The following is a 72,089-nucleotide window of genomic DNA, read 5'->3' on the forward strand; positions in this document are numbered from 1 at the left end:
CCCAGACATTCAGAGGCCCCAGAGTACGAGGAGCCAAGGAGGACCACCACAGGGGCAACCATGCCACCCTCCTGGGAAGAGCTGAGGAAAGCCCCAAACGAGAGGTCACCCAGCAGCCACGGAGCAGAGGCCAGAGGGGGTTGCAGTGACGTGCCCTCGGGCTCTGCCGGCCTGAGGCCTGAGGGCACCCCACCCCCCAGAAGGGGCCCGGTCGGGCCACAGGTGCCAGGCCCTGCTAATCGGCCACCAGGAGTGAGCTGGTGAGCGCCCAGCCCCAGACACCAAGAACCACCAACATACCAACGTCTGAGGGCATCAGCCACCGGCAGGGAGTGTGGTGAGGGGAGATAGGCCTCCATACCTCGGAGAGCCTGAAATGTTCCCAGAGAACTATTAGGTTTAAACCACGAATAATTCTTAACTCTAGGATTCATACTTCTCCAAATGTCTGTAAAATTATTATCACTAGCAAAGTTCTCAATAATATTATTTTGGTTGCCTCCTTCCTAAGCGAGGAGGCCATCTGTCCATCCATTCATCTGCTGTCATGTTCCAACCTCCCCCTATGTAATCTATGGGGTACATAACTTTAAACTCTAAAATAACATTTGTTAAATTTTCCAATAAACTTTTATTTTGAAGCTCATTATTATGTCTATAAAGATTTGTGACAATTAGAAATATACCTTCACTCTTCAAAACTACAGTTTACCAATGGGCCCCTCTGTCAGCTTTGTAAGTTATAATCTCCCCTGGGAATTTATTAAAACAAATCACCACACCTCCAGATCTGTTAGAACCATGGCTGAATCTGGTCTCCCCACTGATTAGCCCAAAAGGTCAGCATCCACCGTGTGAGTTTCTTGTAGAAACAGACAGTGACATTTTTTCCCCTTGCAAAATAAAAAAAAAGTGCCTTTCTCTTAACAATTTCCTTCAAACCCCAAACGTTTAATGAACCAAATTAAATTTTTGAGTGAACCATAACAAGTAAGAGAGCATACTATAAGAATAAATAAATAAATAATAATAAAAAGTATGAGTTTAAATCATAACACTTGTCACCCACTCAATGAGTAATAACCTGTAACTTTCAGTAGAGCTCTGTTGCCCCATTAATAATATTACACTGTATATAGTCTTACATGAAGTCTTTCATTCCATCCTTCGTCTATCCATGAGGACCCCGGAAAAAGGCCCGTTTTCCAGCCCATCTTGCTTGTTCAATTTGGGGCCACAGCCGCCTCCTCTTCTCACTGCTCCCGTGGCAGTACCTCAGCGAAGTGGAAACCGCCGTCCTTACAGACCGCCAAACCTTTGCTTTGACGCTCTTCCTTTACGTCTCAGAGCAAGCAATGATGACATTTCTGACCTTGTTCTCAATCTTCTTCTCAACTCTATGCACCATATCTACAGATTCCTCAACCTTTGATATCATATCAGGTGCGATCTTGCCAAGGATTCCAATAACCAATAATAATAATAATAATAATAATAATAATGTGACATCTTCATCTTTTAACTTTCTTTTTTGCAGGCTTCTTTTAGGTGTAGGAACCAAGTCGTTGCCATGTTCCCTTTTGCTCACCACTGCTACGTCCATTGCTGCGTAGTCATGTTCCATTCCCTGTTTGCCATCTTTCTTTTCACCACATGGCGATGTTGGTTTCTTGTTTTTTGAGGTCGACTTTGAGTTTAGCAGGTTTAACTATACTTGGGGCATTCTTTTCACTATTCTCGAGTGGAAACAATTAAGAACACAATCTAAATTCTGGGATAAATTTATCAAGCTCCTAATTCGTGCGACTGCTCAACTTGCCATCGTGCACCACCCCCAAAAGTCTCAATAAATGCACACGTTTTGGTGGGTATAGCGGCTTCCACGAGTGTGATGCTTATTTTGAGCAACAAAAGATAATAAAATATAATTTTATTTCTATATTTCAAGATCACAATAATCTTCCAATTTAGAACTACAAGTTAAAGAAAAAAAAAAACTAACACAAATAAAAATAAACTTCAGTTAAATACTTATAATTTTTCCCAAGCCACGCGGAGCTGTTATGAATTGTGTGTTAAAATTGAAATGGTTAAGATCCTTAAGAACAAACATTCCTTTTGATATGTTAATCTCAATGTGATGATTGATAAAATGGGTGGAAGAGAATTTTAAGTTGTGACTTTGATTGCAGTTCATTACCTGTTAAAAATCAGTGTACATGGATGACTGAAGATCCAGAGGGATTTGGGCTGTAGCTGATTTTATGGATGAGAAAGGGGTCTTATTAAAACAGACGTTCTGTGAGATGCACTGCTAAGAGTTATAAAACACTAACAAAAGCCATCCCAGTCCCTTTGAGATCAATGATTAAATTTCTCCTAGATTGGGACAGCTCTGCATAGCTGGAGACCTTGACTTGTGACAGCAGGTTTACAAACAAAGCGATCAGAAATATTTTGATAAACGAAATCTGTCCCAACCCAGTTAAAAGAAATTATACTCTAAAAGAATTTGAGGCCATTGAGGTTAAGATTTAGCCAACTAATGAATTCCTAAGACTTGTTTTTTCTTTCATTCTTTTGTTATTCCTCTTGCTTTTTTAAATCTCTCTTTTTCTGTTGTTGTAATGCTCAGCCGTATACATTTATATGCATGGATAACTAATATGGTCTCATATTTTTATATTATTGTTGACAAATAAAGTTAATTTAAAAAGAAAAAATGTGCTAACAAGGAGGAGGCAGAGTTTATGACCTATACTGCAGCCAGACACCAGGGGGCGTCAGAGACGTTTTGGCTTCATTTTTGGGGAGCTGTCAGGTCGTCCATGTTTTCTGCAGTCGTTGGTTGTAACAGGACGTGATACTATACTGCAGAGAGAGCCAACACCAAGTGAGAGCACCCAAGAGCACCTGGCTGCAGCCACCCAAAGGAGGAACTGATGCAAATATCCACAAAGTATATACAAACTCACCATCTTTGTTTGTTTATTCATTCAGTACATATTTGATATCCAGTAATTAAGTTGTAGGCAAAGACATTTTCATAATTATTTGATGCAAACAACTACAGCAGTTTCCTGATGAAAATTATTATAAAGGGTTCATTTCTATATGAAAATTGTCTCTAGATGACACCATGGAAAATAATGTATCTATGTTCACAGTATGTTGTTATTTATTGGATCGTCGTCAACCACATCTAGTGGTTGGCAGAATTAGATCTCAGATCTTATCGTCCTACTGATATAAATATAATGCTATAGAAAGAAAAAAAAACCCCTCCTCAACAGAGTAAAACCTGCTATTTCCTGTCAGGCTGCTGATCATTAGCTTGTTTGCTTTTAATAAAACATATTTACAGCCTCGTATTTAAAAAAACGTTGTGTTTACTTAAGCCATTTTTAATGATCATAATAACTGCAAAAAAAGTGGATTTGTTTCCCCTGTAACTCACTCATCTAAACTACACTGACACTTACATTTAGGGGCGTGCCAAATGACAGGCAGATGCTGACATGTTGTGACCACTGAGTCATTTTTCTCAGTTGTCTGGATTTCTAAACCATGTTTATGATTTTGTTACTTTTTGACATTAACCTGTCCAGTTAGATTTGATATGTCAGTCCATGGGTAGTTTGGCCAAGAGTATCATGACATACGCTTTTCAAAACATTTAAAGGAACACTTTCAAAACATCTCAACGGTATCAACTCTTATATTCTTCGGGAACTCCCTGCATACTCTCGCACGATGAGGGGCCTTGTTCACTGGGAGGAATCCAGGACCTACTGCATCTGTGTAGGATCTGCCAGGGTCCATGGATTTCAGCCCGATACCTAATGACAGTCAGGGTGTTGCTGCCTACCCTGTGGAGTGCTGTGCATTCCTCTATGGATATGCCTCCCCAAACCATCATTGACCCACCACCAAACCAATCATACTGAATGTTCTCCATAGCTTCTCCAACCCTTTCATGTCTGTTGTATCTGCTCAGGGTAAACCTGCTTTCATCCATGAAAAGGACAGGGAGCCAGTTGGTGAACCCATCAATTCTGGTATCAACCCCAGGTCTACCATTAGTGACACAGACACTAGCTAAGTGAAAACTAGTAAAAAACTGTCAGAAAAAGATTAAGAAGTGAAAAGTGTCAGTGGCCCCCACCTGCAAAATCATTCCAGTTTTGGAAGTTGTCTAATTGATGCCACTGTAGTGCACCTGCTGTTAATTTTATTATCACTAAAGCAGCTGGAACTGATTAACAATCACTTCTGCTACTTAACTGAACAGATCAATATCCCTAAACTGACCCGATGCTAGCTATGATTAAAGTTTTCCTTTAATTTTTGAGTAGTGAAGACTGCATATACTATGTACTATATATAATATATCATGATGAAATACATCTTGATTTACTGTAGGGATGTCAGAATTTATTAATGTCACCCTTGGCTAACTAAAAGCACAGATGAGGAAGGTTAGGTGGAACCTCACATGCCTGTTTTGTTGAGCTTGAATAAATACTATCAAATACTAGCGTCACGATCACTGGCAGAAACCACACCCACTCTCTCTTTTTTGCCCCCACAACATTAATGTGTTCCAACTTACAACTTAAATCCTAAGAGTGATCAGTGGACTGAGTAGTCTGGCCTTCCATTTCATCTGCCAAAGCTCTTCTATAAACTCTTGTCACACTCTGTTTAAATCCCTCATTCATTTTTAGACCCATGCAAAAATACAACAGTGGGTTCATACAGCTGTTAAAGTAGGCAACACCCTTTGCTACAGGGTACCAGATTTTCACCACTGCTTTTTCATTGTCCACCATCTTCACCAGTAAGAGGCAGTGGTATGGCGCCCAGCACAGGAAAAAGGCAATGACCAAACATGCTATGATACGCAAGGGGCGGGACTTCCCTGACAGGCGGGTGCGTCGGATGCCTACTCCAGCCAGGATGTAACAGACGAGAATCACTATGAAGGGTAATATGAAGCCGCACAGGAAGTGGATGGAGTAGAGAGCTACTTTGGTGCTATTGTACCCCTCTGGATTCTCTATTGGGTCCACAGAACACCAACTCAAGTTTTTTTTGTCCATGTACATTTGACAATTAATGACATAGGGAATGCTGAAAAGAATCGCCACGATCCAGACGCAGACTGCCACCACCCTCGCTGCCCACATGGTGCGTCGCCGCTTTGTGAAGACGGGCTGCCAGATGCAGAGCACTCGATCCAGACTGATCACAGCCAGCAGGAAGACAGAGCAGAACTTGTTGGTGTATTTGAAGAAGCCATAGAACTTGCAGACGAAGAGGCCAAAAGGCCAGTGGTCAAAGAAGAGCATCTGAGCGAGGGAGAAAACCCATGTGCAGCAGAAGATCAGGTCTGCTATCGCCAGGTTCACCAGCCACACGTTGGTGACTGTCAGCTAAGCAGGACAAAAATAAAACAAGATGGATAAAAAAGAGGAAGAAAGTGAAAGACATTAATTAGGTGGTAAATTTCATTGTAAGCAAACCTGTTATATTGTCAAATATATACAAAATACGAATTGTGATTGAGCGTTATTGAAATGCTACTCTAAAGAGAAAATTAAGTTCAGTTATGGCCGTTGAATAAAAAAAATAAAAAAATAATAAGGATTTGAAGGTCTTTAAAGTCCTATAATGACTTCCAGGTGACGATACAGAGAACAGATGATGAATGTGATGGGTAATCTTGCTGCAGGCCCTGCTGTTAAGTAATCCAATGATTTCTTTTTTTTTTTTTTGCAGCTTTTTTGTTTTTCTCTTTGAAGGCTGTTTTGTCTGCTGTTGTATAGTTTCCATATCAAGATCTTATCCAGTATAATCGAATGTTTGCTACTGAGGAGTGCTTAAAAGTCTTAGTTTTGGAAAAGGGCAGACTTTTCTTAGTGATCTGAGAAAGTAAAGTCTCAGTTGAATCTTTTTTTACTAGTGCCACTCAGTTAACAGTCTATTTAAGATCATCACTGACACATTTCGGAACCTAAAGCTATAAACTCCCATCACTTCCTCTCCTGCTACTTTTAGTGTCTGGGGCTTCCTCTGATGATGTCTGAAATCTATGATAAGCTTTTTGTCTTCTTGATATTTAGTGTTAGATGAAGTCAGTTGTGCACTTTATCCCTATAGGCAGTCTTGTTATCTGCTGATTTAACTATACTTGTGAGGTAATCAGAAGTACATGAATAAGTCTGGAGGTAGTATAATATTGTATATTTAACACAGACTTTAAGCAATCATGGCCATTCAATTGGCTGATAACATTCTATCAGTTTCCATTCATCAATCTTGTAACTAATTAATTTACTTTCCCAAAGCTATTATCAAATCTATCTATACCATCCAAGAAGTCTGTCAAGAGTTGGATTTCCTTGTCTGCTGAAAAGTTTAGAATTTTTTTATTTTATTTTAAGCTCAGTGACATTTGATAAACATTCAAGCCTTACAAGTTATGTACCCATTGATTTTAGATTTTTTAACCGATTGTGGCTTTCCTGGGTAGATGTTGTGAAAGTATATTTCCTGTTCAAAGAAGCTGCCTTTTAGGGTGTTATAAAATATTGTACAGAAACATTTCAAACTCAGAAGGTATTTGAAACTGATTATGCAATATATCTACCTTAAGTTTGAATCCAGCCACCCAGATCACCACAGAGTTCCCCGTGATGCCGAGTACAACGGTCAGTGTGTACAGGATGCTGCTGAATTTTTTCATCATGGCATCAATATCCACCACAGTTGCCTGGGCCTCCTCAGAAGGCTTGAGTCCCAGGGTGAGCAGAGAGGCATTGGGAAACATTTTTTGTCTGGGAAAGAGAGAACAGAAGAATTTTACGCTATCATGTAACTCCTAACCTAACAGACGGTGATTAAGAAAATGTAAGATTATATCACATGTTGCTCTACGTTATCATACTCCCTAACACTATTTTAAAATGAAATTGTCTAAAACCTAAAAGAAGGGGAAAACTGCAGGTAAACAAAGCAGAAGATTCTTTTTACAGAGATCATTTTAGGGAATCCCAAATACAATTTGTGCAATCAGAAGTTGTTATGAATTTATGTTGTTAAAGTCAGAATAGGATTTTTGCCTCACATCAGCTGCCTTCATGTTGTGCATTTGGGTCCTCCTCACAAAGTTCAGCATAAAACATGGATAAGTGTGAAATGTTTCTTCTTCACCCATTTTTTGTTCAGTCAGTGTGTTTATGCACCACTTTGCATTTAATTATTTATTATTTTTCATCTCTGTCTCTCTCATAGTGTTTTTTTTGTCCTACAATCCTTCCCTCAATCCCAGTTTGTCAGAACTGACTCCCGTCCATGAGCTTGGTGGTGCTGAGGTTTCTCCCTGTTAAAAGGGAGTTTTTTTCTTTCCATTTTTTTTTCTCTGTATTATTGTAGGTTCATCACCTTACATATTAGGTCCCTTGTTGACAGTTGTTGTCATTTGGCAGTAATCAACTTAGGACTTAGCAGCTCACTGTGCACCTGGATATTGGACTTCCCGAGCAACAGACCCAGAACGTCAGGATGGGAGAGCACACTTCTTCCACCTTCTTTCTGAACATCCCACAGGGGTGTGTCCTCAGCCCTTTTTCATGCTCACTTTTCACCCATGACTGTTGTGTAATCCGCACTAGTAACACTATTATAATGTTTGCTGACAACACCACCATCATAGGGCTGATCGACAACATGAATGATTCAGCCTACAGAGAGGAGATTCAGCATCTGAAGCAATGGTGTGAAGACAACAACCTGCAACTGAACACAGCCAAGACCAAGGAGATGGTAAATGACATCAGGAGAACAAAGCAATGGGAGCACTCCACTCTCTACATCGATGGAGAGGAAGTAGAAAGCGTAGAAAGCTTTAGTTCCTTGGCCTTCACATCTCGACCAGCCTTACCTGGTCCACAAACATTTCTCACAAGGTAGGAAAAGCACAATAAAGGATGTACTCCCTCAGGAAGCTGCATCAAGCCCAATTACCCCAGAAACTGCTAATTAACTTCTACGGCTCCATCACTGAGAGCCTTCTAGCCTACTGGTGCAATTGGCATTTCACCAACACCCCTCAGAGACATCTTTACTGGCAGACTTCAGCAGGAAGCCAGTATTATCATCAAAGACCCCTCAATTAGCTTTTTTACAACTATTTTTTCAAGAATTCTTTTAGATAAAAGGAAGGTTGGAGATTGGTTTATAAAGACAGATGGGCCAACTAATGGCTTTTTACATATCGGTTTAATTACTGATACATTGAATGCCTTTGGTGCATAGCTCATTAATAGAGATAGATTTCTCATATCTATGATCAAAACATTAATGGTAGGACTTTCTTGAACAGTCTTTTAGAAATGGGGTCTTATAGACACATTGATGGCTTGGAGGAAATAAATATTGAACTTAACTAAACTCTGATTTTTCAGAGTGAGCATGTAAATAGTATTGAAAATAGCTGTACAAAATGATATGTCTGTGAGATGGTTAAACTATATATAATTTTTTCTCCAGTGAGTGTTTTGTGATGGGAATCATGAAGTTATTAATAGTTACAGTTGAGCTCTGATGGCTCAGCAGAGCTTTGACTCTGTGTCAGCCTGGCTAGAGTGTTGAAAAGAAACCTAAGGTTGTTCTTATTTCCTTTAATTGATGATGAGTAATACAGTATATCCTGTTAGAGAGGGCTTTTTAAATAGTCTTTTTCCAGGTTAAATTACATTCTTCTAAATTAGTGACACATCATTTCCTTTCCAGCTTATCTGTTTATCTGAGACTGTCCTTTTTTAGAGGAGACACACTATCCAGGATAGTGATGACACGAGTCAACATTATTAATAAGATAATAGACCTTTGTGGGTAAGCTTAGGTACCTGTGCTATATTATAGGGGAATATGTCATTGAAGAGTTTTTATTTTATTGTTAAATGTTCAGTTTCTATGCCATACATTAGAACAAGATCCCAAGTGTGATTATAGGGGTGCGGACTTATTTATATTTACATATTTATTTTCTTGTCTGGAAATGTCAAACAAATCATATAAATATGCACTTATATGCTAATAACCCATTGCATTTGCTCATTATCAATGTGGGTGTAAGTTCTTTCAAAGAAGGCTCGCTGAAATTCTCCCTTCTTTCCTTCTAGCACAGAAAGCTACAACTAAGAAATCCCTTCTAATAATCTTTTAGATACTGACCTCTCTCTGCACCAGTGCAGTGTGGATTCAAATGACTACGCTGCTAAGCATTAGTAGTGTGCGGACTGATAGTAAAATATCGACTTCTCCAATGCCAGATGTTTTATGAATCAATTCACATTTCAAATATATCTATATTTTAGTAATTTGGGTCCAAAAAGGTTGATTCTGTTCATCTGGACGCAGAGTTTTCAGTGGGAGAAACGTTTCGTCACTCATCGAAGTGACTTCTTCAGTCTCAGATGACTGCAGGTTTCCTCAACCTTATAAACAGTACATTTGCACAATAATTGAAACCAGCCCACTATATGAACAATGGGCTGTGAGATCAGTTCCTTGATCATTAATCCTTGGGGTGGACCAATTTTTGGCAGAGCGTGTTTTGGGGTTTAAAAGCCACACAGACACAGTTTTAGGAAAAAATTGGTCCACCCCACAAATCGGGTCCCCCGACACAAACAGAATCATATAGTGTACGCTGTTAAGTGCCCGGAGGATGGCCATGGTTTATATATCGACAAAACCAAACAACCTGTGGCAAAGCGTATGGCACAACACAGAAGAGCTAATTCATCAGGCCAGGACTCCGCAGTCTACTTACACCTACTACACCTTGTTATGTTATAGTTTTAACAAGCGCACGAGAATTCGAGCAAACAGTTTTTACTTAGTCATTAGATGGTATTGTGTGCAAAATTTTGAGGTGCATTTTTTTTTAATTCAATCTATTTTGGAATAAGGCTGAAAAATGACAAAATGTGGAACAAATGAAGTGCCATCAATACTTACCGGATGCATGGTACTAGTCTACATTTCTACAGAGTAATCAAATTGCTGCTATGCAGATGATATTCATTATACATGTCTAACACTTGAAAAGTGATAATAATGTCAAGCCGTTGACCAGAAATGTTATAGCTCTGATCCTAATCCATTTGTTCCTGTTGATGTAGAAATCAATTCAGGATTATTTTTCAAACACTTACTTACATAAAAATGTAATTAACCATTCATGGCGAGGTATTGAGATTAGTTTTTTGGTTTTATTACTATTATTAATTTTAAGATGTACACACCTTGTCTCAATATGAAAATGATAACATTCTTCGTGTTACTCCCCATATAATATAACATATAACATGATATGATTTTAAGCACCACACACACATACTTGGAAGTGATTTCGAGATAAAAAAAAAGCTCTGGCTGTGATATTTTAAAGGAGTAAATAATTGTTTAACGATTTTTTTGCTAATTATGAAAAAAGAGTCTATAATGAAAATTAAAAGATCATTACTTCATGATCACATCAAAATGAACTGTGGTGGTAGAAACCTTCACAAAGCTAAAGAAGTTAGAAGTTAGTTAGTGTTCAGGGCGGTGTTATGTCATAAATTGAAAACTGAAGTCTTACCAGTAGAAAGAAATACAGTAGCACTTCAAAAGAAAAGATCCCCAATGACTGAGAAAAAAGGTTTTTTCTGCTGTTGAGAGACGTAAGGCTACTGGAGTCAAATTGCAAATAAACGTGGGAGTGCAGGGACAGTACAGTTTCTTTAGCCACACACAGTAAAAAGAAGAAAACCCCACCACCTTGTGGTTGCATGTCCAACCACTCAAAATAAAGTTTACATCTATGTCCATACAGACATCACTAATATAGATTTAAATATTTACTTTGAAGGAAAAAGGCCCCAAAAAAGTCTTCCTCTCCGAAGCTATTAATACAGTTTCTTCCTCCATCTCCATCACCGTGTGACTCATGGATGCATGTTTGTCAGAGATATCTGAGGAAATGGCAAACAACATTAAATTTGTAACCTCCATCCCATGGTGAGCATGTATGAAATGTCCCGAGTGCCAAAATGAGTTAATTAAATAATTAATTAAATGTGTCGTTAATTAAATAAAATTGTAATTAATTAATAATCAAATATATCTATCATTATTTAAATGTCAATTCATTTCATTTAAAACATTTTAGAAGTTATTTCTATTTCCAGTTTTAATTAGTTGACACATTTAACTAATTACTTAATTAAATCTGTGTTTTGTTTTTATTTTAAAATTTACTGCTACTGTCACAAACACACACTCACACACACAGGCATACAAACTACCATTTAGGGTTTTTTTTAGTAGTCAGTGTGTCTGATGATTTTTGGACTAGATATGACAGATCAAAGCTCAAGTATGTTTGGTAAGTATAGATATGGTAGTGATGGCCTTGAAGCTTTCCATCCAACTGGTTAAAAACAGGTTCATTTCCAAAAGCTTCATGTGTACACAGACCCCCCCTGCTGGTCAAAATCTTTCAACTACTTCTTACAGCTTCTTGGTTTTCTTACAACAGTGTCATCATGGGAATAATCATGATGATGTTTGTGTTTGTGGGAGTATTGCAATTTCAATTTCCTGTGTATGACTAGTCTTTGACAACAAAGCTGGTGTTGACTTTGACCAAAACTACAGTAACATGTTTCATTATTTACAGGAATATTACGTATAATAGCTCAAAGTGTTGCCACACAGGAGGAAATGCTTCTCCTTTCAGCAGGCTCCATGAAAACAACCTCCTCATGTCACTGGGAAAACTCCAACATGAACACTAACATGCAGTTTTGGGGGGTAATCCATGGTGCTTATGAATATTCGTGAATCACATCAACACTCAAACCACATTCTGAAACAGCGAGGCTTCACACATCACGACCGATGTCACTCATCCTTAAAGAACCTAGCTATGATATGTACTTGATAAAGGATTTCCTGGATTAAATCCTGGCACAGTGCATCACATCACTAGTGAATAGTCTTTTTCCTTAGAATTTACTATTGTTCTTTTTGCAACAATTTTAGAATGTTCTCATGTCTGATTTGAAAGTTTGCATTTACATTGGCTGTTCTTGTTTGTCCTCCTTCACCCCGTGCAAAGTATAAATGGTTCATTTTCCTTCTACCAACTTTTTCCTTGTTACTGGCTATTTTATAAAAATCAATCAATCAATCAATCATTCAAAGACAATACCAAAGTGCTGTACATAGTACTTTCGAAAATACTTCGTCTTGTCTCCTGAAATGTTGAGTCCTGATCTTCAGTGTTCCAAGAATCGGCCTGTCTGTGTAACGTTTTACACATTTGAATACTACTTATGTACTCTTTAAAATAAATAGATAAATAAATAGACCAATCAGGTTTAACATTATGTATGATACTGCATGATGCTGTGTTGGTGCCAGTTCTGATGTTCATTCCCATTGTTGGTGCTTTCAGTTGCATGGGTCACCATGGGCATCTTGACAGGTCTGTGGCTATGCACTGCCCCATTCACAACAAACTGCGGAGTCTTTGCTCCCCATGTACATGACCCTTGGCCACCCATGACCCTATCATCACTGTCCCTTCTGTTTCTTCCACGTTTGATAGATACTGAACATTGCAGACCAGAACATCCCACAAGAGCTGTGCTTTTGAAGATGTTCTGACCTCGTTGTCTGTCCATCACATTTTGGCCCTTGTTATACACGGGTGCCATGATGAAGAGATAATCATGGTGTGGTGATATTAACCAGAGCCTGCTATGTGCTGTGGCCTGAAGACAGAGCTGTCTTTCTGATGTTCGGTGGGTCCAGCCTTACAGAGTGTCCAGGAGGATAATTGCCAAAACAGATCTCAATGGAAGTTATCTGCTTACTATAAGGGGTAGATAATGTGTGTCACTGCTCGGCCTGGCGTCAGACTGTGTGTTCTGTCTGCTTTGAAAGACTGTGAAGGTTTAAAAAATAATAATATTCAAATAGATGGAGCACCAGAAAAACAAAAGTAATGGAAATTAATTTAAAATCATTTATTTAAAAATACATTTGTATTATAGTTGTAATACAAATAATCTAGTTTAAATTGAATTGATTGCACTGCTATAAGCTGCATTTCATTATGTACAGAACAGTAATCCAGCGGCCCCAAACTCCCGGGCCACGGACGGGTATCGGTCCATGAGTCGTTTGGTACCAGGCCGTGAGAGTTGAGGCTCGGCTGTGAAATTTATGGTTTTCAGAGTTTTTATTGGTTTTTGACATTATTTTTTCTTTTAAACGGTTTTAGCGTTAACTCTGTGTCCCTGGGTCTTATCCCATGTGTTATAAATAAATCTACTTTTTTTGGTACTGGTTTTATTTTGTTGTATTTATCTGCGACACCTCAAATGCCGGTCCGTAAAAATATTGTTGGACATAATGACAGACATGTCTGTGGTGCAAAAAAGGGTTGGGGACCGCTGATATAATCTATATTTAATGTACCCAAATGAAATATCACCCATTAAAAGTCCAAAATGTTTGTAAGTAGTTAATAAGTTTACACATTCAGTTCTAATGTGATGTGTATCTTTGCAAAAAAACAACAAAAAACTTGTATATTTAAGAGACATTCACCATTAAAATGATATTTCCACATATAAAATAACTAGATTTAGCTTTTCTCTTTTTTTCAAATCATTGAGAAAATCATTATTTCAGTTACAGTACATTATAGTGTATATAAAATCAAGTACAAACTGGTGATTTAATCTATTTCACATAAAATAATTGTATTTAATAGGTATAAGTGTTAAATGTTGTTATTTACTAAACCATTAACATTACTTTAAAAACAATATCACTCCTTTAATGCAGTACTACTGTATTACATTTGAATTAAAAATATTTGCCTTTAAAAACACTTTGAATTTTAAAATTTTACTAAATACACACACACACACACACACACACACACACACACACACACACACACACACACACACACACACACACACACACACACACACACACACAGACAGACAGACAGACAGACAGACAGACAGACAGACAGACAGACAGATAGAAATAAGTTATAGAATGATGAGATTTAGCTTGGCACTGTTCAGTGAAAGTGCTCTGATGCTAAATGGCTTTTAAAGAGTCACAGAAACAAAATAAAATGACAATTAAAAGCCTCTAGCTTTTAAAACAAGAGAAACCTGGAGCAATCCCCCTGGAGCTGCAGACACTCTAGAAGAAGGGTCACAAAACAGTGTTTCACTCCAGTGTGCCAAATATATATTTTCTTCACTGAGCACAGAATGAAAGAAAACACCTTTTCACAGTCATACCTACTAATTCTTGCTTCACATAAACTGCAATGAAAAGCTACAGATTACAAGTTACATTAAAATAACGACTTTGCTATTGCCATTTCACTGCTATACTAATGGTTTATATAAAGATATGCATTTTTCTTAGCTTTAGGATCATTGGGGGAAAACTTAAACTTTAGCTACACCCACTTATTCCTGCCACTAAAACAGTGTCGTGTTTCAAACCAGAGCTTTAATCCAAAGAGCGATCAGTGGACTGAGTCATCTGACCATCCATTTCATCTGTCAGAGCTCTTTTATAAACTCTCATTACACTCTGCCTGAAACCCTCTCTCGCTTTTAGACCCAAGCAGAAGTACAATAGCGGGTTCACACAGCTGTTAAAGTAAGCAACACCTTTTGCTACAGGGTACCAGATTTTCACTACTGCATTTTCATTGTCCACCATCTTCACCAGTAAGAGGCAGTGGTAAGGTGCCCAGCACAGGAAAAAGGCAATCACCAAACAGGCTAGTATACGCAGAGGGCGGGACTTTCCTGAGAGGCGGGTGCGTCGGATTCCCACCCCAGCCAAGGTGTAGCAGATCAGAATGATTGTGAAGGGAAACATGAAGCCACACAGGAAGCGGATGGAGTAGAGAGCTACTTTGGTGCTGTTGTAGCCCTCTGCCTTCTCTTTCGGGTCCACAGAACATTTAGTCAGGTTGTTGTTGTCCATGTACATTTGGCGATGAATGAAGTAGGGAATGCTGAAGAGGATCGCTGGGATCCAGATGCAGACTGCCACCACCCTCGCTGCCCACAGGGTGCGACGACGCTTTGTGAGGACGGGCTGCCAGATGCAGAGCACTCGATCCAGACTAATCACAGCCAGCAGGAAGACAGAGCAGAACATGTTGGTGTATTTGAAGAAGCCGTTGAACTTGCAGAGAAAGAGGCCAAAAGGCCAGTGGTCGAAGAAGAGCATCTGAATGAGGGAGGAGACTCGTGTGAAGCAGAAGATCAGGTCTGCTATCGCCAGATTCACCAGCCACACGTTGGTGACACTCAGCTTTAAGGAGGAGAAAATAAAACGAGATGGAAAAGAGAAGAATGGAAGAAAAAAATGTATTTATATGAAGCAAGTCACCAGATTGTGATATTATCAGCGATATTAGCAATTTTAAAATATTGGCCTTCATCTTAATCTTGTATCAAACTCAGTAGGTTGTTATTATCAGTAGCATCAATAAACATCTAGTGTTTATGTGAAAAAATACATTAGAAGAAATTGTATCACAAGGCAATTGCTAAGTGAATTAGCAATTCACTTAGCAATTCAGCTAAGTGAAATAAACCTCTGCCCAGCCTCCAAGTGGGGATTTGTGTTCCTATTTTAACTTGCAAACACACCATCCATTACTACCTCTGAGAGGGTGACCAGCTCTCAGTAGGAGGAAGAGGTGAGACAGATATTGACTGATAATGATCACTCATTGGGCTGATAAGGCCAAAGGCTGATGGGGATGTACTTATTAAATTTAGCCACACTGTGCACATTGAGACCCAACACATTGTGTTTCAACTTGTACAGTCATAATCAGTGCTTTAACTTATTAAGTCTTGGTCAAAAATAAGTTTAATCACACCAAATCAATGGATATAAGAAGTTTATTAACAGCTGGATTTCCTTATATGCTGATATGACTAGAAACGATGACAGAAGGGGTTCATTAACAAAAGAGAAGAAAAAAGAGGGTTATTTGGAGTTATTTAAGCCAAGGGTTAGTGGGTTTATTTATCAAGAAATCACTCAAGGACATTCACAGAGTGGTATCGAAGCCACTCCTTAGTTATCTTGGCTGTATGCTTAGGGTCTTGTTCTCTTGGAAGATGACCTTTCACTTGTGTCTGAGGTCCAGTCGCTGTTGAGCAGGTTATTAGCAAGGATGTCTCTGTACATCATGATGAGCAGTGCCCGGTTTATTACAGACATGAGGCTTGGCATTCAGCCCAGTGAGTTCAATCTTTCTTTTCAGAGAACCTGATCATTTTGTGTTTCATGGTCTGAGACTCCTTCAGATACTTTGGGGGAAACTTCAGGTCGGGTATAATTCCCTGGACTTCCTGTCTTGGTTTGCGCTCTGACATGCACTGTCAGTCTGGGGCTTAAATCTGACAGCTGATCAGTGGAAACAGGATGCACCTGACCTCAAAGGCTGTAAATATTTATGCACATGTTATATTTTTGCTTCTTATCTTTAATAAAGTATTAAGATTTTCAGACAAACTCAAATATCTGTACTTCTACTTAAGTGATGAATGTATGTTCTTTTGCCACCTCTGCATTTTGGCACGCAAAAGGAAATATTTCACTAAGAGGTGAATGATAAATCTACCATTGAGTATTTTGTAATCAGTATACTGGTTGCATTCATGCACTGATATGTAACATTAAAAAACCCCCAAAAAACACATTTACTGAAGCTGTCTCAAAAACTCTTGCCTATAAAATATTGTACAAACTAAATATGAGAATTTCACAGAGATACTTAAAACCTCAGAAGGTATTTGAAATACATGTTTCACTTTATATCTACCTTAAGTTTGAATCCAGCCACCCAGATCACTATAGAGTTCCCTGTGATGCCGAGCACAACGGTCAGTGCATATAAGATAATGGTGACATAGTCCGTTATGGCATTGATGCCCATCATAGTTGTCTGGTTCTCCTTTGAAAACTTGAGCATCTGATTGGGCAGAGAGACATTGGAAAACATTGTGTGGCTGTAAAAGAGAGAACAGAAAAAGAACAAAATATTACTCATCATGTAACTCCTGATCTTCCAGACAGTGAATAGGAAGTCATAAGATTACCTCACACGCTGCTGTATATTATCATACTCACTGACTCCCTAGATGATTTTTCTTTGGCCAGCTAAGGCATTTGCTTTGATTCACATTGGCTGCTATCTTCATCTATTTAGGTCTTTGTCACGCTGCTCACAATGAGATATATATTACTTTTACAGCCATTGTAAAGAAAATTATGTTGCTTTATATATCAAGTTACAATAGAAATAACCAGTGGGTCTTCAAATGGGTGAACAGCTCAAATGAACAAAAAAAATGACATCATTATTTATCTAACAAAAACCAAGATGCAGAAGCAGTGAGTCAGAGACTTAGTGTTAGTCTTACTGCTTCCATAGGAGGACATACACAGCAGTGATCTCAGAGAAGCAATTGTTTCTGCCGATTAGTTTGTGAAATGGTTACAAGGCAATTTTAAAACAACTTGACTTGTTTTGGCTGTGTATGGTTCTTCCACATGCTACTAAGGCTGCTGTTTCTTAAATGAATAAGCTGTTACATTTCCACTATGTTTTATTTCATTAGACTTCAATAATCCAATCCAATAAACACGACTCAATGACAGAATAAGCTGTTTGGCAAAAAAGATTTGACAAGTTTTTTATGGTCGCAGCCGACACACTCAGCTCTACTGCTCAACCCATAAATGCATTATCCTTACAAATGTGCAAATGTGGCACCACTTATGGGGGTAATAAACAGGTTTTGCAGTGGTAAGAAATATTCATCCAAACATACAAAATATAGTATATATAAGTGTGTATAAATTATATATGCATATATGTATGCATAGGGGTGTAATTCTTGACCAACTGTTGGCTGAAGGTTTTGTTGTATTTTAAAGTGTGTGTGAAATGGTTAAACTTATCGAAACAGGAAGTATGTTATGAAAATGGATCAGGTCTGAAAAAAGATTATGACATTAAGCAAATTTCATCATCTGATAAAGCTCATGTTACAGAGTCAAAAGCTTAAAAACAAGTAACAAGTGGTATTTGTGATGAGATCATTTCCTTAGACCTTAATCTTTGAATACATGTGACTCTGGCAACAATTCACTAAGGTCTAACAGCTTAAATATACTAGTTTATATAACTTAACAATAATCTAATTTCTGCTATGCAGAAGATATTAGATTAAAAGCTGCTAATAACATATTAAACTGTCACCCTGATCTGTAAAGAGGCCTGATCTTGTTCTTGTTCATTAATCAGTGCAGATACATAATAGAATCCTGTCATGATCCTGGGTCGTTTGACCTAATGTTTTGGAGTTTTGGTTTATTCTGATGTTTATGGTATGTTTAACTTATTTAGGTTATCTAAGTTCATTTGCTTATTAGTTTCCCTTTGTGTTTTCAACCCCTGTTAAGTCTCCCTTGCCCTTCATGTGTTTCATGTCTGTGTGTCTTATGTTGTCAAGTTCATGTTCTCATGTCTGCGTCTCATTATTTTTCCTGTTTTATTTTGAAAGGGGTCCTGTGTTCCTATGTTCAGTGTTTTTAGTTTTACTCTCCCCTTGTGACATCGTTATGTTCATGTGTGTCAGCTGTTTTCCCCATGTGTTCCCACTTCCCTCATTAGCCTTCTGTGTGTATTTAGTCCGTGTGTTTTCAGTCATTCCTTCTCAGGTCTGCCTCAGCCAGACTGTGACAAATCTAGCCTGTACTCACACTTGTAACACAAGCTATCCCCTGCTTTTAGGAAAAAAATTGATTTTTCAATTCCTCCACAGGTTAGTGGCAACTACTTTCACTCTGTTGAGGCGTCAGGACATATGGTGACATATGGTTTTCTTTATCACTATATTTTTGCCTGTTGCCAAAAAATGTATCAGGCTATAACTTAATGTGCTGTTTTGGGTATTTTGACCCTGAAGTTTTAACCCATAATGTAGTTGAACATGAAAGATTTGAGCGAGATGAACAAATTTTGAACACTAACTACAAAGAAATTCATTATATATGGAAAACTGTCTGGGTTTTAGTATTTGTTAGTTTGGTAAAAAGTTGTTATTACAGTTGGCCCCATCATGCTTTGATGCACATGTTTATTTACACTTTAGATGCCTACAAGACCACAGGTCAGCTGCTTTAGAAGAAATTCTAGTTTCATTTCTTTATCCATGTTAAGGTTCCTAAAACTTTCCTTTGGAAAGGCAAATTAAATTCTCACAAAGACATCCTGTTTGTTTAGGTTAATAACTTTCATTTCCATCAAATAATGTAGCATTCATTTGAATGAATGTGTTCATTCCTAACACATTACCTAGTCGATATCAGTATAGATATTGAGTTGGATTTTCTCCCATTGTGGGAGATCTGATGTGGTTTCTAAATATTTCTTGATTTCGTTTTTTTAAAAAACTGCATGTAAACAATTTAATTCATCATAAGCTCTTTTCCAATCAACTATACATAACCAAAGCTCTCTATTAAGCAGAAAAACCTAATATTACATTTAAACAGGCAGGAAAAACAAAAATGCAAAAACACGAATTAAAAAAATAAGAATTTAAGTATCATCTGAGAGATCTAACCAAGAAAGAAAAAATGAATTTCTTACCTAAAATATTGAGCTAAAGTGAGCAGCTTCACTCTTAGTAGTCAGAGGCAGAAGTGAGGATGTATTTGTTTGTCTGTCCTGTAGTTACTTCAAGTTTGGCTGTTACATAGTTTGTGTCATGGCTCTCACACATGTGAATACACACTCCCAGACACAGTAACACACCCTCCATTTCCTCTTTTTTCACGTCATGTGTCTGGCTTTATCTTCCATTCTGAATATAGTTGTTTTTTTTTCCCTCACACAACCATACCCACATTTCCCTCCCATTTTTTCTCAGACATAGATTCACACACCAATTGAGCATAAGTCCAGAAGTGTGAATAAGTTATTTAAATCCAATTGCAGAATTGTTTTCTGTTATAAACTGTTCACAGCTGTTTCCAAGAAACAAGGCCTTAATTGGCATCCAGCAATGGAAAGTTGATTCATCCATCCATCCATCCGCCCATTTTCATCCGCTCTGTTGAAGAGTGAGATTTTTGTAGGTAAAATCTCAGGACTGAGTGGCCTACTTACGGATGGAAGGGGTTCTGTTTAGGCAGAAGGCTCAATAGGGAATGTCATCAGTATGTGCATAGAAAATAATCATATTTTAAGCAGAAACTAAAGTCCTGGGAGGTGACTGACTCCAGCAGTGCCTTCAGCAACTAGACTATGCTGAAGGCACTAGAAACTTCTGCAAACATCTGCCTTCTTTCTGTTAGCTAAATAAAACTCTAAAACCATTTTTGCATATAGTCTTTCTTATAGTCTTGCTTAATATATCAAAACAAGGAAAACCAAAATGAGAGTAGAAAAATGTTCTTACCCATTTAAACCCATGCCTTAATAGTTGTTAATAACCTCTGGCTCTCTTCCACAGCATGTCTTTTGTCCCATTTTCCACACCTTATCTCTAACTGGTCGTGGCAGATGGCCGCCTCTCCCTGAGTCTGGTTCTGCCAGAAGTTTCTTCCTGTTAAAAGAGAGTTTTATTCCTGCCCACTGTCACAAAATGCTTGCTCATAGTGGGGTTTATCTGATTATTGGGACTTTCTCTGTATCAGTGTAGGGTAACTGCCTAATAATATAAAGCACCTTAAGGCAGCTGGAGTTGGCACTATACTCACCATACACACACAGCAGAACATCCAGTTAAATTGGGGTGAAATGAGTCCAATGTTTTGTTGTTGTTGTTTCTTTCTGTCTGATTGCCATGGTGAATTGTGTGTGTGTGTGTGTGTGTGTGAGCTTCACTGATGATGCCATTTTTTCTCTACTCATGCATGTGCTTCACCCAGGGTGAACAGGACGGAACAAACTCTGATCAGTTCTGGAGCTGATAATTTGGAGTTACTTATTTTGGAGTTGAAGTACGTTGATTATGCTTCCTGGAACAGACTCCTGTCCCAGGTGTGCATGCAGAGGATAATAATGGGGAATCCTACAAAAAGGAAGTATAGTTTCCCTATTGTTAATGCCTCAAGCACCAAAATGCATACAATATATCCAGTCTAACCCTGACTTTCACTGTCAGGTAAAGCTGTTAAAATGTATTTTCAGGCACTCAAGGGAGAGTTAAGCATTGATCCAGGAGAGTTGTATCCGTTAACAGTCTAAATATATTTTATTTTATTCTTTACTCTATTTAATTTGTAAAATATGTGTACACACACACACACACACACACACACACACACACACACACACACACACACACACACACACACACACGTAGAAAAACATTTAGTATATACATCCAGAAATGCATATACTATTATATATTGTACATATATTTATTAGTTTCAGATGTAGCCATTCTTTTATTTTGCTTGTTTACATTATTGTATTTTGCACAACTCTGTTGCTTGTGAAGCTCGCACACAAGAATTTCACTCACATGTACTGTACCAATGTACCTGCACATGTGATGTGACAATAAAAGTGATTTGATTTGATTTAATGGTGTAGACTGTTATTAATTTGTGTTATTAATATTTAGACAAAGAATTTGTATGCACTCATTGCATTTATAAATTGTAGTCCCTACTTCATACACAGGCAGTATGTGCATTCGACAAAAAACAAAGTAACGTCACTCACACACACACACACACACACACACACACACACACACACACACACACACACACACACACACACATATAAAAATCTGTTTTTTGTTACAGTAACTATATATAAGATCAAGTATATTAATCTTAGTGTAAAGCATTTTCATTTTAATTGCATTACAATGGTTTGCGTTGAGAAATCACAACAGATTGATCAAAACATGGAAATTTATTCTTCTGAGCTTTAGGATAAATCAGAGAAACACAAAGATTAGCTACACCCACTGCTGTCAGACTCTTTTTTTGGCACAGCAACAGTGCTGTGTTTCAACCCAGAGCTTCAGTCCAAAGAATGTTCAGTGCACTGAGTAATTTGGACATCCATATCATCTGACAGAGCCCTTCTATAAATTTTCATTAGACCTTGTCTAAATCCCTCACTCATTTTTAGACCCATGCAAAAGTACAGCAGCGGGTTTACACAGCTGTTAAAGTAGGCAATGCCCATTGCTACAGGGTACAAGATTTTCAACAGTGCAATATTATTGTCCACCATCTTCACCATTAAGAGGCAGTGATAAGGTGCCCAGCACAGGAAGAAGGCAATGACCAAACATGCTATTACACGCAGAGGGCGGGACTTCCCTGACAGACGGGTGCGTCGGATTCCCACCCCAGCCAAGGTATAACAGATTAGAATGACCATAAAAGGAAATATGAAGCCACACAGGAAGCGGATGGAGTAGAGAGCAACTTTGGTGCTGTTGTACCCCTCTGCCTTCTCAATCGAGTCCACAGAACATTTAGTCAGGTTGTTGTTGTCTATGTAAGTTTGTCGATGGATGAAGTAGGGAATGCTGAAAAGGATGGCTGCAATCCAGACGCAGACTGCCACCACCCTCGCTGCCGACAGGGTGCGTCGGCACCTTGTGAAGACTGGCCACCAGATGCAGACCATTCGATCCAGACTGATCACAGCCAGCAGGAACACAGAGCAGAACATGTTGGTGTATTTGAAGAAGCCGGTGAACTTACAGAGGAAGAGGCCAAAAGGCCAGTGGTCTGACAAGAACAGCCGAGTGAGAGAGAAGATTCGTGTGAAGCAGAAGATCAGGTCTGCTATCGCCAGATTCACCAACCACACATTGGTGACCGTCAGCTGTTGAGGAAGAAGAAAAAAAATACTATGGAAAAGAGACAAGAGGAAGACAAACAGAAGCTCACATTTGCTAGATGCAAGTAACCAGACTGGGATGTTATCTGTGGAGATTTCTTTATGTTAAAAGCCATTGAAAACATTAAAAACACATAAACACACAATCTTTAAGTTCTCCAGAGGCCTGGTAATGAACTAATCATTTGATTCAGGTGTTTTGAAACAGGGTGACATCTAAAAGCTGCAGGACAGTGGCCCTCGAGGCCTGGAGTTTCTCACTGCTTTAAACTCTGGCTCTCTCTCATGCTATCCTATCTCCTTCCTCCCTTCACTTCTCTTTCCCCTCATCCCCAATTATAGTCTTTGTGTCCAGACGTCTGATTGTCAGGGTTTTCTCTCTATTATTGTACGGTCTTTACCGTACAATTTATCAGGGGTCGGCAACCTTTCTGATGATGAGTGCCAACTAAAATTTCCTCAGAAGTTAATGTGCCATATGATTGCATTAGCAATAAATGTAATAATGGTCTATATTAACAGTTAAACACTATATAGAACAACTTTAAATAATATTTGTTCGCAGATGTTGGCAGCTATAAGCAAATAGTTATCAGCTATTTGGAAACAAAAAACAAAACTTTTTATCCATAACAAGAACTGTACAACAGAACATGCAAATGCAAATTTAAGGTCTCCTCATACCAATGAAAAATACAGTCAATAAGGCATCCGCAATGTTCTGAAGACAGTTAAACTTGTCAGGTAGTGATGTCCAGCAGGTGAAAATGCAGCTCCATGAACACGCACAGCTATGGATTCCAGCTGCGTTCATAGTTCTGCAAACTTTGACCCTCACAGAGTCAAGCTTTTCAGTTCAATCAGCTGCATTTTGATATCCTCTGTGTGCAGCCAGTTAATGCCAGACAAATCCAGCTGCTCATTAAACCTTTCTGGTTTGATCAGAAAAGAAAACATTGGTCCATAGACCTGAAAGTCCTGAAAGTGCTGTCACGGCTGCCGAGGCGAGCCGTGTGGATATAGAAGGAGGACCCAAGATGCAGGCAGTGGATGAGATACCGGTGGTTTTATTTTACAGAGGTGTAGTGGCAAACAAACAGTGGGGTATAACAAGCAACTAAAGACACCTAAACTGGGAGAACTAAAATAACAGACCTGGGAGCATATGACAACGGACAATGAATAGCAGAGAGACGCAGACGAGGAACAGGACACCGTGGAACACAGGGTAACAGACTGACACAGAGTTACACAGACTGACACGGAGGAACACAGACGAACCGGCAACAGGCAGGAGAACACACAGGGCTTAAATACACACACCAGTAATCAGGGGATGCGAGACAGGAGGGCAACACAGCTGGGAGAAATCTGGGCTGACGGGACAGGGGAAACGTAAACTGATCACACTCACATATGACACGGACCTTCACAATAAAACAGGAAACTCAGATACATGGAACCAGACAAGACATTGAACTAAACAGACAGATTCACAAACAGATGGGGAGACACCATAGACAGACAGATACAGACGCAGACTCAGAGGCAGATCGAAAATAACACAGAACTTAAACAATCATCATCTAGAAAATGATAACAAACTAAAAGCGCTGGGTCACCGACCCAGGACCATGACAAGTGCATTGTGAATTCTGTCTCGAGTCTATGGATGTAGGCATGTACTTCCGCGGTGCTGAGCGCACAGTTCCTGAATATATTTTTTATTGCACCCTCTCAGATTAATTCACTGCATGCCGTGCCAAGGGTTGGACTGGGACAGAAAATCGGCCCAGGCATTTTGACTAGAGACCAGCCCACCAGGTATTATAGGAAAAACCAGAAAGCCTTTGAATGAAAATGAACGCTGTTGTGACAGTCACGTACACTGTCTTGTTGGTATATGTATGATTTCTATACATTTTACATCAGATAAAAACGTTGGTCGTAAGATTCAGATAATTATCTATTAAAAACTAGACATTTTAAATGAGAATAAGAAAGAAAAGTATTTCTTTGTGCCCCCCTCTCCCAGTTAATGCCCAACCTGGCCCCCTGGCAAAACTTTGCTAGACCCACCCCTGCACAGTTACCAGCTGTCAGCTACTTAGAAAAGGGTCCTGGGGTTATTTGTCTCTCAGAAACAGTTCATAACTTCCCTTCAACTCATTCATGTGACCTAAAAGGTAAACCTGTTTCTCCATCACCTGTTCAGCTCTGATGGTTCAGTAAGGACATCTCCTGGTTTCATCTTCATGTTTCCCTCTCACCACATATCCAAACCGACATCATGACCAGCAGCTTTACAGCTGTGGCTCCAGCAAACATCAGCTGATACTAGAAATTAATATTAAATAAATTCTAACAACAGTTGATCAAGCTTAAACGTGCTGCTGTTGTTTGGCGCGACATCCGCTGGTTTCCTGTTTCTGACGCAAAGTGGGCGATAAACAAACAAGAGAGAAAAGCCGATCAGCTGATCATTGATCAGTTTCATGATTGAAGTAGAAACAGGAGAGAGAGGGGGAGAGAATGAGAGAAGAAGAGGCAGCTGTGCACCGTAAAGACAGGATGACTCCAGCTTTGTGTCTTTTTTTCCATTGTAGCTTAAGTACAAACTGTGTTTCTTTTCTGCTCAATACAAAACGTTTAATATTTTCTCTGAATACGGGACGATTCTGTTTTTTACATGACGGTTGGCAACTCTACTAATGAACCTTATGAATAAAATAAAGTTCACTATCAGTAACATCATAGCACCCACCCAGCTGTATAGAAACTCCGTCATGCTAGCTTCACAGTACGAGTTATTGTAACTGACTGTAAAAAGTCAGCACAACAAAAATAAACTCCACCTAAACTTGGTTTATATCTGACCCAGATAGACTGCAGGTCATAACTTCTTACCTGAAGTTCAGTTCACCTGACACTAGGACCGGCGGCCGCCTCGGGTCTCTCCTCCTCCTGCCTCCCCTTTCCCTCATCCACCTGCTGGCCTCTGTGGAAGCTCCGCCGTAGCCACCACCAAACAACTGAGTTATTTTAATACAGTTACAGCCCCCCCCCCCCTAAACAAAAAAAAACCAAAAACATACAAAACAAAAACCATAGGCCCGTAAAAATTAAAAATCACCATTGGCCCATGCCCGATGGCACTACCAGTCCAGCTATGGCCGTGCCATCGGTTAACCCTTTGTGTGCCAGCTGTGGCACACGTGCCCTGGGTTGCCAACCCCAGCCCTATCCGGTTGTTCAGTGATGACGCGACGAATCCTACTTCCGGGTCTAAAGTAGTCTGCGTTTAATATGGCTTTTGTGTTGTTAACATGTTTAATGTTACGTATTTTCTTCTATTTGATCTCAAAAAGCTCCTAAAACAGTCAGTGATCACTGTTGACCTCCCTCGGCTTTTATTACCGCTAATCATTTATTTAAGCTCAGTTTTTAAAACCTTAGGATGTAACTACAGCCCATCCCATGCAGCAGTATATGAATGACTAACCTCGTATTGTGGATGGATTATCTCAGTTGTTCTCCTGGCTGAAGTTTGGTCCTTTTACAGCATCCTGCCATGCGATTACATTTGTTCCTGACCACCGACAACACTCACGTTAACTTTTATCGAGTGGAAAATAAGTTAGCTTGTTTATATTATGCTAACATAGCTGTGTTGCTAGCTGTCACGTAGCACATCATTATATACCAGCTAGCCCAACTTCAGTAACCCTACAAACGTCACTGCTGTTTAGTTTTCTGTCTTCATTTATGCTGGAAGTGATAGCAGAGCTGTACGTTTTAATTTGTTTCCAAAACCCCGCAGTCAGGACATGCTATATTGTATTTAGATAGAAGCTAGCGAGCTAACTCCCTGCTAACTTCTAACTCCGTTAAATGTCATAAATTCCGTTTTCATGGATGCCTGGATGTTAAACTCAATTGTTACACCTGGTAGAGCAGAACGCCGATCATTTTATTAAAGATGAAAGACTTTAGACAGTTTTTCAACTCTCAGTAATGCCATAGTGATCGTTTGATATATGGACCTGCAGCGGAGTTTAGACCCAGACACGGCTAGTGACGTCAGACTGAACAACCGGATATTACAAAGCAGTGTTCCCCAACCACTGTGATGTGACACATAGGTGTGCCCTAAGAAATGATCAGGTGTGCCATGGAAGATTATCTGGTTCCACCTGATTAGTACTCTAAGCATTTGGTGTGAGTAATGGGCAGAACAATTACATTCTTTTCCACTAGAGGGCAGTAAAAGTATATACTCTAATTAAACGGGTTGCCAACTGCCAGTAAAACAGAAGATGACAAAGAAGGAATTACATTCACATGCTGTGAAACGACCAGCGCATAGTAGCAATAGATAAATATTTGAAAAGAAAAGCAGTCAATCTATCCTGGCTCCTGGAGAAAATTCCAATCCAGATGAAGGCCCTAGCATGAGTAGTGAAGAAGAAAGCAAAAAAGGTATATTGGGGACAAACTGAGCCAATTCTGCTATTCATGGTACACAGGGAAATATTATCAATATGCTTTTCGTGACGTTTTTGTTTAATGGTGTGCGGTGTGATGTTTCCAATGTGAAATATGTGCGTGGCTCAAAAAGGTTGGGAAATATTGATATAAAGTATCCTGGTTACAGTTTTTCTGCACATGTTTTGCACATGTAACAAAAATCGTGGCTGTCACCTTTACTTGACTGAAGGTCACAGTTTGCTACTGCAGAGTATATTTACTGTCTTTGCTGAAGCTGCTTTGTGGGGAGTTGTAAAATGGGGTGCAGAATAAATCAGATTTTTTTCCAGTGAGCATTTGTTAAACAGATTACTGACGATCTCAGAAGGTATTTCAAACATATTCTACACTTTATATCTACCTTAAGCTTGAATCCAGCAACCCAGATCACTATGGAGTTTCCTGTGATGCCAAGCACAACAGTGAGCGTGTACAGGATGATGCTGACATTGACCAAGCCAGCACTCACCACCTTAGTTTCCTGGTCATCCTTAGAAAAGGTGAGTATGTGCGTGGGAAGAGAGGCATTGGGAAACATTGTGTGGCTGAAAACGACAGAACAGAAGAAAAACCAGTTACTCAGCATGTCTCTCATGACTTAACAGGAAGCACCCAGCAGTTTTTGTGACTTTTTGCATTTTAAAGATGGGTTAAGTTCCAATTTTACAGTCAGAAACATAGAACCAACTTAACTGGAGGCAAAGTTTTCTTGTATGCCTAGTTTATGTTTTATTGTGTTAATTTCCCCTTCTTTCTCTATCATCCCTGTGAGAGTCTGTCTTGTCCTTTGTTTATGTGTCCTCAGTCATGTTTGTGCCTTACTTCACATCTCTTGCCCCCTCCCTCTGTATCTCGTCTTCCTTTTCTGTTCCCATCCTTGTGTTTCACACCATGGTAAATTGACTGATTCTCATATAGCACTTTTCTACTCTCCCGGAGTACTCAAAGCGCTGTATACAACATGCCTCATTCACACCCACTCATACGAGCACTTCTAAACTCAAGTGCAAACTAATCTACATTCACACACATTCACACTCTGATGAATGCATCAGAGAGCAACTTGGGGTTAGTATCTTGCCCAAGGATATTTGGCATGCAGACTGGGGAAGCCAAGGATCAAACCACCAACCTTCCAATCAGTAGCTGATCTGCTCTACCACCTGAGCCACAGCCACCCACTACCATGTCTCTCCTGTCTGTCATGTGCATCCATGTGTTTTCTCCCCAGCCCATCTTGTTCTCTCACCCTCTCCATCTTCTCAGTCTGTTTGTCCTCATGTTTGTTCTTCCCTCGTGCGAGTTTCCCTGTGTTTGTCCGGCACAGTTTTCTATGTGTCTCCATGCCTCCAAGTATTTCAGATTCCATGCATTTAGTTCTTCCCAGTTTAAGTTTTTATGTTAGTTCTCATCTAGCTGGTTTACTCATTTCATTTATGTTTCTCATCAGCCACAATAAAGGCTCACTTTTTGCTAAGTTCAGTCCCACCTTCGTTGTCTGCATTCGTCCACACCTCACACCAGCCAGCTGTCTGTGACCGGCTTCTACTTTGCTTCATATGAGGGGACTTCTTGCCCTACATATGGGTGCTCCTTACACTGCTCACAATTGCACATCGATTACTTGTAAGCATTGTAAAAAAAAAAAAAGTACAGCCTCTTTCAAGGTTCAACCCTGACTGATGGATTATTTGTAGTTGAAAACATTCTTCTCCAGTCTTCATAGGAGTTGGAAATTAAATATCAGTCCTTTCAGCTATTAAGTTTCCAAAGATTTAGGAATTCTTTTTTCATGACACTTCCTACATGTTTGGAGGTTAATGCAAGATTTTTTTTTTTTAAAAAACTCTTGCTGTGAGAGCTTAAAGGAGTAAATAATGTTCTACAGTAGTCCTAAATGACATAAAATTCCCCCAAAGAGCCAAAAAGATAACATAAAGATGTTAACAACACTGATGTTGGTAAAAACAAGATTTGTTCAGAAAGTTAATATGTTATAAACAAAAACAGTAGCAGCTCAAAGGAAAAGAGCTGTTAAGTTAAAATGTGGTTTCTGCAATCAAAGAGGGAATCCTTTGTAAGTTCTGTGAAAATATTTTGTTATTCGCATTCCGGTGTAGTGGACAAAACCATGAATGGCACAAAAATCAAATCCCATCACCTGACCACAGTCCAAATATCAAACAACAATCTGATAAGAGAAATCTAACACAGAATTATTTTCTTACCTGAAATATTAAACTGCTCTCACAGAGCTGTGGTGAGCTGCTTCAGTCTTAGTGATAAGAGGAAGAAGTGAAAATGCAATCTAACGATGTCTGTCATGGGAACTATAGCTTTATTACCGTTAGTTTCTGTTATGTCACTCACACGCACACAGCTTCCTTTTTTCACTGTCTCTGACTTTGTCCTGGTTTTTGCATAGCGTTATGTCACTTTAGTTTACACAGAAACACACTTATATCACTTGCCCGTTTGTCACTCACACACATAGATGGCTGTTAGATCCTGCAGGATTAGCTCAAGTCACAAGAATAATATAAAGATGAAAATGTTGAACACAGACAATGGGGACGTGGCACATTTGAACATAAATCTCTTTACCAGAGATTTTACGAGTGGAGGCAAAAACAGTAGCATTTCAAAAGAAAAGAGCTGTTGAGTAAAAGTGTGGTTTCTGCAATCAAACAGGAAATGATGTCCTCAGTCACATAAATCCGTCATTTCTGAGAAAATATATTGGGCATTGGGTACATCATTCACCATCTTACAATGCTGTGATTGTAGCGATTCCCCAACTCTGTGTGAATGGTGCTCATGGCCATTGATCAGTGATGACTATCCAGCACATCCACACTTGTAGCTGCAACAGGTTGCTACCCCATAGCTGTTGGATTCAACAGAGTTCTGATGGTATCTGCTGAGGCTTAGGCCTTAGCACTTATCTGCATTTTGAAATATGCTAGTTTGTCTTTGGTCACTGTCCTGTTCACCTGAAACGCCTTGGTTTTCAGTAGTGTGTGTGGAAACGTTTCAGTAGTAACGGCCCCAAATAACATAAAAACTGTATGTCAGGCGTCAGATGGTTATGAGACGAACTTTGAAACCACACACACAGAGACACGAATATATACATATACATAATTTATTTGATTTTTAGATATTGTTTGAGTAAATTGTTCCAACAGTCATAGAGATTACAAGTTGCATTGATGGACAATAGATATCAAAGAATAATACTCTTTCATAAATTTGAAGGCATTTAAAAAATGGTCTACTATGTTAAAGAAAAAAATCAAGATCTATAACATATTATAGATCTTGATTTAAAATGTACATATTACATATGTACATTTTTTGAGCAACATTTACGATCTTGGTGCCTTCTTCACAATACAATGAAAGTAATAAAAATAATAATAATTTGATTTCCTGTGTAGTAACAGACAGATCAAAGTGTCTGCACTCCAGTTTACATTTGTTAAAAACTAAAAAATGGACACGTAATCTTCCGAGCATCACAATTACTCAAAAAAAACTTTGCACCCACTGCTGTCAAACTCCTTTCTGCTTTTACAAGATTGTTGTAAACACAGAGCTTCAATCCAAAGACTGATCAGTGCACGGAGTAATTTGGCCACCTGTATAATCTGTCAGAGCCCTCGTATAAACTCCCATCAGACCGTTTTTAAACCGATCCCTCAATTTTAGCCCCATGCAAAAGTACAGCAGTGGGTTCACACAGCTGTTAAAGTAGGCAATGCTCTGTGCTACAGTAAACCAGATTTTCATCACATCATTATCACCATTGATCATTCTCACAAGTTGGAGGCAGTGATAAGGTGCCCAGCACAGGAAGAAGGCAATGACCAAACATGCTATTACACGAAGAGGGCGGGACTTCCCTGACAGACGGGTGCGTCGGATTCCCACCCCAGCCAAGGTATAACAGATTAGAATGACCATAAAAGGAAATATGAAGCCACACAGGAAGCGGATGGAGTAGAGAGCAACTTTGGTGCTGTTGTGAGCCTCTTCCATCTTTTTTGGGTTCATAGAACATTTAGTCAGGTTGTTGTTGTCTATGTAAGTTTGTCGATGGATGAAGTAGGGAATGCTGAAGAGGATCGCTGCAATCCAGACACAGACTGCCACCACCCTCGCTGCCGACAGGGTGCGTCGGCGCTTTGTGAAGACTGGCCACCAGATGCAGACCATTCGATCCAGACTGATCACAGCCAGCAGGAAGACAGAGCAGAACATATTGGCATATTTGAAGAAGCCATTGAACTTACAGAGGAAGAGGCCAAAAGGCCAGTGGTCTGACAAGAACAGCCGAGTGAGAGAGAAGATTCGTGTGAAGCAGAAGATCAGGTCTGCTATCGCCAAATTCACCAGCCACACATTGGTGACCGTCAGCTGTTGAGGCAGAAGAAAATAAAAGATGGAAAAGAGATAAGAGGAAGAAAAAATAGAAAAAATGGAAGAACCAAGTAACCAGACTGGGATGTTATCTATGCCAATTTATTTATGTCAAAAGCAGTGTGTTAAAAAAGATATAACCACAAGCAGATAAGATAATTTTACAGGTTTAGGTATTATTACCACATATGAAGTTACATTTGGTGTGTGTCAGTTCAAATATCTGCGCGTTTAGAACTCAACCACAAAGAAGCCATTGCACACCAGAGCGTCACTTTGCGAAGGCTACAGCAGATTCATGCTCTGCGAACACGATTCCACTCAGAGGGATGAGAGGGGTTTTCATCCACCCCACACATGCTTCCATGTAGTTCTCCAAAATCCTGACTACATGTCACTGAAAGTGGATGACGTAAGCAAGCACATGAGGACAGTGGGATGGAAAAACTCCCGTTTAACAGGAAGAAATCTCTGACAGAAGTAAGCTAAGGGAGGTGCGGCCATTTGCCAAGACCAGTTGCAGGTGATGTGAGGAAGATAGGACAGCCAGACTAAGCGTGGAGGCTTCCTGTGAAGCAAAGGAGGATCCAGAGTAACCTGATCAAGTTCTGATATAAGCCAATCTCGAAAATAGAGATTATACAAGATTTGATGATTATTCAAGATCTTGTATTCAAGAAGAAGGATTTTATACCAGGTTCTTGATTTAACAGGGAGCCAATGAAGTGAAGTCTGTATGGGACAAATGTGCTCTCTCTTTCTAGTCCCTGTCGGTACTTGTTGCAGCACCTCTAAAAGCTGTTTCTTTTATAAGCTTCTCGGATGAGACAGGAAACATCTTCAACTTAGTTAATGAAGATCATCCTAAGTTAGTCAACTTGTTAATTTGTACTGCAAAAGGATGTATTTTGGTCCATTCTTAGCCCTAAACAAGTACTTTTGATACATAAACCTGAAAGATAAGGGCAGGCTTGGATCAAAAAGTAGGAGGTTTGATCCCTGGCTGCTCCAGTCTGCATGCCAAATCTCTTTAGCCAAGATATTAACCTCAAGTTGTTGTTGTTGTTGTTTTCACAGAGCTTTTGTTAAAAAGATAAATGGCAAGCTCAGAAGGTATTTGAAACATATTATATACTTTATATCCACCTTAAGTTTGAAGCCAGCCACCCAGATCACCATGGAGTTCCCTGTGATTCCGAGCACAACGGTGAGCATTAAGAGGACGATGGTGATATTGTGCACTATGGAATTGATGCCCACCGTAGTTGCCTGGTCATCCTCAGGTTTGAGAGTGTCGGTGAGCAGCGAGGCATTGGGACACATTGTGTGCCTGAGAAGGAAAAAAACAGAAACAGAACAGAAAAAATTAAAAATGGCACCTTTAAGACAGACACAAAAAAAACTATGCACAAAAGAAACATGCAACTTTGCTGCGTTGCTTGAGTGCCTCTCTCTGCATTGATCATATCTTTAAACCACAGTGAAGAAAACCTCTAACAGCCTTTCCTGTGCCTAACAGGAAGACAGATGTGTGCAGCTCTTTTAGGTTAGCCAATAGGCTGGATCCTATGGGCTAAGAGAGATAGAGAAACATCCTCAAACCCCCATCCCAGGGCTTGAGCCTGGGGTGGGACAGGGTTAACTGCCCAGAACCAGTTAACCCAAGTGACCAGTTAAGCAGAGTAAACTGTTGCAGTGATGTCTCTGATGTCATAGGGTTTGTGTTTTTTAAGTTGTTTTTTTTTCAGTGACTCTTTGTCTGACCCCTCATCCATGACTAATTTGCCTTGGGAGACCCTATAGCAGGGGTTTCCAAACTACGGCCCATATTTAATAGGCCCACAAGAAATTTTATAAAATAGAATATGGCCCCCACTTCAGCTTTTGCTTGAGTGTATTGCATTTCCTAGTTTTAACACCAGGGGGAGCTACTGTTGATCAAGGCAGTTGCTCCATCAAAAAGGACAATCACAGAAGAAATTTACCTCAAGTTACTAAAAATGGCAGAACCAAAGAAGCGAAAGGTAGAAAGTGAGTGCAGAAAATTTCAGACATGGTAGGAGAGTGAATATTTCTTCAAAGAATTCAAGGGGAAGTGTGTCTGTTTGATCTGCACTGAAACTGTGGCGGTTATGAAAAGTGTATAATGTACGACATCATTATGAAATCAAACATCAGGCCTATGCATCCTACACTGGTGCTGAGCGAGAGCAGAAAGTAAAGCAAATGGTAGCTATCCTGCAGGGTCAGCAACAGTTTTTTTTTCGTGCTCAAAGGTCCAGGAAAAGGCTACAATAGCCAGCATTGAAGTCGCCCAACTCATCGCAAGACATGGCAAGCCTTTTTGAGATGGAGACCTCATAAAATACTGCCACATTAAAGTTGCCTAAATAATGTGTCCGGAAAAAGTGCAGGATTTTTACTCCATTGCATGTGATGAGAGCACTGATGCCACAGACATCGGACAGCTGCTAATTTTTTTGTGGGGAGTGGATGAGAACTTTGGAGTTTCAGAGGAGCTGCTCGATCTTAAGAGTCTAAAAGGCACAACAACGGGTATGGATATTTTTGAAGCTGTCAGACTCAATTCACAAAGTGGGACTTAAATGATGCCACTCAAAAAAAAAAATATCAGTCTATTTGGCTCAACATACATATGTGAGCAAAGAACCAAAATGAGCGATCTCCAAGAGGTCCTTCGCATCTCAACCACTAAGTTTACTCCAGACCAACCAGCCATCCTTCGGTCCACAGCGCAGCATCAGTGCTCCAACTGAGTGCAATGCCGTTCCCACTTTAGGTGAGTAAAAAATATATTCCACAGTACCTGTGGGTTAATAAGCATGCATGTGCAGGTACACATGCTTTAAATATCAATCACGCGCATCAATTCTGTCACTACCCTGCTTTTTGTGCACCACTTTCTTATATGCGTTTTTTTGTTAACACACAGACTACACACCGCTGTGCACAGCACACACACAAAGTCAGTTGATGTCATCTGATGCAGATTTGCTCTTTGATCAAGTGACATTCTTCCTATTTGTGGCACAAGTGGCATCGGATCAGCACCGCAGCTGGATGCCCCGATTTACATACCCAGTGCAGATGACACTCACCAGAATAATTTACTAAAATTATATGCACTCCTGTTATTAAGTCCAGTTCAGTCTGTTAATGTTGATAACTGTTTCAAATGAACGTTAATAGGTGTGTTGCTAAGCCTAATAACTTAAATATTGTTGAATATATTTAAAGTTTTGTCTTTAATTATATTCAACAATATAACATATTTGACCACTTTTAATTGATTTTTCTAACTTTAATACACTAAAGTTTAGACTATATACCTAATTTCTAGTAAGTGGCCCAGCCCCTCCTATATTTTTATGTATGTGGCCCTCGGTGAAAAAAGTTTGGACACCCCTGCCCTAAAGGGACCCAACTGGGCCTGAGAACATAGCTCCTGGATCCTTATGATACACAAACCCCTCTACCACACTTTGCCAAAAATATTAGTTCAATCTTATAAAGTCCAGTAACGCGCTTCTCGTGTTCTTTGGCAAACTGATGACATTTTCTCAGTTGTCATTTTCCATGGATTTTGTTACAGTTTTGAGGAAGGAAAGATGTAGTGTCCACAAATATTTTTCAGTGAATAAATTATTTTTGGACATCTATCCTCAATGTAACAATATATTAGTGACTGAGCGAATGTACCGACAAAGTGTTTTTTTTTCTTCCCTCAAAATCTTCTAGCAGAGACTTGTGGTCTCCGTTAAACTACAGTGAAAATTTTCATATCTTTCTATTTTTTCTTTTTAACTTACTGTCAATTAAATGTGTACCGGACTTCAATCAAAGAAACAAAACACAATGCCTTCTTTGGTTAGTTTAGGCTCACGGTGAGCATCATTGTTCTGATATACCATAGAGAGGAAGATTATTTTGAACAGGTGAACAAGGCAGGAAAACTCACTGTTTATAAACCCTACAGTAACGGTAGCAAGTATTTGTCTTAATGGAGGAATAAAAATTGAGAAATCTGACCAAGACAAAGTTTCGTACCTGAAATGTTGAACTGATGTTAGAGCTGAGGCGTTGGTTAAGTCTTAGTGAACAGAGGCAGAAGTGGAGATGCACACTCATGTTAATCTGTGCTGTGGTTACATCAAGTTTGGCTGTTATCTACTTTCTGTCAAATTTGTGTACTATACACACGAACACCACTTCCTCTTTTTCTTCTCATCATGTGTTTTTCTTTATCGTCCTTTAAAGACATGAACACATAAAAGACCTTTCTTTCTGCATGCATAGCATTTTTGTTTTATTTTATTGTTTCCTGTTTACAACCACATGCATGCCACCTCCCTGATTGTCAGACACACAGCTGCCCAAGCATAGATAATGTCAGAGGTTGCAGAATTAAGACCCAAATGCAGAAAAATAATAATTGAGGGGTATTGAGTAATTGAGGGGTCATTTCCGCGATGCACGTATCGAGGCTTGCTTCATTTATGGGAGGAGCTGAAAATGACGTCCGAAGCCTCGTTGCCCGGCTGTACCACGTGACTGGTTCAGGAAGTGGTTCGAACTTTGCCGAACCTTTGACAGCAATATAAACCCCTCAGACTTCATTCAAAATGTGGGTGTTTGATGGAGAGTTGCAGTTAGTGAGTTTGGAGACAGTTTGGAGGTTTATGAGAGTGAGGAGAGAAAGTCAGGAGAGAATGGGGCCAGCTAAGAGGAGGAGGATGTCCTCCCCTGTGTGGGAACATTTTGATCTTATATCTCCCAACAAGGTATGTAAATTTCTACAGAAGATGTATTTTCATAATACTGATGGTGCAATACAATTTATGTTAAGCGCCTTTACTTTTGTACAAGGTGAAGTGTTTGCTATGTGCCAGGGAGCTGGGATATAACAACAACACCTCATCCATGCTTAGGCACTACAGAGCTTTGCATGAGAATAAGGGGAACACCGATTGTGGAGCAAGACCAGGTGAGCCATCAAATGATAATATAGCATGCAGTAATGTAACTAAATGATATAACAATATTATACAACTGTAATAAGTTACGTGTGTGATATTTATATTAGCGCTTTGTTTTTGTTGTCTTTCCTCAGGAGAACAATCTCAAATAGATCAAAACCTGGTTGGCAAGGTGATCGAGGACTCCCAGCCATTTAGCATTGTGGAGGACAAAGGATTTAAAAGATTTGATAAATCATTAAATCCTAGCTATGTTCTCCCCACTAAAAAGGTCATAAAAGCAGTGAAAATTTAGTTTTTACAGAATAAAATGTGAACAGGCAGGACTGAGGCTCAAAGCCTCAGTGTGTAGCTGTACATACCTCAACGTTACAAAAGCACAACCACTGTCCACACCCCAACCACACCTCACAGTAAATGATCATTTCCATTTTAAGCATTTCCAAATGATAATTTTCCATACTGCCAGTATAAATATACACAGTATACTGCCATCACTACGATATACATGTTTTACACACTCCTTTTGTTGTTGACATTTACAGGCTGTGTGCGAAAGGCCACACTCTTCAAATTCATGCCAACTAATATTTTTATGTCCTGTAGATGTCCTACTAGAGCAAATGAAGCTTCAAGACGCTTTGCGCTGGGGTGAACCAATTGGATGAAAAGCTTCAGTGCTTCAGGAAGCTTCATCTGCCCATCACTAGTTGCCGGAGCAAGCCGTGTGGATTTAACAAAGGACCCAAGATGCAGATATGCAGTGAAGTGAGAGGGCTTTATTGACACAGAACCCGAGTGATAACAAACAAAAGGCGAAAAACCAAAGTTAAAAATACACTACACTGGGAAAACTAAAACCTAAACAACAAACCTGAACACGAGAGAAAGCAACTTGCAGGGAGAATTCACAGGATGCCAGCGGGAGATTCACAGACAAGAAAACACCAAATAACACAGACGAACCAGCAACTAACAGAGGCAGACACGAGGTTTAAATACACAGAAGGATAACGACGGAATGAGACACAAAAGGAGGGCACAGCTGGGAGTAATCAGACCTGACGAACCAGGGGAAAGTAAACTGAACACACTGAGATCAGACACGGACCTTCAATGTAAAACAGGAAACACACACACACACACGGACACAGACTCAGAGACGCAGACTAACACAGAGACCTTACAACACAAAAGGGGATACACAGGCAAGGATGACACCAAACAGGGAACACAACTAAACCCAGGGAAACCAAAACACCCCATATGGAAAAGATATATATAAATCTTATAAAGTTTGTATCTGTCTTGTGTGAAACTTGTATGAAAAGCATACAAGAGTGAAAACATATATAAGATCCCTTGAAAAATTATATAATGAAACTTGTATGTTTTGGATACTTACTAAAACAATATATGAAAGTAATAAGAAAGTGGCCACTTTCATGAGTAATCACATATAAGTTTTTACTATTTCTTTTCCATATGGGACCACAGTCACAATACATAAAACTATCAAAAGTAAAAGTACCAGGACCATGACAAAAACAAAATGAAACTAATAAAAGTATCAAGAAACAAAAACTATGGCTCATGTTGAAATCTATAAACCAAGATCTCTAAATATTAAAACTCAGGTTATAGTCTAAGGATGGTCTTACATCCCACCCCAAGTGAACGCAGGTACCACCTCTGAAAACTGAGGAAGTTCAGGGTCTCTCCAGGGATGCTCAGGACTTTCTATACAGGTGCTGTGGAAAGCATCTTCACGCAGAACATCATGTCCTGGTATGGAAACAGCTGTTTCCCAGATCACTTGTAAGGCATTTTAAAAAAGTACAGCCTCTTTCAAGGTTCAACCCTGATTCATGGATTATTTGTAGCTGAAAACATTCTTCTCCAGTCTTCATAGGGGTTGGAAATTAAATATCAGTCCTTTCAGCTACTACAGTTTCCAAAGATTTAGGAATTCTTTTTTCTTTTTTTAATGCAAGATTTAAAAAAAAGAAAAACTCTTGCTGTGAGAGCTTAATGGAGTAAATAATGTTCTACAGTAGTCCTAAATTACATAACTTTCCCCAAAAGAGCCACAAAGATAAGATAAAGATGTTAACAATGCTGTTGTTGGTAAAACAAGATATGTTCAGAAAGTTAACATGTTATAAAGTAAAAGAGATTTTACCAGGGAAGCAAAAACAGTAGCACTTTAAAGGAAAAGAGCTGTTAAGTAAAAATCTGGTTTCTGCAATCATAGAGAAAAACCTTCATAAGTCCTTTGCCTAACTAGAGGGAACATGACCAAACAGAAAAAGAGGAAACATTTTACTGTGCAAATGAAGGATTAGGATTTCGTGCATGGTTAAACAAAAACTTTTTATAACGTACAGAACTGATAAGATCAGGTGCTGCGCAGTGGAGGGTAAACACTGTAATCTGTATGAGGAAATAAGTGAGTACGCTGTTAGAGTGATTTCATGAAATGTTGTTATTGTTGTGCTTTAGGTTGTAAGCCTTGTCTTAAAGAGTATGTTCAGATATTCTTTTGTTCTCCTCCCCAGCCTTTAAATTGTGGGGAGGCCGTAATGTTTAACTACAGGCACATTACATGCGAGATCCTGGTTTCCTTATCTTCCGAGGAATGGTCACTCCCAGCCACTTAGTGGCTCGCCTATGCTTGTATATGGTGAACCGTTAAAGTTGAGCCATATACTGGAGGAGCATAGATGACCCTTTTGTAATCAGCAGGAAGTCACACAGAAATACACACACACACACACACACACACAGACTGATGTTGTTTAGATATGCCTGCTTAGGCATGTCACATGTATTTGTAAAATGCATATTCATGAGGCTAACCAATGAAAGCAGCTTGCAGAGGGAAGGTAGTTGAAGTAGTTCGGAGGCAGCTACTTCCTTTTCAGCAAATGCAATAAAGAGTGCTGTGCTATCTCGTTCTTGAGTGAGTGTCTGCTTATCCAGCAGTTTCAGGTATATATCCCTGATAGGGATGGGTGCCATGATGGCACCGGTTCGGACATAAACGGCAGTAACCAGACCGAAAAGCAGCGCACATTTCGGTGCTTTTTTTTCCTGAGATGTCATACACTTTGAATTATCACCAATCATTTTACGTTTACGAGGATAGTGGGCGGGTCCAGGTACGTACATTCTTTTAGAGCAGAGCTACAGATTAAAAATGCCCAAGGTGAAGCAGTCAAAGTCTGGCTGTACTTCACAGCAAAAGATGCAAACTCAGCAGCCTGCAACAAGTGCTTTAAGCTGATACTGTGATACTATGCAAAGGAGGTCACACCTCAAATCCAATGAAACACCTGGCAACGCATAGTGGTTTTTTTAAAAGCCGAAAAATGCGTCGTATTTGATAGCTTGCTGCGAGACCTCACACCGAGCGCATCTACTGCGGGTGTGGTGCCTGTTATCGGACCCGGAGTTAGCAACATCCCCCAGAAACCCGAAGAGGAGAGTCCTGGCCCCTAGCCCTGCCGGTGTAGCAGAAATGATGAGGATGATGATGCAGCAGCAGCCGTTCTTCTCTGCGTAGCTTAATGTTGTTCGTGTGTAATTTACGTTGAGTAGGCTAACCACGTTATTACATTAATGCATGTAAGGTGAACTAGCAAACATCATCATAGCTACATGCGGCTGCCTTATTGTTTGATGGCAGATACTCCCTTCACCCTGGCCAAAAAGGCTAAAATGACCAAAGACAAAGTGGAAAACAGCTAAACATGAGAGGTTTTTGGACAAAGTTTGTGTTTTTTCCATTGTTTAAGCACTGCTTCCAGCCAAGAGTGATACCATATATGCCCTATAGCTGCAGAAAAGGCTAACATTGTTATCTTTTTACAAAAAAAAAACAGCTGAACATGAGAAGTTTTTGGACCAATTTTGGGTTCTCCATTCTTTAAGCAGCGGTTCAAGCACCGTTTAAGCACCGGCACCGTTTCAAAAGTACCGGTTTGGCACCGGTATCGGATAAAACCTAAACGATACCCATCCCTAATCCCTGATATTTAATTGGTCCTTCGAGGCGGATGTGGGATCTTAGTTCGCCGAGGAGGGGAACGACGGGCCGAAGCCTGACATCAGCCAGGACCTTAGGTGGCCTGTAGAGAAGTTCCAGGACGTAAGGTTTGTTGCTGGGCCAGTTGTATAGTGTCTGTCTCCCCCTCGACGGGCACGGATCCACACTTCCAAAGCAGATCTCATCTGGGAACAACTTTGTATGACTATACTTTCAGTTTCGTATATACGGAGTGTAGTTGGGAACTACTTAAGTCTCTCGGGGAGAGCCATGATCGGGGATCGTGAGGCCCAGTGTCGGGCACACATAGAGAAGGGGCCCATCACCGAGGGTGACATAAAAGCCTTTACCAACGTGCAGGGTAAAGCTACATTCAAGGACTGTGTGGAGCCTCGTGTCAGGACACGCGAAGGGAGGCTCGTTATTGACGTCAGAATGGGCCTGTGTGTGTGCACGGGTGTGAGTGAGTCTGATTGTTGTTTTGCATGCAGTCACTTCTAAGCTGATGAGCAAGCTACACATTTTCAGAGCAGGAGCTGCTTGAGAACGCATCAGAGGGAGGGAAACAGAGCTATGATTACTCGAGCATGCAGCTATCTGTGAGTTCAATTTCTTCCTCACACGTTCGATATAAAAAAATTAATCGTTTCATTTTACGCTATCGTTTGTTTAGTGGTGTCACAAAATAAACGTTTGCAGAAATACTTTTTCACTGTTTTGATGGTCACTGTAGTGGCTATATTAATTTCTTACAGTTCTCTCTTTCTCTTATATTTAATATAACCACACTTTTTATTTTTGTTACTTTCACAGTGCACTGAAATTTTAGTTTGATAATCTCGCCATCATTTAAGCAGATCTGAACAATTTGGACTGAAAGAGTCCCTGAAAGTAGGGCTGTTCGATATAAGGATATATATCGGATGACGATATAAAAACGTCTATCGTTTCATTTTACGCTATCGTTTGTTTCATGGTGTCGCAAAATAAACTTTTTACAGCAATATTTTTTCATCGTTTTGATGGTCACTGTAGTGGCTATATTAATTTCTTGAAGTTCTCTCTTTCTCTTATATTTAATATAACCACACTACGGACGTTGTCGTTAGCAACAACGACGGTAACACCATCGCGTGTCCGCTTGTTTATGTTCCACATAAACCTTTCACAATAAAGCTCAAGATCCTGTTGAGACTTTTCAAAATAAACTGAATCACGTGAAAGAGCAGATTATTTACGGATGAGAAGTAAAAAAGAGCCGACAGGTGATAAAAAATAAACCTTAGACTGAAACGTTAGAACAGGCTTTTCCCCGCAGCACGCCGTGTAATAAATACTCACAAAGAAAACGGTGGCCCTTCCAACTTATGTCTAAAAATGTATAGTTTCATGTATCGGTTGCATTTGTTTACCTTTTAGCTAAACCACTTGTTCAGCTAACTGTTCAGTCAGGGGTCTCTGCACCTTCTGACCCTGCATCTGTTCCTACTGGAGCCTCAGGAGAGGCCATCCAGTACGCTCCCACGCCGCCATCTGTCTCCGTTGGCAGTTCAGGAGAACTGTTCCAGCTATCTGTCTCATCTTCGCCAGAGGTCCCTACACATGCTGGTCCTTTGTCTGTTCCCGCTGGGGGTTCTGGAGAACTGCGCCAGCTGTCTGTTTCCCCTGGGGGTTCGAGGGGCCCGTCCAGCCGCATGTCTCCGTTGGAGCGTCTGAGGAGCCGCTCCAGCCATCTTCCGTCTCCGTTAGAGGCTCCGGGGAGTCCATGCAGCCAGCCCTGGGTCAGCTTCCTGAACTGCCTGTGTGGATTCGGTTTTGGTTCTGCTCCAAAAAACATTTGGCAGAGGTGGAGAAAGCTCTTGGTGTTACTCATCTGTGAAGCATTTTACCATCCAGCATTGCAGGGCATTGTAAAAAATGCTAATCGAACTTTCAAGAGTAAAATAGCCAAAACAATATTTGTATATAAGAAAAGACATGGCCGATTTGTCACATCCAAAATGGATTTATGTAATAGCAAGAACTCGTCCACGGGACTGTTTTTTTTTTTTTCCTTGAAGGTAGTCAATCAGTAAAAAGTAGAATACAACTAGTAAGGGCATATGTTATTGATGTCGCAAAAAAGAAAGACAAAATTTAACTCATTGAGTTTAACCCTGATAGATCCAATTATAATGTACCATTATACCCAGAAGATCGAGAGGAATTTAAATGTATACTAGCTTTGCATAGTCAACACATGACTGATAACTGTTCTGTCCTGAGCTTTTGTTTCCTATAGCACCCGACTTGACCACACCATCAGTTTTCATACCAAACGAGGGTAATTATACATGTCTGACACGGAGGAATCTTACCAAAGTGTGAGAGATAAGCCCTGACTGGGGTAACAACACAATGAATGTGACTTTATGGTCAAATTCCTCAAGATTTTGATATCATGGGTAGATTTGTTTTGATATTGTGGAGGGAAAAGGCTGTTAAATTTCCTCCCTAGTATCTGGTTAGGTACCAGTTGGGACTGCCAGTAACAGTTATAGGACATAGGCAAAAGGTACAGCAGTCCAGAAATCTAAGTAGACAGTCTATATTAGACAATTTTGATCTTACACAAAATTCTCCAACATGTATGGATGCAATGGGAATACCGAGAGGAGTTCCAGATGAATATAAACTGGCAAACCCAATAGTTAACAAGTTTGAATCCACAGTACTTTGGTTAACACCCAATAAGATTTCTTGATGCATGCGCAATCATCCAGCTAAGTAGATTCCAAAAGGTTGATCCTGTACATCTGTTTTCAGTGGGAGAAACGTTTCAGCACTTATCCAAGTGATTTCTTCAGTCTCAGCTGACTGCAGGTTTCCCCAACCTCATAAACAGTACATTTGCACAATAACTGAAACAAGCCCACTGAAAGAACAATGGACTGTGAGGTCAATTCCTTGATCAAGGAAATTTTGCTTCTGGTGTCCAGGTGCCGAGGCATTGCTGAGCTTGATAAAACAGTGCACATTTCCTCTTCAGTGACTGATGCTACTGATATGGGCAAGCTGCTATGCGGATGTGAGGAAAAGATAGATTCTAAGTGACTATCTGTCACGGACCCGGTGCCGGGGACTCGGGGTTCGTGAACAGTGTGGACCTTTATTGTTATTAGTGTATTGGATGTATGTTTGCTGCACTGTGCTCTTGTGTTCCATGCTGGTGTGTGTGTGTGTGTGTGAGGCTGGAGGATGAAGGACAGCCACCTGCAGGCCTGATGGGTGTGGCCCTGCCAGCTGCTGGTCACGCCTAGCTTACCACACACCTGCTTCTGATCAGGATCGTCGGGGGAGCTACTTAACAGAGCGATGGAGCTTCCTCCGGCGCAGGATCGTTGAGTTAGACTCCATGTCAGTGTTTCTAGTGTTGTTAAAGTGTATGCCTGCCGGAGTTGGTGCCATAACGGCTGTGTCTGTGTTTTTCCCAGTCAAAGAGGAGGTACTGGTCCGTATGTGTGGGCTTACGGTAAACTTCAATGGTGAAGCTTCCATTGTCTTCAATGCGCACGCCGCAATCCAGGAAAAGCAAACAGTTATCCTTTGTGTCTTCTCTGGTGAACTTGATGGTTTTTATCCACAGCGTTGATGTGAGCAGTGAAGGATTCCACGTCTTGTCTTTTGATTTTGACCCAAGTGTCGTCTACATATCTGTACCAGTGGCTGGGTACTCTCCCTTTAAGGAGCCAAGAGCTTTTCTTTCCACTTCCTCCATGTAAAGGTTGGCTACAATAGGTGACACCAAGTGAAGAGAGAGACTACATCAAAGGTTTCATCTGAATCCAGGGTAAGTTTCTGGACCTTGTCGGTGAAGTCGGTGGAGTTCTTGATGTGATGTGGGGTGTTCCTCACAAGAGGTGCAAGGATGGTAGCAAGGTGTTTCGAAATGTTGTAAGTGGCTGAGTTTATGCTGCTAACAATGGGTATGACTGTCCTCAGGTTTGTGTTCTTCTCTCTACAACACCAACTGTCTGCCATCTATAATCCAGTTTTGAGATCCCTTCCCAGACGCCGTAACGCCCACTCACATCCTGGGCCATCTGACCTCAGGAAATCACATATGGGGTGGGGGCTAGGTTTCACAATGAGCTCACCCAAAACCTTGGCTGATTGTGACCTACACCCATTTTCACACCTTGACTCATGTGATATAGGTAGAGCATCATTAGGGGTCCTTTGTCCCTCTCGGTGGGTTACTCCCACAGAGCTTAAATCTGAGACTCTCCACATTTGACCCTTAGAACTGAAGAAGCTTCTCGGATGACAGGTGAAACATGTTCAAGCAACTTAAAGAAGTCCAGATGCTTTTCTTTTCCAAGCTCCTTACACAATATAAGGTTTTATGTATCAAGATTTCATCAGAATAATCCAGCCATCAGTGGGTCCTAAAAGTAGCTCAATACAACCGGAGATGAACTACAAAACATATTGCATGTATGATGCAGCTGAATGAGTGTGTGGAGGGGGGAAAAATAGAAAGAGGGTAAGTAGCACTTCATAGGAAAAGAGCTGTTAAGTGTGTTTTCTATCGGGAAACAAAGCTGCTGCAGTTAAAGGCAAAACAAACAACGAACGATTTGACCATACAGTTTACAAGATGAGAAAACATGTGGTTTTCTGTCCCTACCAACCACTCAAATTAAAGTTTACATCCATATCTGATCAGGTGTCACTATTATAGATTAAACTGAAGACTCTAAAGAAATGGGACAAAAATTTGTTTCACCATATCAGTGTCTGTGAATGTATTATATGTTTTTTAATAAACCTGTTATGTTCAGTAACTTTAGCAAGCAGAATTATGGTTTTAATGCAAATTAGCAAAAAAGATGTGATAATAAAGAAAGAAGAGAAAAGATTTTGGCTGGAATAACACATTCCAAAAAATCTTTTGGCAACTTAAAGACAGAAAAAAAACCCCCACAAAAGAAACACACAACTTTGAGAGTGCCTCTCTGTTCACATAGAAGTCTGACTGCTGACTAAACTAGAGTGCATCAAACCTCTAACGGCCTCTCCTGTGGCTTATATTAGTGACTGAGCTAATGTTTCTTCCCAGAAAATCTTCTGAGTCCTAATGCATGATCAGACATATGTTATTTTTCCAGTTTTTTTTAAAAGTGTGTTCTGTTAACCTATAGTTTAAATTTTCACATCTTTTTCTTTTTTAATTGTAAAATTCTCTTCTGTTGTGTGTACGCTGTCTAGACTCCATTGAAGACATTTCTGAATACATTTCTCTAGAAACAAGCTCTAAATTATTTTTTTCCGTTGTTTTATATTATTTTATTGATATTTCTGATTTTATTGTGAAGCACTTTGTGATTTTTATATATAAAAAAGTGATATATAAATAAATTGTACTTACTTATGTGTTGTTAATAAAATGTGTGCCAGACTTCAGTCAAAGAGTAAAAACACAATGTCTCCCCTGGTCAGGTTAGGCTCCTGGTTGAGCACCATTTGATGACATAACATAGAGTGAAAAAATATTTTAAGCAGGAGAAATAGGCAGAAAAAAACATACTGTTAATAAACACTACAGTAACTGTAACAAATGTTTGTCTTAATGGAGGAATATAAATTGAGAAATTTGACCAAGATAAAGTTTTTTTTACCTGAAATGCTGAACTGATGTTAGAGCCGAGGGGAGTTGCTTCAGTCTCAGTGGTCAAAGGCAGAATTGAAGATGCATCCGCTCATGTTCATCTGTGCCGTGGTTACGTCAAGTTCGGCTATTATCTACTGTCTGTCACATTCGAGTACTCTATACACATGCACATCACTTCCTCTATTTCTTCCAATCATGTGTTTGGCTTTATCTTCCTTTTAAGAAATGAGCTAAGAAACCTTCCTTTCTGCATGCATACTGGTTTTGTTTTCTTTTATTTTTTCCTGAACACAACTACATTCACATAACCTCCTTGGTTATCAAACACACAGCTGTTCAAGCATAGATACTGCCAGAGGTTGCAGAATTAAGATCCAAATGCATAAATAAATTATTAAAACATAAGCCCCTTTTTCACAGCTGGCACAGAAGCCACAGAATACAAATGCACACAAACAAAAGAAAACAGAATCCAGAACATAGAAAAGCACACTAGAAGGGGAAAACAGGATGCAGGACAACAGCAAAAACAGGGCGTAAATCCTCACACTGATGCGAAGTGGTGACGAGTGTGTCTCATCACCCTCTGATGAGACACATTACCTTATTATTACTGTATTTATTTATTTTTCTTCCAGTGATGTGTTTGCAACATTATTGAGTTTTGATTTTCCTTTTAACCTCATGATTTTCCAAGAACTGAATTTCACATTTCTCTGTTTCAGTTCCTATCTATTTATTTGTATGGTGTATTTGTATGGTGACTTTCAGTTTTTTTGGCTTAGCTGCCTCGGTTGTACTACTGTTGGGGTGGTTATAGCTCTGGAGTAAATAGGTCATCGACCAATCAAGTGCTAGTAAGCCTAGTTAGTATTCTTATTTGTTTTGCTGTTGTCCTTCCATGTTGCCCTCTCAATTGTTGTTTTCTTTTTCTTTTTACTTTTTTTTTTTAAAGATGTAATAACTGACACCATTTGTGGTTTTAGAATTTGGGAAATGATTTTTGGTATCAAAAACTGCTGCGCACATCTGATCAGTTGTTTGTCATTTACATGTCTTTATCATTGCTGTTTCAGAGAAATGGCTCTTTTTTTTTTTATCAAGGAACCATCTTTTCAATGCTCTGCAGTTAAGGGGGAAAACAGAAAGTAGGCTGCTCATCTCAAAAACCGTCTGCAGAAATTCTTCAGAAAAGCAAACAGCTTTTAATGCAACACCACCAGTTAAAACATTTTTCAGATTGTATTTTTAAGTGTGTGGAACTGGAGCCAGATTCTTATTTTGTTAACTAGTAAATATGTGCCAAAGCATTTCATCCATTTTGAGAAAAAAGTAAATTAACCGTACAGAATCCAAAATTTAATTTCCTCACATATAAAGTTTTACATAACCAGGCCCCATCTTATCTTATAGATCTCAAAGCATCATAGTATCTAACATTTCATTTCTTTCGGACAGCAGGCTTACTAGTGTTTGTTCGAGATAAGTGATCCATTAAATATGCTGCAACAAGCATTGGCTTCTGGGGGACATCCCATGACGCAGTGAGTATTTCTTCAGTAATAATTCATTATTAAGTGTGCCTCCTCTTGTCTGTCCTTTGTCCTATATCCTTCTGCTTGCTATTTCCTTATTCCTAACGGTTGATGGCAGACTGCCCATCCATGACCCTGCTTCTGCAGGAGGTTTATCCCTGTTAAAAACAAGTTTTTATTTTTTGCCTTCCCTCCATCACCAAGGGCTTGTTGAAAGGAGGTAGTGTAAGGTAAAGTCAAGTGCTTTGATGCAGCTGGTGTTGTGAATTGCCACTGTGTAATTAAATTGAAATAAATCGATTTAAACAAGTGGGACACATCTGGGTGTTTTAGCAGCAAGTGTAATAATATGCCACAGGATGTGTTAGCACACCACCGCGGCTCTTTGAATGGTAGTTCACCACAAACGGTTTCAGATCTGTCCTGCTCAGAAAGCCACAAATTGCTGTCAGAGCTACATTATTCCGACCCCTCATGTGTCACAGCATTGTTTTGAAATTTGCAAAACCTAAAAAAGTTGTTTGAATGCCAGTCAAGTTTCCAGTATAGTTTCCAGCCACCTCCCTACGTAAACCCTGCAACCTTGTGTCACCACTGGCACCAGTCTGAGATATTCAGATCAATGTTTGTTTGCTGTTTCCTGATCTAAGGTTTTGAAAATAAAATGGTTAAACGTTTTATTACTATTATTTTTTAACAGAAGTTGTAGGATATGCCTGTTGATTCTCAGAGATGAAAATTACATAATTATTTTTATAATAATTAACTGTTTCCAGGAGTAACATGAAAGCCTTGGTTGAAGACATGTTAATGGAGGAGTTATGTCATAAATTAGAAAGTGATCTTACCACTGGAAGCAAATACTGGAAAAGGTCCCAGCGATTGAGCACAAAGACTGTCTCACTGCTGTTTAGAGAAGCAAAGCTTTTGCGGTCAAGAAATGAACATGGCTCTGTAATGAATGCACAGCCCACGTCAGCCTGAGCCGAAACCACATTATTGTGGCTCCAACCAAATGACCTGCAGCTTTCACTCATGTAGTCATGTATCATAGGTGCTGAACACTTTGAAGGAAGTGAGTAGAGCGCCATAGATTAGTGCCACCAATTCAGTATGCAAGTGTGAAATAAGATCAAAAGGCTATTTTGCTAAAATCTAGAGTTAAATTGATGCCCAGAAAGTGTTCTTCCAGAATGATTTTAGTTTTCAAGTTTAGTTTGACCTTTTGTTTACAAGATGCCATCAGTCTAACATTTTATTCTTTTTCTTTCTTTTAGTCTTTTTTTGTTTTGTTTTCTTTTTTTTCTATACTTAACATATATTAACATAATTTTTGGAGCATGCCAGTCAAGTTCACAACATAAACCAGATATAATTACATGTAAATACAGTTTGGTCCATAAATATCTGGACAGAGACTTTTTAATAATTTTGGTTCTGTACGTTACTACAATGAATTGTAAATGTTTCAGGGGCTCTAAAGTATTTGGACTAATTAAATAACTGAAACTATGTACAATACTTGGTTAAAAACCCTTTTCCAGCAATGAAAGGCTAAAGTCTTAAACTCATGGACATCACCAGACGCTGGGTTTCCTCCTTTTTAATGCCCTGCTAGGCCTTCATATCAGCAGGTTTCAGTTGCTGTTTGTTTGTGGGCCTTGCTGTCTGAAGTTTAGTCTTCAACAAGTGAAATCTATGATCAGTTGGGTTAAGATCAGGTGACTGACTTGGCCATTCAAGAGTATTCCACTTCTTTGTTTTAATAAACTCCTGGGTTGCTTTGATTGGATATTTTGGGTCATTGTCCATCTGTATTATGAAATGCAGCCCAATCGATTTGACTGCATTTAGCATTAGCTGCATTAGCTCAATTAGAACAGACAATATGTCTCTGAACATCGCAGAATTCATTTGGGTGCTTCTGTCCTGTGTCACAATAAACACTAGTGTCCCAGTGCCAATGGCAGCCATGCACAGCCAACCCTTCACACTGCCTCCATCGTGTTTTACAGATGATGTGGTATGCTTTGGATCATGAGCTCTTCCACTCCTCATCCATTTGAAAGGCACCCTCTTTCAGGTGCAGTGGATAAATGCCAATGGCATTGTTAAAACACAGCTAGATCTAGCAGTGATGTGTGACACCACTGATTTTCATTCCAGTCTAATATCAAGTAAAATTCAGGCTGATATCGACGATACTGATCTGAAACAAATACTTTCTACAAAACCTTAGTGTGTTTGCAAAATCCAAAGCAAAAGTAGGTTACTTCAAATGATACATTCATAATGAATACTAGACATCAGACTACTTGTTCTTATTGTTTCATTATGAAGAATTATCATACAAGAATGCAGTCAGTCAAAACAAATGTGACTGATAATAATAATAAAGCTGGGAAACATTTTCTATTTACATATTATTATCTATCTATTTTATATATAAAATATTCTTAAGTTGTATTTTTATTTTTGAAAGCCTAACCTTCACTGCAGATATACTGTATAATTTAATGAAAGCTATTCTTTTTTTTTTTTTTTTTTTAAATAATGAAAGCTATTCTATATAATCCACTTTAAATGCTCTACAACATTACCTGACTAAATATTGACCAACTGAATTGATGTGAGGCGGTAGTGCCTGCAGCACCAAAGGACTCTACGAGTGACACTTCTTTCCTCAGCAGCACCTATCCCTCTCAGTTTATCCCTCTCTTCAGTTTGCCTCGTTATCTCATCATCATGTTCTGTGTTATGATTCACTTTTGTTTGTGTTTGACAAGGTTTGTGGTCTTGCCACATGTGTCATAAACTGTGTCTTGGCCGTCTGTGATCAGCCATTATTGTCAGTGAGTGAGTGAGTGAGCACACATGAACCGTGATGACTCTTCACTGTCATATTTTGCATATTACTATGACAGGTGGAAGAAGAAGTGGTTTCCACCACTCATTTAAATGATCCCAATTATATACTTTCCACTGTGTTCCTGTTAATAATAAACTACAAATGTAATCATGGTGTACCATGATTGTGCAAATGGTGCCACAACGTGTCAGTATTATAGAAAGAAATCCTTTTGAACAAATGAAAATTAAGCTCTGAAAATCATTTTTTAACGCAATAAAATAAATTGGTTCAATTCCCTTCAATTCAGTTTATTTCTGTTGTGCCGAATCACATCTGTCGCCTTGCTACTGTGCATGGCATTTGGAGTGAGTATGACTGTCACAGTATTTTGAGTCATGGATTGCATCATGGATTGTTTTCTTGTTCTCTTGTTGTGGTTGTGATGATTATTATTTGAGTTTCATGTCTCTGTTAACCATGTTTAGGAATTGTGGTTTCATATATAGTTCAGTTCCATGTGTCATTTTCTGTCGTTCTGTGTTGAGTCCGTGTCTCTGAGTTGTGATTCATGTTTCCTGTTTTATTGTGAAAGTCTTTTTCTTATGTTAGTGTGTGCAGCTTTGTTCCCCATGTCTCGTTAGCCCTGATCTCTCCCAGCTGTGTCTCCCTCCTGTTGCAGATTCCCCCGTTACTACCCTGTGTATATAAGCCCTGTGTTTTCCCATGCTTGGTGTTGTGTCGTACCATCAGATCATGCATGTGTGTTTTTGTGGCAGTTTTCCATGTTCAGTACCATTGCTCAGTTTCTTCTTTTGTTTTATGCCAGCAATAAAGCTGAGGTTTGATTTACAGTTCAGTGTCTGAGTCCTGCGCTTGGATCCTAGTGATGGGCAGATGAAGCTTCATGAAGCATTGAAGCTTTTCATCCAATTGGTTCACCCCAGCGCAAAGCGTCTTGAAGCTTCATTTGCTCTAGTAGGACATCTACAGGACGTAAAAATATTAGTTGGCAAGAATTTGAAGTGTGGCCTCTTGCACACTGCCTGTAAATGTCAACAACAAAAGGAGTGTGTAAAACATGTATATTGTAGTGATGGCAGTATACTGTGTATATTTATACTGGCAGTATGGAAAATGATTATTTGGAAATGCTTAAAATGGAAATGATCATTTACTGTGAGGTGAGGTGTGGTTGGGGTGTGGACAGTGGTTGTGCTTTTGTAACGTTGAGGTATGGACAGCTACACACTGAGGCTTTGAGCCTCAGTCCTGCCTGTTCACATTTTATTCTGTAAAAACTAAATTTCCACTGCTTTTATGACCTTTTTAGTGGGGAGAACATAGCTAGGATTTAATGATTTAACAAATCTTTTAAATCCTTTGTCCTCCACAATGCTAAATGGCTGGGAGTCCTCAATCACCATGCTAACCAGGTCTTCATCTATTTGAGATTGTTCTCCTGAGGAAAGACAATAAAGACAAAGCACAAATATAAATATCACACACGTAACCTATTACAGTTGTATAATATTGTTATATCATTTAGTAACATTACTGCATGCTGTATTATCATGGCATTTGATGGCTCACCTGGTCTTGCTCCACAATCGGTGTTCCCCTTATTCTCATGCAAAGCTCTGTAGTGCCTAAGCATGGATGAGGTGTTGTTGTTATATCCCAGCTCCCTGGCACATAGCAAACACTTCACCTTGTACAAAAGTAAAGCCACTTAACATAAATTGTATTGCACCATCAGTATTATGAAAATACATCTTCTGTAGAAATTTACATACCTTGTTGGGAGGAATAAGATCAAAACACAGGGGAGGACATCCTCCTCTTCTTAGCTGGCTCCATTCTCTCCTGACTTTCTCTCCTCACTCTCATAAACCTCAAAACTGTCTCCAAACTCACTAACCGCAACTCTCCATCAAACACCCACATTTTTGAATGAAGTCTGAGGGGTTTATATCGCTGTCATATCTCGCGGCAAAGTTCGAACCACTTCATGAACCAGTCACGTGGAACAGCCGGGCAGCGAGGCTTCGGACGTCATCATTTTCAGCTCCTCCCATAAATGAAGCAAGCCTCGATACGCGCATGGCGGAAACGCCCCCTCAATTACTCGACACAAGCTTCGAAGCCTCGATACAGAACGTCACATCACTATTGGATCCTCCTCGCCGCCTGCTCGCACACAGAGCCCTGACAATGACACTGATTTGATTTTTAACTTACTTTAAATGTTATTTTTAGCTTTAAAATTGGATCTGGATATTTCCTGTATTTATAACACTTCATGACTCGAACATAATAGAAAAATAATATTAGTTAAAGGTGCTGATGTTCACCCAACTCCAGGTACTTTCAAAACAACACCCAACGAGCAAACAACATTAACTCATTCACAAAAAATGTAAAATATGTTAAAGGATTTGTTACGAGTCGAAGTAGAGCATTTTCCTCCTCCCTCCTTCACATTTGAACCAATTTATGTGGCAGCCTTCACGCCAAATAATAGTATTGGCATCAATATGAAAATTTTGGTTTGGCTATTGTTACCAAGTCAGAGGTACTCCAAACACATTTAACATTTTACTTTTAGTTACACATAAAATCTTTGACTGTTTTTATGTGTAAACTACAGAAACTGTAATCCACTACTTCATATATAGGTGGTAGTATGTGCACATGCATTATATCTAAGAAGGGGACACCAGCCACTGTGACATATGGCTTCAAAGTCTTTAAAGTCTGATTCAGTGAAAGTAGCAGACAAGAAATATCCAAAATGAGGACAGTGTCTGTAATAATGTTCTTCTAAATAAAAGCTTCCTCTTCTCCTGAAAGCTTCTTCTGAACAGTGGTTTCGCAGAAATAATCAGATCACATCCTCTTTGCTTTTTTCCCCCATTTCATTTCACATATTATAGCTTTCTGTTTGAAGGCAAGATACTTGTCAATACGTAGTTTCGTTTTGATTTAGCCAGCTTGTTTAGGGCTGAGCCACACCACAATGAGGCCAGTGGGAATCTAGAGCTTAGCTCCATTTCAATTTTTCAAGACAGAAAGTCAAGTTGCTCATTTAGAGATTTATTTGAAGCAAAATAAAAAGTGCCACTTTTGTTCAGTTTGAGTAGTTATTTGTTCTTTAAGAAATGTAACTGACAAAGGGCCAAATAAAAGTTTTTACATTGTACTGCCCTCCAGAATTCATAAATGGCAGTTCAACACAGTAGAAGAGTCTGATAACCCCCAGCTTCTCTTCATGATGCCAAAAGCCAAAGAACCAGGTCATGTGATGAAGTATGTCTTAATCTTACATCATTGTAATTTATGTCTTAACCTACATATCCCCAGACAAGAACACTGATGTTGTTCATCTCCACAAAGGTATAAAATATAGTTTATAAGCTGAATGTTAGTGTTATTGTCTGTGCATGTTAGCTTCAGTATGGTTAAGGTTATGGTTGTGGAAATTCAGTGGCAAATCTGTAAAAGGAAGCAAACTCTGGTGCTCTATGTCAAAGAGAAATATCTCCGTCCATATAATACAACTTGAACACGTTTACTTCCTGTGTGATTTACACTGAATGTCAGAAGGATTTCAATTAGTAGTTGAGCTTTTTATTGTAAACATAAAACACAAAAGCAATTTTATTTTTTCAGTTTTTAATGAACACTGTGTTTCTTAAAGCACAGACATATTGCAGACCTTCGCACAATGACACTTCAAAATTAAACTTTATCAATATAATCCCATAGACAGTGCTATTTACAAAGTCATATGTTATATTTCAGTTATTTACAAAAACCCACGTGCACATCATTGCAGCTACTCCGTTTAGCTTTAATCATATTTTTATGGCAGAAATGTTATTAAACAAAAGGAACAGCAGGTTTCAGATAAACGGTTTTATTGTAAACAGAGTTAGTGATGTGTAAGCAGCTGAGTAAATACTCTGGTGCTGTGTTTTATAAGCTGGTTGCTATGGATTGATATTAACTAGATTCCATGTTCATAATATTTGACTGCCATAAAAGTCTCAGCCCACTCTCCCTCTTAAGTAGCAGTAAGATACACACAGGATGGATGAAATACTTTTGACGCATTTCTCATGGTAACAAAAAAAAGACGAAAAACAAAAACCACACGATGCAGCTTGGTACACTGCACAGTTTCCATTCATCTAACTTTCAGAATGACCTCTATACACAAGACAGAGTCATGACTAAAGCTATTACTGGCTTTTCTTTTAGTAGTCTCACTTCCCTCTGCTTCATCACAGTTCCACTTTTCTTCTGTGACTTCAATTACATGTTCAAAAACACAACTCAGAAATGTGACATCCAGGGCTCTACTAACACACTCACATCTATGGGCAATATAGAGTCACCAGTTAACCTAACACCACTATCTGCATGTCTGTGGACTGTGGGAGGAATGCAGAGTACCCAGAGAGAACCCACACAAACACAGGAAAAACAAGCAAACTCCACACTGGCCTGTGAGTGAGGCCACAGTGCTAACCACTATATCACGTGCTGCCCACTTTGAACAACATAAAATGTAAAACAGCTTTGCAATATATCTACAACACAATAGCTTTTTCTTAAAAATAAATATTTTCAAAAATGACTTGCTCACATTTTGGAATTTTTCAAATGCACCACCAGGAAATAAAATCTGGTTTGAGAAGGAAAATGTGAAAGAAAGAGTGTCCCAGTACTTGAATTACAACATTAGTTGTTTAAATATTTTTTGCCCACTATGCCGAAATCAAGTACAAAGTGACCATCTTTATTTTTTTAAGTACACTTTTCATCTGGAGTCAGACTATTTTCTCTTTGTTGAACAAACAAAACAAACATGAAAAATAAAACTGTGCAGTAACTGTACAAGCAGGCTGTCCGAGACGTCTGTATATCATTGAGCATTGTCTGACAGGCTTCTGTGTCAGTGTGTGACCCTAGCTATTCAAGCTTGTTAGCATTAGCTGATTATTAGTATGCTGCCCTCTTGTCTAATCTAAACATATTTTTTCTTTGTTTTCTTGAATTATTTTATCCACATAAACTTACCTGTTTAAATCTGGTTCTTTAGTCCCTAGGTTGGTGTGGATAATAATAATGCCACAATCGTGTAGTACTTTGATATCATGGAGGGGTGTCAGTTTGATAATTTATCCAATATACTCATTTTGTCCTTATCCTCTCTTGTGATACATCAACCCAGCTAATCCAGGTTAAGGTGGACACAAACACTTCTCACAGCTCCTTTTTTTTTTTTTTTTTTTTTTTTTTTTTTTTGAGCCACTGTGGATCAATCCAATCATAGGTGAAGACTTTCTATTTATTTCATTACCAGTGTACGTATCATATAATGATGATATTGTGATAGGTTTGAAACATGTCCTGCAAGGTGGCTGTAGCTCAGGTGGCAGAGCAGGTGGCAGAGCAGGTCAGCCACTAATCAGAAGGTCGGTGGTTCGATCCCAGGCTCCCTCCTGGCTGCATGTCAAATATCCTTGGGCAAGATACTAACCCCATGTTTGCCTACTGGTGGTGGTCAGAGGGCCCGGTGGCGCCTGTGTCCGGCAGCCTCGCCTCTGTCAGTGCGCCCCAGGGCAGCTGTGGCTACAATGTAGCTTGCCATCGCCAGTGTGTGAATGGGTGAATGACTGAATGTAGTGTAAAGCGCTTTGGGGTCCTATGGACTAGAAAAGCGCTATACAAATGCAGGCCATTTACCATGCAGGCCATTTACCAAGCTTCAGGATCAATAGAGGGAAAACTTAAACTTTAGCCACACCCATTGCTGTCAGACCTGATCCCTCCGCTATGAGAGTGCTGTGCTTTGACACTGAGGTTTCATCCAAAGAGCGATCGTTGGAGTGAGTTGTCTGTCCATCAACATCGTCTGCCAGAGCTCTTTTGTAAACACCCATCAGACTCTGCCTGAATCGCCCCCTCACATCTAGCCCCATGCAGAAGTACAACAATGGGTTCACACAGCTGTTAAAGTAGGCAACACCCTTTGCTACAGGGTACCAGATTTTCACCACTGCATTTTTATTGTCCACCATCTTCACCAGTAAGAGGCAATGGTAAGGTGCCCAACACAGGAAGAAGGCAATGACCAAACTTGCGAGTATACGCAGGGGGCGGGATTTCCCTGAGAGGCGGGTGCGTCTGATTCCTACAGCGGCCAAGATATAACAGACCAGAATCACCATGAAGGGAAATATGAAGCCACACAGGAAGCGGATGGAGTAGAGAGCAGCTTTGGTGCTGTTGTACCCCTCTGCCTTCTCCTTCGGATCCACAGAGCACTTACTTAGGTTCTTCTTGCCCAGGTAGACTTGGCGATGGATGAAGTAGGGAATGCTGAAGAGGATCGCTGCGATCCAGACGCAGACCGCCACCATCCTCGCTACCCACATGGTGCGTCGACGCTTTGTGAAGATGGGCTGCCAGATGCAGAGCACTCGATCCAGACTGATCACAGCCAGCAGGAAGACAGAGCAGAACATGTTGGCATATTTGAAGAAGCCATTGAACTTGCAGACGAAGAGACCAAAAGGCCAGTGCTCAAAGAAGAGCTTCTTAGTGAGAGAGAAAACTCGTGTAAAGCAGAAGATCAGGTCTGCTATCGCCAGATTCACCAACCACACGTTGGTGACCTTTGGCTGTGGATGAAGAAGAAAATAAAACAACAATGATAACAGGAACATAAAGAAAATCAAAGATTTTAATGGCACTGAATTGCCATTATCATTTGTACATCACTAGTACGCGCCCTCATCTGCTGTTTTTACCTGGAAACAGTTTGGCCTTAAACCTGGTAACCACCCATTACTAGTGCTGTCCTGCAGGGTAAAGTAAGTACCTTGAGAAAAGTGTTAACCATGTCCTATTGGGTCAGGTAGAGGGGATCGATATGTTTGCAACAATAACAACTGACTACTCAGTGGACTGACCATATATATATATATATATATATATATATATATATATATATATATCCACTTTTACAAGCAACAAATCCCCAGTCAGGCATAATGTGTTGTGAGTAATTCCTCATAATTTCTTCTTCTTACAGATTCACGGATTCCTTTAGGAGTCACCACAATGATTCGCCTCCTTGGTGGGTTTCCTCTTTTCCTCATCTTTTCCCCCTTTGCCTCCAAACTGCTCAGCCCCAGCTGTTTCTCTGATGTACTAATTTTTAATCTTGTTCATTCTGATCACTCCCAATAAAAATCCTGGCATCTTCAGCTCTTCACTCAGCCTCCTGTCTTTTCGTTAATGTCACTGTATTCAAACCATTAATCATAGCATGTCTCACTAAACCTTCTCTTGTAAATCTCCTCTTTCACTCTTGCTACTTTCTTCTTCTCTGTTTTTTCTTGTCAGTTTGGATAGTTGAACACAGGTAGTGAAGGCAGATGAGTTCAAATATCTCGACTCCCTGCATGTCCATCAGTTTCACACACATGTATTTGGTCTTGATTTTACTGACTTTCATTCCACATCTGTCCAGAGCATACCTCCACCTCTCCAGGCTCACTTGCTCTCACTATGATCACAATGTTATTTGCAAACATCACAGTCCACAGAGACTCTTGCCTGGTTTCATCTTTCAGCCTGTCCAGCACTACTTCAAACAAAAAGGGCCCAGATTCCTGATGCCTTCAACCCATCTGTAACTCTTATCACACATCCTACCACCATCTCACTGTCCTCATGTCGTCATGTCCTGCACCACCCTCACATACTTCTCTACCATTCCTGACTTCCTCATACAGTATCACAGTTCCTCTCATGGAACCTATCATATGCTTTGTCTAAATCCACAAAGACACAGAACAACTACTTCTGACTGTCTCTGTACTTCTCCATCGACACTCTCAAGACAAGACAAGACGTGACATTATTATTCCTCTTTCTCTTCACAGAGCCAAGTTTCTGCTCACTGATCATTACTTCTCTTGTTAACCCTTTGCCAAAATCTTATTTCTTTAGCTATGACACACTTGGACATAAGCTTTTTAGGACTTAAGTTGATTTCCTTATACGCGAGTTTTGCCTATTTTGAAGGTTAAATTAAAAAAGGATTGCGTGAGATAAAATGTTGACTAGAATTGCATTTTTAATTTGTATCACTTTTCATGAATAATCCCACATTTTAAATCATCTTACAAAGTTTTAGCATTAGCAAAAACAGCTAGTGTTTATATGAGTGTGAATCTTATGTTATGTAACAAAGAAAAGAGCCCCTATACTCAAGTGAATTATCCCGGTTACAGCTCCCTGCAAAAGTTACAAGCAGGGGACAAATTGTTGTTGTTGTTTTCTTTTATTTTAAGTTGCTTTGGGTTTCCTGTGTTGGTGCTGTGACACTGACAAAGTCACATATCTGTGCTGTCTTCTATCCCAATATGTTATTACCCAAATGTTACTGACGCTTATCAATCAATCAATAAATCCCGCCTTTATTTGTCACATGCAATGTTACACATACATGTTACCTGCAGTGAAAACCTGAAGTCTTATAGGGAGTTGTAAAATATTAAACTGTAAATATTAAGTTATTTCAAATATATGACACACTCCATATCTACCTTAAGTTTGAATCCAGCCACCCAGATCACCACAGAGTTCCCTGTGATGCCGAGTACAACAGTCAGTGTGTACAGGATGATGCTGACATTGTCCATGATGGCATCAATGTCCACCGCCTGGTCATCCTTAGAAGACTTGAGTGTGTGGGTGGGCAGAGAAGTATTTGGAAACATTGTGTGGCTGGAAAAGAGAAAACAGAAAAGGGCCAAAATGTCAGGCATGTTACTTATTGTGTAATTCAACCGAGAGACGGGAAGAAAACACAAGAGTCTATGTTAAAAACAAATATAGATTAACAGACTCCACCTATAAGCCAACTTTTTTCTGATTGATGGAGCCTATCTGTATACAGTTAGGCATGAGATCAGCATATGACCTCGCTGACATCCTAAAGACTAAAGAGCAGGAAACATGTTTAGAGCAGGTCCATGGTTTCACATGGCTCTGCAGATCCCCGAGTTTTAGTTTGTTTTTTAGTTTTGGAGCCCTGTTTTATACATCATATTCATACCTATAGGAAATATAGAATAACCAATTAACCTAACCCCAAGCTGGAGTACCTGTGAGTACCCACACAGACACAAAGAGAACATGCAATGATGCAGATGGTGGATTTAAACCCAGGACATTTTTGCTGTGAGGCAACAGTGCTAATCATGAGCTCACCGTGCTGCTTATGTGTGTATATGTATATCTATATATATTTTTTCCTTCCACTCTTTTTCAGCTCTGTCTTTATACGTTATAATCCTGTTCTCCTATAGATGGTTTTAAATGTTTAATATTCCTTTTTCTGTTTTACTGTCTTCTTTTTTTTAGTATTGCCTGTTTGCTTGTCTGTTCACTTCCTGTTTTACTTTGGTTGTTGGTTTTGTTTTTTCTCTTGTTTTCAGTTTATTTCTGTGACTGTCTGTCTCGTTTTCACTCCTGTCTTTTTTAGTCCGTATTCCAGGAAGCAGACTGAACAATCTGAGTTTAATCAGCAACTCTGAGTTTTCACTTCCACTGCAAGGAAACTGTCCGATAGTCTGAAGATTTAACTCTGAGCTGAGAATAAATCTGTGATGTAATCATTGTTCCCACACTTACTATTTTTATTAACCATGAAGTTGTCAGTGGAACAAACCCACATTTTACTGGGATATCAGGATCAATTTCTGCAGAATAATTCACCTCGCTCTGAACTTTGACAGCGGCAGGAGCAGCAGGAAGGAAGGAATCAGAGATAAACTCAAAGAGAAACTATCCAGTTAAGTTCACAGAGTCTGTAACGCCGTAACTGACTCAGCGTTGAAGTAAACTCTCTTTCTGGAACACACTAAGGCTCTGCTCTGGTTGGCTCCTGAGTTTTTCCAAAGTATTAGTTTAGCTCCTGTGTGTTTTATGGATGCCTGTGTTTCCCTTTAACAAAATAAAGGTTTTTGGCTTTTTGGCTGTGTGCTTGTCTCGCTTTACAGTCCTCTCAACACTGCTTATCGAGACACAGGTTACTTGTGTATATACAGAGACAACTGTATTTGAAGTCATATTAAAGTTGAGCTTGCATGATTATAACGGTATAAGACAGAAAATAATGAAAAGCAGAATAAGAACCACTTTAAGTAGATAAATGTATACATTCATTAGTCCCAGGTCACAGGTGTGGGTATTTTAAACACTGGAAAACAGCCAGTCAGTTTCTTTCGTCCCATAACATACGGGCGGATTATCTGCACAGTCGTGTTTACACTTCTCCATTATTCACATGTAGGTGAACTGTTTCAGAAGCATGTCTTATTTCCTTCCTGAAAGTTCTAGGTCAACTAATATTTTAGAGACTTCTCTATATGTGCACTAATGCAGTGCAGTGTTGCTAGCTATGTTGCTTACATGCTAAAAATATTTCAGGCACTTCAAACACTTTCCACAGACCTCCCGTGCAAGTGGAAAAAAATCCCCTGACCTGCTCAGAAAACTGCCGAAATGGTACCAAGTGGCTTTTGGGGTGTGTGAAGAGTCTTTATATACAGTGGGGCATAAAAGTATTTAGTCAGCCACCGATTGTGCAAGTTCCCCCACCTAAAATGATGACAGAGGTCAGTAATTTGCACCAGAGGTACACTTCAACTGTGAGAGACAGAATGTGAAAAAAAAATCCATGAATCCACATGGTAGGATTTGTAAAGAATTTATTCGTAAATTAGGGTGGAAAATAAGTATTTGGTCACCTCAAACAAGGAAAATCTCTGGCTCTCACAGACCTGTAACGTCTTCTGTAAGAAGCTTTTTTGTCCCCCACTCGTTACCTGTATGAATGGCACCTGTTTGAACTCATCATCTGTATAAAAGACACCTGTCCACAGCCTCAAACAGTCAGACTCCAAACTCCGCCATGGCCAAGACCAAAGAGCTTTCGAAGGACACCAGGAAAAGTATTGTAGACCTGCACCAGACTGGGAAGAGTGAATCTATAATAGGCAAGCAGCTTGGTGTGAAAAAATCAACTGTGGGAGCAATCATCAGAAAATGGAAGACATACAAGACCACTGATAATCTCCCTCGATCTGGGGCTCCACGCAAGATCTCATCCCGTGGGGTCAAAATGATCATGAGAACGGTGAGCAAAGATCCCAGAACCACACGGGGGGACCTGGTGAATGACCTGCAGAGAGCTGGGACCAAAGTAACAAAGGTCACCATCAGTAACACACTACAACGGCAGGGAATCAAATCCCGCAGTACCAGACGTGTTCCGCTGCTGAAGCCAGTGCAGGTCCAGGCCCGTCTGAAGTTTGCCAGAGAGCACATGGATGATACAGCAGAGGATTGGGAGAATGTCATGTGGTCAGATGAAACCAAAGTAGAACTTTTTGGTATAAACTCAACTCGTCGTGTTTGGAGGAAGAAGAATACTGAGTTGCATCCCAAGAACACCATACCTACTGTGAAGCATGGGGGTGGAAACATCATGCTATGGGGCTGTTTTTCTGCCAAGGGGACAGGACGACTGATCCGTGTTAAGGACAGAATGAATGGGGCCATGTATCATGAGATTTTGAGCCAAAACCTCCTTCCATCAGTGAGAACTTTGAAGATGAAACGAGGCTGGGTCTTCCAACATGACAATGATCCAAAACACACCGCCCGGGCAACAAAGGAGTGGCTCCGTAAGAAGCATTTGAAAGTCCTGGAGTGGCCTAGCCAGTCTCCAGACCTCAACCCCATAGAAAATCTGTGGCGGGAGTTGAAAGTCCATGTTGCTCGGCAACAGCCCCAAAACATTACTGCTCTCGAGAAGATCTGCATGGAGGAATGGGCCAAAATACCAGCTACTGTGTGTGCAAACCTGGTAAAGACCTATAGTAAACGTTTGACCTCTGTTATTGCCAACAAAGGTTATGTTACAAAGTATTGAGTTGTATTTTTGTTATTGACCAAATACTTATTTTCCACCCTGATTTACGAATAAATTCTTTACAAATCCTACCATGTGGATTCATGGAATTTTTTTTCACATTCTGTCTCTCACAGTTGAAGTGTACCTCTGGTGCAAATTACTGACCTCTATCATCATTTTAGGTGGGGGAACTTGCACAATCGGTGGCTGACTAAATACTTTTTTGCCCCACTGTACTTTGAGATCTCCAGACACCTTACTGCATACAGTTTTGTCATTTAAATGTTAGAAATGTGTCATTAATAATATTATCTTTAACAGTGGTTATAGGATGTTGCTTCTGGCACAATTTTCAGAAGAGTTGCAGATTTACATTTTTAAATACACTTAATGCACATGTTTAACTGTCACTCTAGGACAAAGGTCTGATCATGAGAGTTTAAAGGGTGAAGTCTAAAATCAAAATTATTATGATTCTAATGAGGAGACCGAGTTTCTTTCAGAATAAATGCATGGAACCCTCAAAGACCCGAGTCAGTTTAGATAAATTTGATTTAGCTCAGCTATAGTGAAAGTGCCGACAAACAATCAACAACTGTGGTGGCCTCAGCACAAAGCTATGAAGTGCAGCACAAGATTAACAAAACCTTACTTGATAAAATGTGTTTCCAGAGGTCATAAATGAAAAAGTGATCTTACCACTGCAAGCAAATACTGTTGAGCTTTAAAGAAAAAGAGCCCAGCTGTCGAGCACAAACATGGTTTCTGCTGTTTAGAGAAGCAAAGCTGCTGCAAGGGGAAATGAACATGGCACTGCAGTGAGTGCACAGCCTACTTCAACCACAGATAAAAAAACAAAACCGTAAAAACCCTGCATTGTGTTTGAATGTCTCTGTAAACCAGATAAACGGCATTTTGCATCCATGCCTAGACTTATTTATCATTCAGCCGGTAATGAAATCTTCGTAGGAAGAAGTTAAGGTTTCAAAAAATAATTACACTAATTCAGTTTCTGACAAAGTGTGAAAAAAAGCTCAGATTTGCTCCTTCTGTTTTTAAGTTGCAGGACTAAATGATAACCAGAAGTGTTCTTCCATAACCATTGTCTTTGTCTACAAATCACTTCAACATTTTATCCTTTTGGACATTTTCATGAAAAATTTAAAGTAATTAAATGGCTCTAGTTTCAGAATCTTGTTTTGTGGGCTCAGAGTGGCTCTGAGGCTGTTTACCCTGAAATTCAACTGTACATTTGTGGTAGATTTGAAGAAATTCCCCTAATGCAGCAATATCAAAAGTGTGGGCTGTGGCCTGACAGGGCCATGATGATAAGAGTGAGTGGACTGCAAGTGATGAAGTCCTCTCAGTGAACCCGTCTCACTGACGACGCTACGTCCAGATGAACAAAATCAACTTTCTGAGACTAAACTAAAAAACTTAAAAAAGAAAAAAAGAATTAATGAAGCTAAATTATTAGATTAAAATGTGACAGGACTGTGTAAGACTTGTTTTTGAATTGGCTGGGCTGTCTGAAATATGGGTTACTGTGGGTTAAAAAAAAGTTGGTCTGCAGGACAAACCAAAAAGTGCAATGGCTCAGTTGTTCACATAGCAGCCAAGATGGCTGAGATCAGAGGAGGCGTCATCTGACCTTTTTAAACCCAAGAGACAATGTGACTGAGGAAGTGTGTCATCAGTCTGTGAAGGACAGCAGATACAAATGCTTAACAAACCACAGATTTCTACCAGTGCTTTAAAGAATTCACACTCATATTTAATATATAGTGTAACCGTGTGCCAGCAAGTACGGTCAGAAAGAAAATAGCCTAAAAACAGTCAATAGCTTATAGCTGCGTTTTCCAAAAACTGCTGTGAGATTATGTTGCTACATGAGATACTGTTATAGTCATTAGTGTTTAGATTTTTTGTGTTTGTCAAACTTGTTGATTTCTTGGTTATTTTAACAGTGAGTTATATTTCTTTTCATGTCAGTGATTCCAGTTTTAACTTTGTGGTTTTCTTGGGAATGACTGCGATTCTCTGGTTTGGTTCCCGTTTAACACGATCTGTTTATACAGGGACTTTAACTTCTGCATGTTTTTGTTTTCTGTCTTTACTCTGTCACTGGGCTTATCTGTTGTCCTGTTATGCCTCCCCCCGTGTTAGTTCATTCTTGTTTACTATTTCAGTTTCATATTTTATATCTTCTTCCCTTTGCCCTTTGTCAAGACATTTGTGAATTACTATGTGTGTGTTTGGATTCATTTTTTGGTTTGTGGCCTTTTTCCTTTATGTTTTTTCTCATTCCTAGAAACAGCTTAAAACTGCCTGTTTCTCACATTAGGTCCTCTCTTCTCCATACCCTGACAGATAGACAGCTTATCTTAGTTTAAATAATGAGCAAAATCAAGTCAAGCAAAACATAGTTTTAGAATTCATCTGAGAATCTGAAAACAATCTGAGAAGTGTTTTTGTTACCATCCATCCAAAACATCTCCTGCACAGATGTTTTCTTTCAATTTACCTGTTTTACTGGTATTTTTCAGAGAATTGCCTTTTTGATCAGAAAACCATTTTGTTTATACATTTTCATTAGTAAAAGTGTTAAATTGAAAGTTGGCTACTAATCTGATAACATACTTGCAGCTGTTCAGCAGAAAAGTGCACGTGATCTTAATACAACACGATTGGTTACTTTTATGGCTGTAGAGCATGTAAACAGGCTTCTTATATTTCTTTTAAAATTAACATTCTTGCTAAAACCTTTTAAAGTTGAATGGCTGCAACGACCAGATTATAAAGAAAATTTAAAAAAAAAACGTCGGACTTTTTTTTTACGCACATAGGTGACACACAGTTGATGTGGTTTGCCAGCAGGAAAGTCAGCAGCCAACCACAGACTTCACAAAACACGAAAGAGATGAAAAGAAGCTCTGAATGTCATTTCCTTTACGTGTGAGGTGTTTTGCATCTGAGGCACGCAGACAAAGAGGCAGGCTGTAGAGTAAATAAACTGTAGAAAACATTTAAATAGAATTTAAATCATCAAATCTTTGTGTTTCTACAACTGCAAAAAGTAAGATCAAACACTGACAGGAAGTGTGAAAATCCTGTTTTGCCTTGTAGATTCGCTTTGCTGTAACAAAGTGTTTCCTTACGTTTGCTTTGCGTGACCATCCGACTGAGAGCTTGAGTTGGGGGGGTGTGGGGGGTGGTGAAGCATGGACACTGCTGCTTTTATGTAAAGTGAGGTGATAAAATGACATATTTAGAGTAAATCCTGCCTGTATGTACCAACACGTTTTTATTGATTTATAGCAGTTAAACTGATTTTATTTTCATTGTGCCAAAGATTAGAACATTAAATCCATTTTACCTGTTTCTCTCACCCAACGTGTTGTGGATGTGATTATGTTCAGTTTAGTTGAATTCAGATTTTATTTATGAAGCACTAAAATCACAATAACAGTCCCAAATCCAAACTGGGAGTTGGATCCACTGAAGAAGAGCCTGAAACCTGAAGGACCGACTTCCGATTCTAATGTTAAATATCCTCAGAACGATAAATAAACCAGCAGTCTTAAAGCAGCGTGCTCTGTCAGATGAACTGAAGGTTTTATGGAGTTTTTTAGGATATCCCGATAATAATAAATTATTGCATTCTAGAAATAATAGATGCATGAACTAGTCTATTAGCATCACTCTGAGACAGGATGTTTCTGATATGGGAGATGATAAGATAATGTGCAAATGCAGCAAAGAAGATACAAGACTTATCAGGACATCTCTGAAAGTGGTTAAAAACGTAGATAATGCTGCACATTCGGTTTACAGATGGTTATAAAATGATTGATGGGAGTTTTCAATTTCAGGCCTCTGATACTGTTCGTCTTCACTCAGAGAGTCACAGCTCATGTTAATGCTGATGTTTGTTTTTAAACTAATTTACACAAAAATCTCCCCGAGTTTGCAAATTTAACATATGAAAAACGTAATCACTTTTCTAACATTTAATGGATACAGACTGTTTGTGTGTAATGTCATGCTCATTGTTCTTGTTTTGATTCACTGTACATGGCACAATGTCTTTTGAACTAGAAGCTGATCTCCAGCTTGCATGTGAGTGCATGTGTAATACATTTAGGCTTTTAGGAGCTAATGAGCCTTCTATTTGCCTTTAGAGATGGCGAAGCCCTCATTTTGTTAGCACAGTCCCACAGCTGTGTGACAAAGTACCTATTAAAGCTTTTAACTTTGATCTACGGACAGAAACATTACTCTTTGTTTGGTCAGTTAGTCCACTCCTGCTGTACAGCATGGATTGCAGTGAAACTAAACACAGTCAGACTTTGTCCTCATGACAAAACTACAGAATTTGGTACCTTTTCTCTACTGCCAACAGCTTTAAATACAATAAGAAGAAGGAACGGGGAGCTTTAATGCAAATGCATCACTACCAAAAAGTAAAAATATAATTTTTTCTGTAATACTGAAAATCACACAAGTATCACAATAATGTAGTAAAAATAATTACAGTAATCACATTACAGCCACAAGTCAAACTTTTTTTTTTTTTGCCTGCAATGAGTTCTTTAATTATCCTCAAGACAGAATCGCTGTTACAATCAGCTGCTTTCCATTTGCATGCAGTGAGGCAGAAAATGAGAGAGCAGCCTTCAGTTTATGAGGAGTGGAAATGTGAACATTACTTTTATTTTATTTTATTTAAAACTGCTGCTTTGAACAAGACAGTAGCTGTTGGCAATCCCCTGCAAAGAAAGCAGAAGGCTAACAGGTAAGAACCAGAGTTATGCTAAAGGTGAGTATGCTGACCACATGCATTCATCGGGTAACTAAAGCAGCGATTAACTGTCAGGCTTTGAGCTTGTGCTCATACTTATTTCAGCAGAGGACTCACTGAATGAAGCTCCCCTAGTGCTGGCTTTCAGCTTCGCTGTTGGCTTTGTGTTCTTTTGTGGTCATACTTACACACACACACACACACACACACACACACACACACACACACACACACACACACACACACACACACACGCTTGTGCATTCATTATGACAGGGATTTGTTCCAGTTTGTGGGACTGTAGCCTTGAGGTATCTTGTTACCTGATAATTATTCACTTTCACGGGTGCTACAGAAGTAACTGATAGATCAAATGTGTAGAATCAATTTATTTCAAATATATGTTAATTACAAGGAAGTGAAATTGTATGCCATCTTTTATTTGATGATCACACAACAATGTGATCATCAATGTGATGATCATGTATGTAAATGCATACAATAATGCATTTACAGTACTGAATTATTTTGACATTATCACAGAAACAGACAACAGATTTTTTTGAGCAGCTTATATCTTTAACAAAAAGAGGGGAACTTTCTGCCCTGTGTCTCTGTGTTTAAATTTAACATATAGGGAACCTGAATGTGTGGTTTGTAGAGGTCACAATTACACATATGTAATATGTGGACATAATCTTAGATGTCTTTTGTGGTAGCCTTTTCTAATAGTATCCTGTATGTAAAAAAACAGTCATGGTGAAATTTCATAAAAGGTACTGTCCATGCACAAAAACATTGTGTAATAACTAGAAATCAAGCTGCTGTTTCTGCATGTTATGTTTGAAACACCAGTATTTACCATAATTCTTGCACGGCTTATAAAATTGGCATATTATCTAAAGCAAGCCTCCACAACAGCCCCAATTTGTCATTTGACCTCTTGGGGAAACTAATTGCTCACACCTGATTTACAGCCTCCTCTAATCTGGGTCACTAACTGTGTTTGTGGTGTTGGTAGTTCTGAAGTATTTGTAATGCGTGTTCTGTTTTTCCAGGTGCTCTATCACCCTCCCACAGTCTAAAGACATATACATTAGATCAACTGATAATTAGAAATTGATTGTCAGTGTGAATGTTTATGTATTTGTGTTGTCCCTGTGATAGACTGCTGAGTACCCAACCTTTCCCTCATTGTCAGCTGAGGTAGGTTACCTCCCCAACCCTGCACTGAATTAGTGGTTAATAAAATGAATGGATGTGTTGATAAATGTTCAAAAGTGTTCTGCCTACTGAACCTGTAGCATCTAATGCATCAAATCTTTAATCATTTTCTTTATGAGTGTAGTCTTTAGATTATCATAACATATTTCCCCTTTTTAGTCTAGTATCAATCACAACCACCACCCGATTGTAAGTTCAATCAAATATATACAGCTCAAACTCTTAAGGAATTATATAAGGAAACCCTACCTGTTTTTTTCTTTTTAAAAATTTGGATGATGTAAGAAAACAAAGTGTGTAAAAACTCCACAATACATGTAAAACTTTTGGTCATAAGTGGGAAATATCAAGTAACAATGTCATCTGACAAGTCCAGACAAAGTTCAGAGTCCTTACCTGCAGTTACTGGACTGATCTCTCAGAGCTGAGGTGAGCTTCAGTCGTTGTGGTCAGAGGCAGAAGTGAAGATGTGTGCTCTGTTATCTGTGTCGCAGTTACTTCAAGTGGTTCTCTTTGTATCATGTCTATCACACGCAGACTTCCTCTCTGTGTTACTGTCATGTGTCTAGCTTTGTCTTCCTTTCCTCATATAGCTGCTTCTCTTTTTCCACACAAACCCACCCTCACATCGCCTCTCTGTTTGTCAAACACACACACAGATCCAAAAGCACAGACACTGAATGACCAACAAATTAATCAGACTTTAGAGCGATTGCTTTCTTCTTCAGCATCGCATTTATTCAAATGGAGTCGCTGACTGCGTAGTTACAGCAGAGGGATTCTCGCATTGTCATGCATGTTGGAGCCGTCTCACCTTTTTTAATTTTTTATTTTTTTTGCTGATTTCCATTAAACGTATGCCCAGATTTTAGAGTAGCAATTTATTAAACTGAACCGCAGCCTCCATGTCGTCATGAGGTTACAGCTGTTTCCAGGAAACAGGGGGCTATTTGGCCTTGAATAGTCATCCCGTAATAGAACGTCACGACAGAAACTGAGGAGACCACAGATGTGGCTGATGCAACTCACTCCTTTGAAGAAATAATAAAAACACACACAAAAAAAGAAAGTAAAAGAATTTGTATCAAAATGAAAATGTAACCAAGCTTAAGTAACATGACTGATATACATAAAAAGCTGTGGAACACTGAGTATGGGGAAAGTGCCACATATTACAATAGACAGTGAACTTAAACCTCAACCTTTATTGACAAGAAGTATAAAGAGAAAAATGCATGATCCTGCAGTTGTCCAGCAGACAGAGAATGCCAGAATGGATCCTCTGATTGTGTGCAAACAATGTTGATTTAGCACAGGCGAAATTAATGAAACAGGTCAGCAGTAAAACAAAGAACTTCAGTGACTTACAGGTTATTAAAAGATAGTGGACAATGAGGCAAGTAAACATTAAAACCCGAAAGCCACACGAGGGACTACGCTTTGAAAAAAAGGAAGGAGAAAACAGAAAACACTCAGCAGAGTGTATATAGTCTATATAGTCTCTGAAACACAATAACATTTAGGAGAATGATTTCATTCATATGCCTGATCACAATAACAGTTTAAGTACACATTTAAGGTTTATATTGTATTTCACTACATCTTACAGGACTGTATTCATCTCAGAGCTGTGTCTAATTTTTTTATGCCAATTTTGGACAATTTCACATATAAAAAACAACAACAACAACAAAAGAATGATCCATTAATTTAGACTATTATTTAGATTACTATTAATAATACGCTCACCGGCCACTTCATTAGGTACACCTGTTCGACCGTTTGTTGACCAATAAGTGCATTTAGGTGCGTGTACATGATAAAGCCATCCTGGAGAAAAAAGGTGATTTAAGTGATTTTGATTGTTTCATGGCTGATTTTCCCACACATCCATCTCTACAGTTTCCAAAGGATGTTCTGAAGAAAATCACTCAAATAACAGTTTGGAGGTAACATGTCAAACCTAGTGTACAGCTGGATTAGAGCAGAAGACATCATGTGCCGCTGCAGTCAGCTAACAGTAGGAAACTGATGCATTTTACACAGACTCACATAACTGGATGTCGGAACAGTGAAAAAACAACACCTGCTCTCAATTTCTGCTGTGACGTTTGAATGGTAAGGCCACAATGTGGCATAAAAACATGATAGCATGGCTCCATTGTTGCCTCCATGGTGATGGTAGTGGTGACGTTAGAAATATTGTCTTGGCACACTTGGGCCCCTTAGTCCTAACTGAGAATTATTTAAATTGCACAGCCTACCTGAGTGCTGTCAGTCCCTTTATGACAACAGTGTAACCATCTTCTGACTGCTTCCAGCAGGATAATGTGCCACAGCGCTCAGATCATCTCAGACCAGTTTCGTGAACATGACACTAGATCTCAATCCAACAGAGTACCTTTGGGATGAGATTTCCATCATGGAAACATCCACCAGCTCAACTATAATAAAATGCCCCATGTATTGCACAACATTCATTTTTTTCAGGGCAGAGAGTGGTACTCATTTATCCACATTTTTTTAAACTATTCATCTTTTTTGATCAGTTAAATTTGTTAAATTTGCTAAATTTGTCAAATTTACATTTGTTTTGGTGGTTACATATTTTTGTGTGTGAACTCTTTCTTGCCGCTTCACACAAACTTTTAAAAAAAAGATAAAAAACAAAATTTTTGCAACTTCTTTTGAACTTTCTTTAAAAGCCCATAAAAGGAAACAGTCAAAGGACAGGTGTTGAGTAAAAACTTCTGGCTTGAAGGTTCCTAAAATACCAGTGAAGCAGTGCATTAAGAGAGCAAGTGTGACTTTCTGTGTGAATAAAACATAAGTACAAGTTTTCACAAAGTTGAGGCAGGGATAGTGCTCAGCCTTGTGTGCACAGCGAGAGCAAAGTTGGTGAAGACCTAAAGAGATGCTAAAGAAACAAAGCTAAATATACTTTTGTTGTAAGAAACAAGGAGAAATGTTGTGTCAATAGTCCACAAGCAGTAAAGCTTAAGGTATACAA

At 39.4% G+C, this 72,089-nt stretch overlaps 5 protein-coding genes across 5 annotated transcripts; all 5 read right to left on the minus strand.

Annotated features, from left to right (window-relative positions):
- Positions 1–4,622: 4,622 nt before the first annotated feature.
- LOC308385105 (formyl peptide receptor 2-like) lies at positions 4,623–6,832 on the minus strand (the record flags this gene model as incomplete). The annotated part of the gene is made up of 2 exons (XM_080863867.1): positions 4,623–5,435; positions 6,653–6,832. 2 exons carry the CDS (start codon positions 6,830–6,832, stop codon positions 4,623–4,625), a joined length of 993 nt encoding a protein of 330 aa, XP_080719993.1.
- Positions 6,833–14,014: 7,182 nt separating this feature from the next.
- LOC308384641 (fMet-Leu-Phe receptor-like) lies at positions 14,015–17,134 on the minus strand (the record flags this gene model as incomplete). The annotated part of the gene is made up of 2 exons (XM_080863176.1): positions 14,015–15,426; positions 16,955–17,134. 2 exons carry the CDS (start codon positions 17,132–17,134, stop codon positions 14,608–14,610), a joined length of 999 nt encoding a protein of 332 aa, XP_080719302.1. The 3' UTR covers positions 14,015–14,607.
- Positions 17,135–22,131: 4,997 nt separating this feature from the next.
- Positions 22,132–29,834, minus strand: LOC308384642 (C3a anaphylatoxin chemotactic receptor-like). Its single transcript, XM_080863177.1, has 3 exons — positions 29,776–29,834; positions 27,909–28,092; positions 22,132–23,005 (listed from the first exon to the last, which is right to left on the minus strand). The coding sequence occupies exons 2-3, from the start codon at positions 28,083–28,085 to the stop codon at positions 22,187–22,189; spliced, it is 996 nt and encodes a 331-aa protein (XP_080719303.1). The 5' UTR covers positions 28,086–28,092; positions 29,776–29,834; the 3' UTR covers positions 22,132–22,186.
- Positions 29,835–30,933: 1,099 nt separating this feature from the next.
- LOC308385026 (formyl peptide receptor 2-like) lies at positions 30,934–33,376 on the minus strand. The gene is made up of 2 exons (XM_080863743.1): positions 33,116–33,376; positions 30,934–31,966 (listed from the first exon to the last, which is right to left on the minus strand). The coding sequence occupies exons 1-2, from the start codon at positions 33,290–33,292 to the stop codon at positions 31,148–31,150; spliced, it is 996 nt and encodes a 331-aa protein (XP_080719869.1). The 5' UTR covers positions 33,293–33,376; the 3' UTR covers positions 30,934–31,147.
- Positions 33,377–54,775: 21,399 nt separating this feature from the next.
- LOC308385024 (fMet-Leu-Phe receptor-like) lies at positions 54,776–69,569 on the minus strand. Its single transcript, XM_080863742.1, has 3 exons — positions 69,476–69,569; positions 59,678–59,858; positions 54,776–57,742 (listed from the first exon to the last, which is right to left on the minus strand). Exons 2-3 carry the CDS (start codon positions 59,849–59,851, stop codon positions 56,849–56,851), a joined length of 1,068 nt encoding a protein of 355 aa, XP_080719868.1. The 5' UTR covers positions 59,852–59,858; positions 69,476–69,569; the 3' UTR covers positions 54,776–56,848.
- Positions 69,570–72,089: the final 2,520 nt, after the last annotated feature.

The sequence above is a fragment of the Rhamphochromis sp. 'chilingali' genome, assembly GCF_963969265.1.
Source record: "Rhamphochromis sp. 'chilingali' genome assembly, chromosome: 17".
Classification (NCBI taxonomy): Eukaryota; Metazoa; Chordata; class Actinopteri; order Cichliformes; family Cichlidae; genus Rhamphochromis; species Rhamphochromis sp. 'chilingali'.

Coding starts and splice junctions, on each gene's coding strand:
- LOC308384642 (XM_080863177.1), bottom strand. CDS start 28,085: ATGTTTCCCAATGCCTCTCTTCCCACGCACATACTCACCTTTTCTAAG. Junction 23,006..27,908: donor TTGCTGGATTCAAGCTTAAG/GTAGATATAAAG, acceptor CTTCCTCAACAG/CTGACGGTCACCAATGTGTG.
- LOC308385026 (XM_080863743.1), bottom strand. CDS start 33,292: ATGTGTCCCAATGCCTCGCTGCTCACCGACACTCTCAAACCTGAGGAT. Junction 31,967..33,115: donor TGGCTGGCTTCAAACTTAAG/GTGGATATAAAG, acceptor CTGCCTCAACAG/CTGACGGTCACCAATGTGTG.
- LOC308385024 (XM_080863742.1), bottom strand. CDS start 59,851: ATGTTTCCAAATACTTCTCTGCCCACCCACACACTCAAGTCTTCTAAG. Junction 57,743..59,677: donor TGGCTGGATTCAAACTTAAG/GTAGATATGGAG, acceptor CTTCATCCACAG/CCAAAGGTCACCAACGTGTG.